Genomic DNA, 56,404 nt, shown 5'->3' on the forward strand with positions numbered 1-56,404 from the left:
TGGTACTAAGCCGCTTTGCCATCATCTTCATCTTCATCTGCAAAGAATTCTCGACGTGAAAACACAGAGACAAAGGCTTATCTTTGAATAGGAAAAAGAATGGATCCGAAGGGTCCCAAATCATTGGCTTATTCGAAAAAAAGCCTTCTTCCTTTGAAAGATATATCTCGTGTCTGGTACTGCATTGTTCCACTCTGCAGAAGTCCGAATCAGTCTCTTGCACCTCCCCCTTTTTAGATAAATATACCATAAATAATTCGAATAAAATAGCAGTCTCTGACAACTCATCCTCTTTAATTCTGCTTGGTACCCCGCTCCAATACCCATAGGAAAATCCCCAGTCATATTCAGCGTACCTGTCCCTGCCAATCAAATAGATTGTCCCAAGGGCCCCACCCATATTCTAGGAGCCCAAGTTATGCTATTGAAAATTCGTTTCCTCTAGCCGTTCCGGTTTGACCATTCGTATCCCCGTTCCTTTTTCAAACATCCACTTCTTTTCATATAGCATCCCTAATCAAAGAGAGAACAATATCCATTCAAAACATTTCTAACGGATTCCTTTCCTTGGTTCGGGACCGACGAAGTAATGGCACTCGATTATTATCAACCCGACTGCAATCTTTTCTGTCGGTAAGGATTGCACCAGAGCACCTTCAAGACTTCAAATAGAACAGGAACAGGACTTCTTTGTCACAGCGTGCTCATGCTTGCTTCTGAGCTGACTAACGAACCTATGACTGCGGCAGCAATGGATCTCGACTCCATCCATACCGCTCTTCCTCAGCGCACGCGCCTGTGCTATGGAATCGATTCATCCCAATGGTTTGGAGCAGAGAGACTCATCCACAAGATTGATGAGGGACAAGCCGCCTTTGTAGAACAACCTACACTACAGCTTCTCATAGGCCAAGGTAGAGGTTGACCAACACCAGCCCGCCCGCTTTGCTTTTCAGTGAAAGAAAGTCCTCATTCCTCTGCTCTGGACAAAGATGACATTCTAGGTGCCTCGAGCGTGAAACAATCCATTAGGACGTAGCCCTGCTACAAGAAAGGTGCCAGACTTAGCCAGGTCTAGACTTCGACTTCTAAAAAGAGAAAGCCACTCACTCAAAAAAGAGGAGGAAGCGGGACTGACCTCTGTTCGAGAATAGAATATAGCAAGGAATCGAGGAAATCTGTCTTATGGAGGAATGTTGAAGACGGACAACCCAACTAGGAGAGTACATGAATCAGGAATCTTGCTTAGATCCAATCCATTACGACGAGATTCTACCATTCGGGCTTCATCTTGTGCTATTCCTAGGGAATTAGTGATTCATTGAGAACATGAAAACATTGCGATAGTGAAGATACCATACCACTCTCTTTCACCACAGCATTGCTGTTTATTTCCTTAGAAAAAGTAGGTGTTTATTTCCTTAGAAAAACAAGACTAGACTAGACGGAACAACATACATAGCCTAGGCATATCTGGGGTGGGGCTTCTCTTCACTTTTTACAGAGGCTAGAGCCGAACCTTTAGGAAGAGCGATATTGATCTAGTAAAGTAAGTGATCTAGGCTCGATTCCATTCCCCTTTCTCTAGTATCGATTCCATCTTAAGGTGGTGCTACCCGCTTCAAAAACCCGTTCTGCCAATCTATACTTGAGTTCGTTCCCTTGCACTTCACAAGGAACTAGTACTAGTCAGCTCAGGCTAAAAGATACACATTCAAGCTGGGAGCATGGAAAGCTTATCCTTGCCAATGCTTCTCACGGGGCTGGACTAGTATTTCTGCTGTTGGTATCTTTTCTGCTCTGCTGAAGTGAACATATACTAACAAGGGTGTCAACCTATGGCCAGTATCAAGTGCCAGTGCCGCAGAGAAGTGCTTAACCTTTTATCCCGAGCTTTGGACAGAACCGCTTTCCTAGCAGCAAGGGCTTTATTGACCACTGAACAGATTCGCTATTCGCAGGCTTTCTTCCTTCCGCTCATGGAAGCACTCATGCATCCACTTCACTTGCTAATTCAGCCGTTGACCCTACCTCAGCCCAAGGCAAAGAAGAATATTACGTACGAGGACTACGATTCGTTCCACATTAGTGAGCCCTGTCCTATATGCTCAAATGCACTCGGTTCAGTTCAGGTTGGACAATCTCATATTATAGAAATACAAATACGCTATCAAAAATCTCATAAAGAAATGTGACAAATTCATCTTAGCGAGCGTATGGATCATATGCCCCATTCAATTAGCCCAGGCGCCCAGTGATCGGAGTGATTTCCTTACATCGGGAAGTTCTTACGTTCCTGATACCGGAGTAGAATACTATTGATCATTCTCAATGGCCCAGCCCAATAGAGATAGAAATCATTTCTCTAATTTCTTGATCGATAAAAAAGGGCATAACTCATAACTAAACTAATTGTGTTGCCCATGAAGGGTAGTCAGTAGCAACGGATGCACTACACTTGTACTTATACTTTGAGCGCACTAGCCTTTAGCGGCGTTGCGCGTTAGGACGACTACGAAATCCGTTTTCTTTTGCATCCGCTTTCTTTGCTTCCTCCGTTCCCGGCTTATTCTTCAACTCAGCACCTGTCTTTTGGGTTGAGCACTAGCACCTGGCACTTCTACCACTGATCCCATTCACTCAACAGATTTCTTCTTTGACAAGCCAGGATTGGACTGTACGAATTGGGTGGGCACTTGGCTAATGGATGTTGCGAGAATAGAACGAATCCCTCTTCTCTGAATTGGCGGATCTGAGATTCCTTCCTCCTGGAGAATAGAGATCTTGACTATCTTTACTTGAAAGCCCTCTCTACTACCAGTTTGAGCACTGGCCTATTTGCTTGCCGGGATATGAGAACAGAACCTTGGTTCATAGCAGCTAGTTTCTCGTGTGGATGGATACGGTTTCATTCTGACCTTTGTTGACTTCGGGCAAGGGAAAGTCATGGGATCTATCTAGTTCATAAACTGCCAGTGCTTTTGCTTTCTACGAGGCAAGTCAAGTCAATCAAAGGCAAGGGACCAAACCCCACCGCTAGTCTAGGCAAGGCTATGAAATGAACTTATAGAGATGATTCGCTCGTACAAAAGAAAAGGAGATCGTTTACCGGGGGACGTTGTTAAAGCGTATGCCGAAAGATACAAAACTTCGAAAATAGTGGCAGTTGGCGTGAGGGTCTATAGTATAGTATAGTATAGTTTGGGTCTCAAAAATGAATGTGACGTTCGCCTACTTTCCGTAGAGGAGGGCAAGAAATTCGAAATTACAAGTTGATCTACCCAAGAAATTGAACGATCTCAATCAGCTTATCGAGCCAAGGAAGTGGGACCTAAAACTAGGTAAGGAGAGAACTTGACCACCCCTCCCCAACTACATAACCAAGAGGAAGGGGGAAAAACTCCTCGAAAACCTTCCGTCTTCTTCGTTGGGGATCTCGAAACCCTACCCTATGAATTTTGTTCTGATGAGGTGAAATCACAAGTCGCGTATGCGGGAGGCTTACCAACCTATGAACCAGAATCGGATCCGAACCGGAACAAACGAGTGCTTTCATTCCTCGCTAGATAACAACAGATTCTACCACTGATCCCAATCCCAAGTCCGGATTCTACCACTGATCCCAAGCCCGGATTCCACTACCTATCAATGTGTCAGTTCACTAAAGCAAATCGTCTTTCCAAGGTGGGCAATGACATTCAAAAGTGATAGAACGGCTGATGTTGCCTCAAAAACACGGGTTCTTGAGCGTATTTTAGAAAGACTTCTGGCTTCTTTGGGTTGGGCATGATAACAACCGACTTGTTCACACCTGTATGAGACCAAGGGACCGATGTACCCAACATCCTATTCTTTCTTTTCCACGGCTTTGCTTTGACTCATGCGTAGAATTGAACAGAACAGGGATCAATCCTGGCCTGGCCTGGCCTTTGCGGCCGATATGAGTGATATCTTCCGTACTAGAGGGATGGAAGCGGCACCCTTATATAGACTTCCCTAGACTCTACTCTCTTTTCTTTACCAGCGAGTTCGAGTCAGCACACGTCCACGCAACCACTACTCTACTTACCGGCGCACGCAACCACTACTTAAAATCTCAATCCCAGTCCCATCCGTTCTATAAGCACTCATGCCGGAACTCACTTCGAAGAAGACAATGTTGCCGATGATAAAAGAGATGGCAGCACAACTTCTATTTTTTATGCTATGCAAATCTCTATGGATTCCCTTGGCTCACACTTTTATTCATCTAATCTACGAGAACACTAGCGTGCCGCAGTAGACGAAGAAGGGAGTGCCACTATTGCTTGGGTCGGTTCATCAAGCTGGCACTTCTCCTGAAGCCACAAGCGAACCAGATCTAGTTAGATCCGAAATCTTAGGTGTAGGTCCCGATCCGTTCTTTTATTCTACACATTATTACTCATTGGGTATCGATTGCAGTTTGATTTGTTGGCCCTGGAGAACTGCAGTCTTCAACTGGCGCACTGGAAAGTGAGAACTCTTTCTTTCCTTTTGATTGAACTCTACAATACGATTTCGGAGATTGGTACCAGATTGGAATTCATTCTCGGAACTCTCCTCTAGAGAATGGCCTGGCTAAAGAGAAAGATCTGATCTGTATTGTATCCCGGCACCGGCACGAATCGAACAAGAGTGCAGCGCGTTGATCTTATGATATGCGCCAGGAAATAGTGCCACTGGCAGCCACTAGGTGAGATCAAATCTACTTTTGGAATTGTAAATCCATTCTCCCGAGGCAAAATCGGGTGATGAAGAGGTGGTCCAGGCCCAGGAACGGAGGAATGCTACACGAACAGAAGTTTGCACTTTCTTAGGAATGGCTCCCAAGCTTGCCATACGATTCACAACTTTCGCCCAAATAACCAGCTTGCTCTAGAAATAATATTGAATTTAATAAAGCTACTTCCTAGCTTTGGGTCAAGGTAACCCACACAGGTAGTTGTAGAAGCACGGGGTGGGTCATCATTAGGCCTATATCCTCTGGCACATGCTTTAGGGCTCCCGCGGGTCCATCCTCTGCAAAGTAAACAGCATCTCGATTCCCCGAATTAAAGAGTGACTGGTTCCCAGCTTGGGAAGAGGTCCAGAATTAGTACTAGAGATGTTGGCAGGGGAAGCCCATATCCATCCCTCGCCTCGAAAAGGGCTTAAGAGCTCCATACCTTTTGGGTATAGATCAAACAAAATAGGGGTATGGGCCATGGGTCGACTCGGGTAAGCGATTGGGACATCCCTCGAAAGAGGCGAACTGCTCTCGTTTCCATATCCGCTTAGCAGTTGCGTGTTGTTGCGCGGGATCATATGCGGGGAAGGGTCCGAATAAGACGATGGCAGCTCCAGAACATAAAAAACAAGGCTTTTCCAGGGGCCTCTCCTTGGGGAGCACGGCATCAACTCCCTGGTGGCATTTCATTTGATTAAATATTAAATAAATAAATAAGTGTGTGTTGTCCACTGCCTCCAATTCCTTAAGAGTAAGAGCCAGGGTTCATTGGATCTCGCTACACCCCTTCTCTTTGTTTAGGCATTCCGCGCCATCTACCGCTATGAATGGCACCTTTGTCCCTAGATTTCTATCACAGTTCTGTATATCCGGTTCGGGATGGAAAGGCAAGGATGGCACCCTAATCCCAAACTATCCCTCGAAAGATTGGATCTTTTCGGTCTGTTTATAGTTTCAATGCCATCTTCCTATTGGTATTTCGATTGAGCTGAGCTATTAAGGTGCGGTTGACGGCACAAGTGCCCCTCCACTGCCGCTTTCTTTAGGAGAATGGGACAACTCCGTACCGCCCCGCGCCCCTTCCCCTTTCAAGAGGTTGTATTGGTGCATCAGCGATCGCCACTTCCGTTTCATATAGCAGCAAAAGTTGACAAGTCCTTTTTCCCTCTATGGATGGAAAAGAAGAAAGTGCGTTTCAGAAAAGTGGCCTTTTTTCTGATTTCTAGTAGGGATGCCTTGCCGGAAGGTGCCGGAGGAGAATAGATAGTTGGGGCAGGCTATCGAGGTCAAATAGCTGGTAGTACTTTTCCCATTTCCCACTAGGGAATCATCCTTTTCTGATTCGGATGAGTTTCCGAGGAAGAGTAGTAGTAGTGACGAATTGGCTAAAAGCAGGTGGCATTGGGATCTGTTGTCAAACAAACTCTATTGCTGATACACGAGCGGAAGGAAGTCGCAGATCAGTCGTTCAAAGAAGATCTCGGTCCCCCTTTTTTTAGCGTGGAATAGGCGAATCAACAAAGAATTTCTCAACAAATAAGGGACTCGTACGTACCAATGATTTACTATCGAGATCGAGTTTCGCTAGAAAACAGACTTTTCTCTATTCCACAAGGACAAAAGAAGTGCCGAGTGGTGTTACACAAGTTCAAAAGAAGGAAGTAAGAGTGGTGTCGACTTATTGCCCAGAACGAGCCAGTGCCGCTATCAAGCAGTAAAGTGGCCGGGCCCTTCCATGAGTTTAGATCTCTATGTATGAATCTCTTATGAAATCCAATACTTTTTATCATTTCAGAACGATCAGCATACTGTGTGACTTCTGCGTGACAGTTCTTGCATTTCGTTTGTTGCTTTGCATGAACATTTAGATATTGGAAAGCGAACTCCCTTAATTAGGAATTTCATAGATAGAGAAGGACGGGAAAAAAGAGAGAGACTGACTAACTACCCGGATCAATGCTGATTGACGACTGAATAAATAGCCGGAAGCAACAACTGCACGAGAGAGAAAGAGCGGATCCAACTAAGGAAATGCAGTACCTGTTCTGTCGGAGCTAATCATGCAAAGCTAGCGTAGCGCCAGCCGTCGAAGTGAATGAATTCGAAAGAACGAAGAAATAAGGAAATGAGACGACTCTTTCTTGAACAATTTCATAAGCAGATCTTCCCCTCCACACCAATCACGAGTTTTTTTTTATTCCTCTCGTATATCGTCGTCACGCCCTTAATGATAGGTTTTGAAAAAGATTTTTCATGTCATTCCCATTTAGGTTCGATTCGGATCTCTCTGTTGTTTCCCTTTCCTCCCGAACCTTTTCCTCGAAATGATAAAGAATCTGGTACACTCGAATTGTATTATTTAAGTGCTTATTGCTTGCCAAAAATCCTACTTCTACAATTGGTAGGTCACCGGGTTATTCAAATAAGTCGTGTTTTCTGTGCTTTTCCCATGTTACAACTTCCGTACCAATTCGATCGATCCGGAATGGATCGGTTAAACATTCTATTAGGGAGCCCGGTCTTGACTCTTCTGTGTGGTATTCATTCTCGTTCGGCTCTTGGAGTCACATCCAGCAGTGGTTGGAACAGCTCGCAAAATCCAACCACTTCACCTACTTTATTGCCCCCAACCGTTTCCCGTACCTCTATAGAAACAGAAGGGTTTCATGTTCTTTCATCGATTGGGTATTCCTCTCCTTTTGTATCTCTTTATCCAATTTCGGTCTCGATTAGTTCACAAGATTGAATGGCCAAGTCATGGAAAAGCCGTTATTCGATTGTTTTAAAAGAATGTGTTGAGCCGGGCCCGGGTATGTAAGTTCAGCGATGTACAAACAAGGATTGATTTGACTTCCGCACCTAGGGTTCTATTTTTTAAGAATAAGGAAGAGGAATAGAATCTCATTCATGTGTTCATGCTAACAGAAGAGCGGATCCAATACACATACATAAGGCATCGGTTGTTCTTAACAGCGATGGCTATTCATTTAAGTCTTCGGGTAGCACCACCAGATCTTCAACAAGGTGGAAATTCTCGTATAGTATAATATAATAGTAGTAGACGGCAGTAGATCCTACAACGGTACTTCCGTGGAGATACGATCCTACAACGACTATTTCCTTGCAAAGCAATTCAAACAGTACCGGTACTCCTAAGCCATGAAACCAATGCTAAGGGAAAGACTTCTGCTCGCTGGATCAAAGAAAAGGTAATATCCTCGGGAAAGGCTAAGCACATTCGAAGACTGGCTTTCGATTCGTATCCTCTGAGCAAGGCCTATTCCGGGGAAACAACTAAACCCTGGGCTGTTTATGATGTGAGGCTGATTCCTATTCCACAAAATGGTACGGTTGTTGTATTCCGATTAGCGGTGCCCAGGAAAGAACGGGTACTTAACGGCTGCTATAAACCATTATGGAATTCTGTGTTACCTTCATTCAATATCTTATATTAGGTATAGAATCGATCATAGTTCCCCCACGACCAAGAGAAGTGGCTTATCTATTGAATAATAGATCTCGTAAATCAAATAGGTTATGACAAGAGAGGGTTCCTACACTCGTTCTAATGGAACGTGGGGATCAAAGCAAGAGTCAAAGTCACAGATCAGGATGGACATAGTACCAATTCTGTTAAGCCACAACCAACTATCTTATCAACCCAAAGCTGCAAGAAGAGAAGTTAAGTTGTTGACCAGGTTCAAATAGCCCAGTTTCAAATAGTGCCGTATTGAATGCGCAAAGTGCTGCTCAGCCTAGCCTAATAGAGGAGAGGATGGATCCGACCTCTAGCTCTTTACTTTTACTGCCTGTGCAGCTAAGGAAAGACAACTACACTTCCAAGTCCTAAGAGAATACTAGTATACGATCTGTTATATAAATAGGTAAATGTTCCTTTCCATTATGAATCGCGATTGTATGGCCAACCATTGCGGGTAGAATGCTAGATGCCCGGGACCACGTTACTATTATTTATTTCTTTCTCCTCCTTCATATTGACCTTTTCTATTTTTGCCAATAAATGACGAGCTACAAAAGGATTCGTTTTTTTTGCTGATTACTCCTTTTTTTCATTTTAAAGAGTGGCATCCTATGTCCACTATCTCGATCGAGGTATGGAGGTCAGAATAAATAGAATAATAATGAATGGAAAAAAGAGAAAATCCTTTAGCTGGATAAGGGGCGGATGTAGCCAAGTGGATCAAGGCAGTGGATTGTGAATCCACCATGCGCGGGTTCAATTCCCGTCGTTCGCCCATCGCATTATTGCAAATTCCAAAAATGCAATTTTCCATATTCCTAGTTACGTATTTACTTACCTTACGGCGACGAAGAATAAAACTATCACTATATTTTTTCCTTTTCCTAGTTCTTCTTCCAAGCGCAGGATAACCCCAAGGGGTTGTGGGTTTTTTTCTACCAATGGGGGCTTTCCCTTCACCACCCCCATGGGGGTGGTCCACAGGGTTCATAACTACCCCTCTTACTACGGGGCGTTTACCTAGCCAACACTTAGATCCGGCTCTACCCAAACTTTTTTGGTTCACCCCAACATTACCCACTTGTCCGACTGTTGCTAAGCAGTTTTGGGATACCAAACGGACCTCCCCAGATGGTAATCTTAAAGTGGCCAATTTACCCTCTTTTGCAATCAGTTTCGCTACAGCACCTGCTGCTCTAGCTAATTGCCCACCCCTTCCACGTGTGATTTCTATGTTATGTATGGCCGTGCCTAAGGGCATATCGGTTGAAGTAGATTCTTCTTTTTTCTCAAAAAACCCCTTCCCAAACTGTACAAGCTTCTTCCAAAGCATACGGCTTTCTAGATGTATATGACGATCTCTAGACAGATGGATCTTATATGAATCGTATGATGAAGTACCACATGAGTGGATATATAGAAAAGGAATCCAAATCCGCCGAATCGCTCATGTTATGATCTTCTACATCCTAGGTCTCCGCGTTCCGTCATCTGGCTTATGTTCTTCATGTAGCATTCAGATCGAATGACTCTATGAAATTACGTCGATACTTCCACATATTATGGGTAACGTAGGAGACATCCCTATTTTCACCCGGGGGTCTTAATTACCACTGCTTAGCTTCGCCTCTGACCATAAAATGAAATGTGAATAACCCGTCCTCCTCTCTTTGAAACAAGGGGCGCTTCCGGTTCTGTGCGTGCTTCAAACAATTTTGTCTTCTCCATATCTCTAGAGTCAAGAATTTTCTATGAGGAACTACTGAACTCAATCACTTGCTGCCGTTACTCAACAGTTTTCTGTTGAGGTCTATCCCGTAGAGGTAGTCAAATTGGATCAGTGATCGATTTCTAGGTTTCGTCGTAAACCTAATTGGTTACTTCCAATTACGTAAATCAATAGTTCAAACCGCACTCAAAGGTAGGGCATTTCCCATTGATATAGGAACTTTTGTACCAGAAACAATAGTATCTCCAACCCTCTGGGATGTAAAATATATCTCTGCTCACCATCCCCCCAGAAATAGTGTATGAGACAAATGTATGCATTTCGATTAGGGTCGTATTCTATGGTTACGATTCTACTCTACCAGATATGTCTTTTTGATTCCGTCGAAAATAGATTTTACGGTATAGGCGCGCCTCCCCCTCTATGCCTTGCGGTAATGATTCCTCTGGCATTACGACCTTTACCACAACGGTGCCGTCCATGGATCAATTTATTTCGTGGATTGGATTTCACTTGCCTGTCTACGGTTCCCTTGCGTGTGCTCGGGATAGGTGTTTTGTATAAATGTTTCGCCGTATTATTAAGTATTCTCCTTGAGTTCGTTTCTCTATCTAGAAGTGGAATAGAATAACCCGGTTGAAGGGTAATGATCATACGTCTGTAATGCATTGTATGTCCCAGAATAGGTCCCATTCTTCTACCCTTTCCGGGTAGTCGATGGCTATTCACAGCTACTACCTTAACACCAAAGAAGAGTTCGACCCAATGCTTGATTTCTGTCTTAGTGAATCCCGATTCGACATTAAAAGTATATTGATTCTTTCCCAATAAACGAAGACTCTTTTCTGTAAATACTGCGTATTTGATTCCATTATCGTACGATAATACTATATTTTTATTTATATTTGTTTATTGTATTATACCTTTCTATATTCTAGATATATAGAATAGAAGAATCTCGATTTGTCAAGTCTCATGATCGTATCAAGATCTATTTCAATTCGGCTCAGTCTTTTTTTTTTAGAAAAGATTGAGCCGAATTGAATTGCAATCAATTAGAGGAATAAAGAAGAATTACTGCATTTCTTAACTTATTTTTTCTCTTTCTATTTTGCTTCTTTTTTATTTTATATGGTATCCATCGCTTTGAAACCATCAAATTGGATCTCCTTCCATATTTCACAAGCTGCGGCTAGTTCAGCACTCCATTTGCAAGCTGCTTTGATAATTTCATTACCTTCACGAGCAAGATCGCGCCCTTCGTTACGAGCTTGTACACAGGCTTCTAAAGCCACACGATTAGCTGCTGCACCAGGTGCATTTCCCCAAGGATGTCCTAAAGTTCCTCCACCAAATTGTAATACGGAATCATCTCCAAAGATTTCGGTCAGAGCTGGCATATGCCAAACATGAATACCCCCAGAAGCCACCGGTATAACACCTGGCATGGATACCCAGTCCTGAGTGAAAAAGATACCGCGATAACGATCTTTTTCAATAAAATCATCGCGCAATAAATCAACAAAACCTAAAGTTATTTCGCGTTCCCCTTCTAACTTACCTACTACTGTACCGGAGTGGATATGATCTCCCCCCGACATACGCAATGCTTTAGCTAATACACGGAAATGCATACCATGATTTTTCTGTCTATCAATAACTGCATGCATTGCTCGGTGAATGTGAAGAAGTAGGCCGTTGTCGCGGCAATAATGAGACAAAGTAGTATTTGCGACCTCCTGTTAAGTAGTCATGCATTACAATAGGAACCCCTAATTCCCTTGCAAATACAGCTCTCTTAATCATTTATTCGCATGTACCTGCAGTCGCATTCAAGTAATGCCCCTTGATTTCACCGGTTTCGGCTTGTGCTTTATAAATTGCTTCGGCACAAAAGACAAAACGGTCTCTCCAGCGCATAAATGGTTGTGAGTTTACGTTTTCATCATCTTTGGTAAAATCAAGTCCACCGCGTAGACACTCATAACACGCTCTACCGTAATTTTTTGCGGATAATCCGTTTAATAGTACATCCCAATAAAGGACGACCGTACTTGTTCAACTTATCCCTTTCAACTTGGATACCGTGAGGCGGACCTTGGAAAGTTTTTGAATAAGCAGGGGGAATTCGTAGATCCTCCAAACGTAGAGCGCGTAAGGCTTTGAAACCAAATACGTTACCCACAATGGAAGTAAACATGTTAGTAACAGAACCCTCTTCAAATAGGTCTAATGGATAAGCTACATAACAGATATATTGATCTGGGTCCCCAGGAACGGGCTCGATGTGATAGCATCGTCCTTTGTAACGATCAAGACTGGTAAGTCCATCAGTCCAAACAGTTGTCCATGTACCAGTAGAAGATTCCGCAGCTACTGCAGCTCCTGCTTCTTCAGGCGCCCGAGCTGAGGAGTTACTCGGAATGCTTGCTGCCAAGATATCAGTATCCTTGGTTTCGTACTCCGGGGTGTAGTAAGTCAATTTATAATCCTTAACACCAGCTTTAAATCCAACACTTGCTTTAGTTTCTGTTTGTGGTGACATAAGTCCCTCCCTACAACTCATGAATTAAGAATTCTCACAACGACAGGGTCTACTCGATATGGATTAGGCGTAAATGAAACCTTTGCAAAAATCGAAAAAAATAAAGATATTTAATTAATATCAACTCATTAAATAAAAAAAGGAGTATGCTTAAGTTAATGAATATGTTTCATTCATATATAATGTGTACACCCTGTGTACAAATGCAAAGCAAGTTCTTTCCAATGCTACTTCCAAAATGCCAGTGCACGGATTTGATCTCTTGACTTTTATTAGCTCCTGATATAGATAATGCTACGTGCTCGCTAACTCTATTCGTCCTGGCATGGCAAAGCGGCGAACCTGCCTGCCTAATGAAGAAAGAGAAGTCGATCTAGAGAAGCTTCTTAAGTAAGAATAAGATGGCAAAAGAGTAGAGATTTTACAGTTCATTCGCTTGGAAGCTAGCTTCATCTGGAGCATACACTCTGGGAGGGGTATCACAATCTTCTGTACCTATATGGAAATCGTAGCAAGGCTAGCTTGTAACATCGAAGAGCAGGCATTTCCAATTAGTTTAGTTGAAACGTTGCAAAAACCATAGAGCTGAGCTGGCTTATTAGGTAGTTCCTTTTTGCATTATATATTTAACGCCTTCTTGCTCATCTAGAAACTCTCCCTCTCATATCTCGTGACAACTATTCCTGTCTCGGTTATCTGTGCTATCCAAATGCCTGCCTCTTTGTAAGCCCGTGCAGACTGAAATGCATATGCCTCCCAAAGCGGATTAAGCATATCCTCGCTCTCTCTACCCTTTCCTCTCTCATTCCAGAAAAGAAGTGCAATATGCGATCAATAAGCTTACGGATTCAATACCTTTGATAGCATCATAAGTAGTGCCGTAGGTTCAATCCCAACCAATGCCCAGCTTCAGCAAATAGAAGAAGGGTTAACATCATGAATATGCGATCAAGCAAAGAGTGAAGAAGCAGCAATACGTGTTTTGAGTTATCTTTCTTTTTTCTTCTAAAAAAGCAATAGAAAAGAAGAAAGAATTCCGTAGTGTGTATCAACTTCATCTTCTCCACAACCTCACAGACCTTATCACTAGGGAAAGCCGATACAGCTGATCCCTCACCAGATGAGGCTGGTGACAAGTTCCAATTGTACTTTTGTTGACCAATATCTGACCGAGAAATGAGTTGATGAACCCGTCTTACCAGAGATAGGAATTTTTCCATTATTCGATGATCCAACGCGCTAAGGGAATTCATGTTCTCAGTATTGACCATTACCCTGGATTCTTTCCTACCCTCAATTGTGCCACCTTCTTGTTACTCGCTGGCCGAGTATAATCATTATTTTATTTCCAATTCTAGTAGTTTGTAGTTTGATGAATATAGTTTATAACTATAATATGGGTTATAACTCAGTCTGTTTATTAAACGATTCTCGCCTTCCAGCAGCTTCAGGTAGCCTCCCTTAACCCTGCAGGATTCGAGGGAGTCGTCGAGCCTTCAATTCATCCGGCACTCGCTGGTAACTTCCAGGAGCCTCGAATGATTCCGACACCCTCTTCAGCGCTTCTGGACGGTTCTCAACTGAAAAGTAAACTCAATTCGTTAATAACCCGCTTTGCAAATTTCTTTTTCAAGTGCAAAAACGATGAAAGGATCAAGGTCCCTTTCTTTAACGATTGTGGCCTTTTTTGAACTAATTTTCGGACTTCTATCCGCGTCTTTTAGCCTCATCTTCATATAGCTGGAAAATCCGTGCAAATAACTCCGCCATCAACGGTTCCTTCCTCGGCTAAGAATAATGCTATGCTATCCGGAATTGCAATTAGATAGTTGTAGATAAGGTAAGGCCCTTCCCCTCTATCCAGTTCAAACCAATGGCATGAAATAGCACTAGCGAAAAGGCTAAGCACATTTGATAGAGGTATACCTCACCAAAGCAAAGAAGAACAAAACCTGGGACGAGGACGGTCGCGAATGCAAATGCTTATGGTTCTAATCAAGTGAAGCCAATGCTAGGAGGTTGAAACTAGAGGTCACAAGGCATGACGCTGGAGAAAGAGAAGCGTGATGTTGTCAGCAATCAAATTATCGTAAATAGATAGTATAGTATAGTATAGTTACGCTTTCCTGAGTGACTGGATTCCTAGCTCTTCGACAGCAAGAAGTGGTACGAACTTCATCAGCGCATGAGAAGCAAGCGGTCTTAGTGGAGTGGCGGACTTCCCCTTTCAAGGAAAGGAAAGTTTTCGGATTCTCGTCAAAGAGGAGAGCTGAGCCTAAAGAAAATCACATCAAGCTAAGTGCAAACAGGCGCAATCAAGATCACAAGAAGAAGAGAAGAAACAAGAAGAAAACACACCAAGGCATTAATCAACAGCCTAAGCCGAAGCCACCATAGGCAATAGATCACAATTCAAGGAAAGGAGCAGGGTCACTAATATTGTATGGATAGTACTCGAAGAAAGGGAACTCCCAGGAAACCTAATCTATAAGAGCCGTGTTCGTGCTGTGGATTTCAAAGTGAAGTTCTTAGGTGGAGGCGAGTTCTGTTCTATTCTATGACAATCCTCAAACTCCATTCATCGATTGCTGTTCCATTGAAGGGAAGGAACTCTATGTTGGAAGTCTTCCCAAGCCAAGAAACAAGATCTGTGTCTCTATTACTCGAGCTGTGTCAATGACATAAACACGCCGTAGTAGGGTGTGCCGTTCACCCATCTCAGACGCCATAGGTTCTCTATTCTTAGGATCTGCCTGGCCTGGCCACTCAAAGAAAAAGTACAATCTGCTGGGTTTTGACATCAGTGAGGATAAGTCACGTACGAGTTCAGGGCACATGATCTTTCGAAGTGCCATAGGAATTCTAAGAATAAGGGATGGTGCCAACGAGAAAGAGACCCAGCTATTGTACTGGTAGAGAAGTGACTCGACTGGAAAGGCAGCTACCTTGGTTCTTCGAATAGGTGTGGGTAAACTGCTCGCATTTTCCTATGTGGGTGGCGAAAGATTCTTGCTAGATTTGGATCTTAACTCATACCGCTGTTGTGGCTTGAAGGGAAAACCAATTCATCCTTATGCTTTTTGCGCTAGATAAGAACAAGAACTTCCCTTTAAGTCTTTCCGTCTTTCTACCTGACCTGCAGAGGACTAGATAGAGGCTGGCAAGCCATAGACTCATTGGGGTCTAAGTAAGTACAAACAACTTCAACTCCTCGCGAACCGACAGGACAGATTTCCCCGGCAGCTGCAGCTACTGGTATCAGCACCAACCAACTCTATTCTAGCCTCGTAAGCCACTTCTCCTCTCCCGGCAGGCTTGGTCTCGCCTTCTCCAATTATCGGCATCTCTCTCCTATTATCGTATGAGAATTCTAGCCAGTCACTTCGGGAAGGAAGTCAACTGCAAATAGCCAGCCTCCACGAACAGCAAAGGAGCTACGGCACTTCTGGCACTATCCTCAAACCCATATGGCGCGTCGTCAACCCAATTTGCCAAGCGTCAATCTCAATCTTCCAAAAAAAAGGAAACTAGCTATCTAGAGGAAACTAACTATCTCTATCTAGAAGAAGCTGAGAAAGGTACCGCTGTCTATGAAGCAAGGTCAGAATGTGCCGCTAAGATCCCAGCCAGGCTATGATAGCAGGAATAAGAAATTGCCATAGGGGAATCCATTCATTCTCGACCATACAGGGAGTTTAGTTTCGAGGATAGCGTATTCGTCCGAAGTCGTATTAGTTGGCATTGTCACTGGAACAGTTTCCTTGATATCATCTGTGGGCTCTCCATTGGTTTGGTCCGGCATCTTAGGTTTCGCAGGATCACTTCACTTAACTTATTTCATTTCGAGAAAGAGAACGATTCTTCTTCGATCTAGAAAGAACGATTCTTCTTCGAAGCATGAACCAACCCGCACCTGCCCTCAAAGCAGATACGAATCACGGAAACTTTGCCTCTTCTGAAGCGCAGAACCAGAAAACCCACGGCCTGCTGCTTGATTAGAAAAAGGAGATCCACGGCCTGTGAGTAACTACGCCATGTTACGAATCACAGCCTGACTTCCTCTAGATGAAAGCATAGGTAGTGACGACCTATTGTTTTCTTCTCAGCGGACCCAATGAGTAACTACGCCATGTTACGAATAAAAGCGAGGGAAAATCGGATGAGCAACTTTTGCAGCTATATGAAATGCACTTTGGAAAATCAGGTCTTGAGGACGAAAAACACGATAAAATGGACTTGCCTACTTTTGCACCGAAGAAACTCATAAGTAATCCAATTTCCGAGGACACGAACGGAAGTAAGCTGTTTTTGGTATTCGTATCGGAATTAGCCAGAAGAAGAAACCATTTTCACTGCCCTTCATTCTTTGGCCTGCCTGCCTTAGTGGCCCCTCTCTGATAAGGTTTTCAAAACGAAAAAAAAATGACAAATCTGGTCCGATGGCTCTTCTCCACTAACCACAAGGATATCGGTACTCTATATTTCATCTTCGGTGCCATTGCAGGAGTGATGGGCACATGCTTCTCCGTACTGATTCGTATGGAATTAGCCCGACCCGGCGATCAAATTCTTGGTGGGAATCATCAACTTTATAATGTTTTAATAACGGCTCACGCTTTTTTAATGATCTTTTTTATGGTTATGCCGGCGATGATAGGTGGATTTGGGAATTGGTTTGTTCCGATTCTGATAGGTGCACCTGACATGGCATTTCCACGATTAAATAATATATCATTCTGGTTGTTGCCACCAAGTCTCTTGCTCCTATTAAGCTCAGCCTTAGTAGAAGTGGGCAGCGGCACTGGGTGGACGGTCTATCCGCCCTTAAGTGGTATTACCAGCCATTCTGGAGGAGCAGTTGATTTAGCAATTTTTAGTCTTCATCTATCAGGTGTTTCATCAATTTTAGGTTCTATCAATTTTATAACTACTATCTTCAACATGCGTGGACCTGGAATGACTATGCATAGATTACCACTTTTTGTGTGGTCCGTTTTAGTGACAGCATTCCTACTTTTATTATCACTTCCGGTACTGGCAGGGGCAATTACAATGTTATTAACCGATCGAAACTTTAATACAACCTTTTTTGATCCAGCAGGAGGGGGAGACCCAATATTATACCAGCATCTCTTTTGGTTCTTCGGTCATCCAGAGGTGTATATTCTCATTCTGCCTGGATTCGGTATTATTAGTCATATCGTATCGACCTTTTCAAGAAAACCGGTCTTCGGGTATCTAGGCATGGTTTATGCCATGATAAGTATAGGTGTTCTTGGATTTCTAGTTTGGGCTCATCATATGTTTACTGTGGGCTTAGACGTTGATACGCGTGCCTACTTCACCGCAGCTACCATGATCATAGCTGTGCCCACTGGAATCAAAATCTTTAGTTGGATCGCTACCATGTGGGGAGGTTCGATACAATACAAAACACCCATGTTATTTGCTGTAGGGTTCATCTTTTTGTTCACCATAGGAGGGCTCACTGGAATAGTTCTAGCAAACTCTGGGCTAGACATTGCTCTACATGATACTTATTATGTGGTTGCACATTTCCATTATGTACTTTCTATGGGAGCCGTTTTTGCTTTATTTGCTGGATTTTACTATTGGGTGGGTAAAATCTTTGGTCGGACATATCCTGAAACTTTAGGCCAAATCCATTTTTGGATCACTTTTTTCGGGGTTAATCTGACCTTCTTTCCCATGCATTTCTTAGGGCTTTCGGGTATGCCACGTCGCATTCCAGATTATCCAGATGCTTACGCCGGATGGAATGCTCTGAGCAGTTTCGGTTCTTATATATCCGTAGTTGGGATTCGTCGTTTCTTCGTAGTTGTCGCAATCACTTCAAGCAGTGGAAAGAACAAAAGATGTGCGGAAAGTCCTTGGGCTGTTGAGCAGAATCCAACCACACTAGAATGGTTGGTACAAAGCCCTCCAGCCTTTCATACTTTTGGAGAACTTCCAACTATCAAAGAAACTAGAAACCAATCCAGTTGCTAGAAATCCATCATTAGCGAGACAATTATTTTTCTTTTCTTTTGATTTGTTTGGGCTTTGCCTTAACCGAAGCTATTGCATTGTTTGCACTTATGAGGGATCTTATTTGTGTTCTAAAATATTCGAGTAAAGTATGAAAGGCTGGAGCAACACTTCTCAATGCCACTTCCGGAAACAAATTCGTCGTGAATAAATAGAATAGCGGAATAAATAGAATAGGTTGGACATAGTTCCTTGTAGGATGAGTGGATACGTAACATAACCATTGGGGAGGCTTGATGTTTCCGTTCGTGGCGGGACATCCATCCCTCCCCTCACTTGAGTTTTGTAGGAAGTAAAGTGTCTCATATTCCATTCCATTCCAGTAGTATGAGCTTATTTCCTTTCCGATTCCGAGGCCACCATCTAGTGAGTGATTGGTATACTGCGGATGGTGGGAAAGAAGAGTGGGTAAGTGGGCTTCTTTCATGGGTTCGATTGGCTGGTTTTGACTGCCCTATTTTGCAGGATAGAAGAACTGTTTAATACTTTGGATCATGGATAATAAGCTGCTCTTGCAAAAGTGCCAGTGGTATAAAAGAAAAACTTCTCGACTTGGCAGATTCATTTCCTTTCTTTCGTCCTATGTTTGTGCAGGGGCCCCCGGTACCTGAATAGAGCGTGGATATTTATGGACGGGTCTAATCTCGTCGACATGCCACCCTCTCCTTTCAGTCGAGCATTTCACTCTCTCCTGTCGCTTTATTCGAGAATGCGAACACCTTAGCGCCCTCTACGCTCCTCCTTCCAATTGTTCGATCGTAGAATTGCACAAAAAAAGATTGAGAATCACCGATTGAACTCAGTAGAAGGTTTTCCCTGACTAAAGAGGCCTATGGAATAGAGGCGCGCAGCGTGGAAAGAATGGAAATTGCAAGTGCAAGACGGTAAAAACCGGGCTAGTTCTGCGTCGGTCATCATGCAACTTGACCACATGAAATTGGGGCGTCTCATTTCCGTGAGAATTGTAGTTGCATTCTCCTTGTGGAGAAGTCAAAGTGCCATAAAGGGTCGATCCATTCTATCTATTTAGAGGAGGGTGAGCCTACGACCACCAATTGCTTATCTCCAATTACCAATTGCAGCAGACTTGGACTAATGGAATTGCTTGAAGTGAAGACCAGTGAACAAAATGACAAAAAAGAATTGTTTACCTCTTTCGAGTTTCCACATTCTGGGCACAGCTAAGCGTTTAGTTTAGGCACATATTGGGTTTCAGACAGATAGGGAAGGTCAGCATGGGTTGACTGGGATCCCTCTGTTTCACTAGACTGGGGAGACGAGAACTATAGAATCTAAGGCGGCCCAGAGAAAGCAAGAGTGAGTTGCCCGGCCAAGCCCGTTGATTTGCTTCAGAACGAAGGTATTCGATTATTCCTGGGATGGGAGACATTGTGGATCTCTCGAGGACTATGAAGACCAAGGAGTCATGACTAATGATCCCGTACTTAGTGTGTACTGGTTTAGTAGGGAAGCCTTGCCTTTACCAGCTAAAGGGAAATAGGTGTGCTGGCTGCAGTGGAAAAGATCATATAATATAAGAAAGAAAGGGGTCGTCCCAAACTTGTGGAGTGCGATGGGGGACTTGGATCTAGTGCCGAGTGAGGAGCTTTGCGGAGCCTACTCCGGTAGACATATTCCGCAGCGAGATATTGAGTGCTGTCCGTGCTAAGGATAAGGACAGGTTAGGTTAGCTCTGATGGTGGGACATGCTGAGCGCACCCTAATCATCTTTGAATAAATAGCCCTCCACATTAGTGAATCCAAATCCAGAATACACATCCAAGGAAATGAGCATACTTCTTGGAACTACTAGAGAGTTCAAAACCTCTTGTCCCTTGGGCATAAATGATCAATTCTGTGAAAGGTTAGGCTAGTTGGTCCGGCGGAATGGAAACATTAGGGCTTGATTGACATACTCGAGACTTAGCAATCTGGGTTTCTTGGACTAGTTTTGTCAATGGGCTAAGACGAGATCCTACGGTTCACTTTTCTATCTTTAGCATTCCACTTCACTCCACAAGGGGAATCATGGATGAACAAGACAAACCGGGCCTACTCCTTCCCAATCTTCTGAACACTACTTATGATTTTCGCTACGGCACTTGAGTTGGATATCTTAGAGAGTCTAAGCCCGTACTCTGAGGTTGGTGAAGGGAAGTGAAACGTAAGCGAGGTTTCGAAGAAACGATAGAAAAATCGATTTAGACTAGTCTCCCTCCTCTCTATATTATCTGAAATGTTCCAAACCAAAGTAGGAACTGCTGGGATGGGAATAGGACCAGCCAATCCGTCGTGCTTTGATAGCGTGCCAGCCGAGCGACTAGCTTGTCAGGTAATATGCATTTCCAGGTCAGCAAGTAGGTAAGCTGCGGTGGGGGGCCTGACTGGCGCAACTAAAGCCCCCGAGGAGAAGATCAAGGGGAAAGACGCCGAAGTCGTCAATCCATTGTATGAATCATGGATGGCAACTGATCAACAGGTACTCGGATACTTGTTGCTTGCAATGACTAAAGAAATTCTTGTGCAAGTCTCCGCCTGCCGCACAGCTGCCGAAGTCTGGAGTGTCCTTGAGACAACCTTCTCATCTGTGACGAAGGCGCGCGTCGTCAATAGTCAATACAAGAATCGCGCTCTCCAGCTTGAAGAAAGGCGACCTATCTATCACCGAATATGTCGGGAAGATGCGGGCGCTTGGAGTGGAGATGTCCAACGCTGGCAAGCCGATCGACGATGAAGACCTTGTCTCCTACATCCTGGCAGGCCTCGACGACGACTACAACTAGGTTGTGACCACACTGAAGAACCGATCTATATACTGTGGGGGAAGCCTACGCGCAACCCCTAAGCTTCGAGCAGCGCAGGGAACTGCTCCATGGCTCAAGTTATCACTCATCCTCGACACACATTGTCCCTCGAGCTTATCCAAAAAAACCCTTATCTCCGGATGTACATTACCGGAAAGCAATATAGCAACTGATAGTTTAATAATAAATCGAACTATTGATTGAAGGTCAAAAGCTACTGTTCATCCAGATCAGTGAGAGATGGGGCCAATCCCTGGCTCGAACGGTTTACGAATAGGTTTCCAATCTAGATTGATATCCTGCCCGTAGGGAATATGTATTTATTGGCCAAACCAACGTCTGTGCAGAAATATGACATTAATCAAGCTTTATTTCAGAAAAAAAAACAGGAATAATGGTTTAAGTGTTCTAATTCTTCAGTACATTCAGGGAAAGAAGCCCGCCGACCCACTCTTCTTTCACCCTCCATCACCCCCAACAACTAGGGGGAAGTGAAGGAGGGGCCTCGGAATAACTTATTCTTATATATTTGATAAAGATAGTTATCCTACACGTGTTATAACTTTGTTTTTTAACAATGAATACAGTAATCGTAGTTACTGTGCAATCGCTTCAGTTCATACATCATACTATTGTGTCCATCCATACTATACTATTGGCATGGTGATTTATGAAATCATAGTATAGTAGTGACGTAATATTTATTTTATATTATTCTTATAATCATTTATTCTCTTAGTCTTTTGGGGGACTAAAACGCTTAAGCAGTCAACTATAATATCTTGAGGAAAGTAATAAAGTTCTCTTTCATATTCATATATAGTATGTTCTGTGTTATACAATTCATTATGGGAGTCGTAGACTTTGCCTATTTGCTCAATAAATCCTTGTGTAGTAGGAGATAGGAGATCATATCTTAGCTGCTTAGCTCGATATATAATATTGTCATACATGAATTTATTAATTATAAATATGGGGTGTCCCAATCGAATCGAGTCATTGCTTTCCTATATAGGCTTGGGAATGCTGCGCCATACAATGGTGTTGTGATGAAATTATCATGAACTGTGTATACAGGTACTGTATTATTACCAGATTCATATTCATCCATTAGAATATCAATAAAATGAATTACAGTTAAGGCATCCTTCTGATGGATGAAGTTAGCAAAAGTGGAACTAGTGTTCTTCCGAGTATTCTTTTTGTTCGTGGGTATTCGTAGCGTTACGACTGATTTTTTCATTTTAGGATTAGAACCATGCCATGGGTTTGGTATTTAACAGTTATTTTGACAGGTTCCATGATTATATAATCTTGGACTGTAATCCAGTATTCTGTGGAATATATAACTGGTTTATTGATAAAACCACTAACCCAGCTAATACTTGCAACCAAATGCATGAGGTTCCTCATATCTTTATATTCAGATTCCCAGAAATTGTAACATTCTTTAATAATAGTTTTTAAATCTTCTACTACCATATAACTACCAATCTTTCCCAGCAGATCAATAGCTGTGCTAAATTTGGATTTCCCATACACAATAGGCATAAAGATATTTTTGATGATATCACGATCAAATAAGCTACACACATATCTGGTGATAATATGTTCACCGTATTTCCGTTCAATATATTTCTTAAAATCAGAGTCAATAATTTCATAAATATTATTTATTTTATTATTCTCACTTATAAGATTAGTATTTCTAGCCATGGTAATATTACCCAGTAAATAACTCAACATTTGATATGCACTTGCTGATGCGTCCAGGTGAATTGGTGTTCTAGCAATCTTATCAGAGTCACGGTTTTTTAGTGTAATAACACTCGAGAGAAACTGAAATGGGTGTCTAGCCTTACGTGCTAGATTAGCCAATCTGTCTAGCACGATATCAGCCTTATTACTATTTAAGTCAGGACACTCATGTATATTTTTAATAAACCATATTATACCTTCATTATAATTCTTCCAATATTTGGAATAATGGAAAGCTGTTGAAGCCATAAAGGTTCGTATGCCCTGACTACCTTTATCTGGGGGTGTATCTGTCACCCCACTTTGCGCAAAGAGTATGAGAGATCTAACAAGATCTCGTTCGTGGTAATGAAAAGGACCATATCGGTAATTTCGTCCCCTAAAGTCCAAAAACGTTGGGAAATACAAATTGTAATTTTGTAAAGCATCAGCTAGTTTTAAAATGTATTGCTCGTAGCAGGCAGACTGAATGTTTTTTATCCAAATGTTGATCAAGTCTTTTAAAGAAAAATATTTTTTCATTTCTTTGTCATTCAAGTAATGATGTTTTAGTCTTACAGTCCCCTCCGTTCTATCAATAGAAGCAAGAATGCTAGGCATGAGAAGCCCTGATGCATGGTATATATCCTTACATTTTACCAAATGACATAATAATTTTGTATTTATTTGATATGGCACACTCTGTAACTTGTTTATTACACGGGTTAGTCGAGCTGTTTTTTCATCACTCACCATATAATATATATGTTAAAACGCTCTTCATCGTGTGTAGATAACAGGGTTGAGGTATTGGTATAATGACCAAGTACTTCTGGGTCAGAAGATAAGTACCCACCCGTTAGATCCCTCAGTTTGGTTGTTACTCTGTCGTTATTCAGCCGTTTGGGTCTGCGATTCCTCCATTCAATTCAAGTGGTGGACACACCATAGGTAATGCTATATGGAGCGGTAGCTCCTTAATGTCAAATACACACCTAACATAGGTGATATACTTTGCATACTTACCTTTTTTAGGGCTCTTGATATCACCATGAGGATGGTAGATCTCAACCAAATTCCTATTATTTAGCCAGGTAAATAGGGTACTCCCTATATTATACAGCTCTTTAGAGCTATCTGATTTATTGCTTTTATTATTAGCTTCTTCTTTCGGAATATCAGTTGTCTGATTAAGACTATCATCTGTCACCTCAGCCATAGTCTCAACAACAGAATCTGGGAAGTTGATAGAGGATTCTCTAATTCAGCTCTCATTATTCGTGTAATTTCTTACGTTTATGTCTAATTCAGCTACTAAAGTAGACAGACGTACACTTTTTTGTTCCAGTGCAAAAACATTAAAGTGCTTGCTTAGCACCCATATAACAATAGTTTCAATTGTATATGTCCCCATTGCTCTGACTATAACCTTATCTGACTCATTTTGTAATTTATCAAGAAGATAATCCATATAAAATCTTTATTGAAGAATAATACCTTCAACTGTGGTATATTATTATATATAGTATTTTCTTTACAGTGAAGAGTCATATCTTCCACTTTGAGTTGTATATTTCTGAATTCTGAATCTGATAGATCTTCTCTCCATGAGTTTTTGATAAACTAAAAAACTTTATAAGTCAGTTTTTCCTCTCTCTTATTATCAAGTGATTCTGTTTCGTAGGACTTCATGAGGGTATCCCAGAACTGATAAAGTAGATCTAACATCTCAGTAGTGTACTTACCATTCTTTTCTTTGGGCACCCAAAATTAGGAGTTATACCTCCTAGTTTTTGATTCCCACTCCTCAAATACAGTTTGGTTTTGAGATTCTATCATTTTTTTACTGATCTCTTGATCATCGCGTTCTCTTACTGTATTATCAAGCTCGATGACAGGAGCGCTGCTTTCCCTAAAAGGATCCAGTACAGGGTTAGGTTTTTCCTGGGATAGTTGTTTCACAACATTGTCTACATATTCTTCAGCTTGAGCAATTTCTTCTTCTCTAGCTTTAGCTTTAGCTTTCGCTTTTTCTGCTCTAGTTGCTGCTTTAGAGAAAGCTTTAGCTTTCGCTTTTTCTGCTCTAGTTTTTTTTGAATAACACCGTGAAATTATCATATTAATTTGAAATAAATAAGAGCCTTTCATTAAAAAGAGCATTTTCATTTTTATTTTATTTTCTTAAAACTTATCATATCGTCCGGTGGTGGATATTCCAATCATATAAGAGTATCAACTTTATTTATAGTAATGATACTAATGATGTGTCTTTACCTTGGCTTGATCTAGTAGTTAGTTACTAGATCCGACACCCGGATCTTTGTGTGAATCTAATATTGATGCTCGGTATTTGAATCCGTTCTGCAAATCAATATTAGATTAATTGGTTTGTACCTTTATAATATCGCTTAATCGGGAGGTTACTTTTTACCAATGAAGATCTCTCGAGCTGCTCAAAGATCTTTAAGTGGCTTAGCTTACGAGGTAGACTTGATCATGATCCATATCCAACCTTCTCCCATCTGCTTCTGTCTCTAAAGATTAGAGTCATCGACGCGATTCAAGTCCAGTGCTGATAAAATCCTGCTGTCCAGTTCGGGAAAGCAAGTGATTGATTAGTTCCATTGGTCTATTGGCTTCAGCTTCCAGTCTACCTCATTTCTATCAAAATGATCTGGTGTCTTTAGCGCGTACTACCAGTTAAGGAGCCATATCCGAGGCTCTATCAGCTGTTATACCCTCCTGGGCAAGCGTGTTATTGAGGGCTCTTTATCCCGTTTTTACACTAAAGGGATAGGGTGAAGAGCGACCTCGATAGGGAGCACGAGCGATGCAAGCAACAGGAGGACAAGACAAGCCAATGGGATGAAGCCCTTATCAGGTCCATCTTTGATGAGAGGGCAGTAAAGAAAAGAGGTTCTTGGGCTGTCTCACATAGCCTAGCTTTTGGTCGGCTCTCTCGCTATATCCACCCGGATATCGCTTCGTTCACCTACTCTGAGCGGGGTATTTTCCAGTCAGGGATTTCTCCCCATTCCGAGTAAGAGTAATTCACTCTCGTCTGTTTGCCAAAAATGCGGGGTCTAATTTGTTGATTCTCGGATACGAAGATATCAAATGGGATACATCAAACTGGCATGTCCAGTGACTCATGTGTGGTATTTGAAAGGTCTTCCTAGTTATATTATATCGCGAATCTTTTAAATAAACCCCTTAAGAAATTGGAGGGCCTAGTATACGGCGATTTCTCTTTTGCTAGGCCCAGCGCTAAAAAACCTACTTTCTTACGATTACGGGGTTTATTCGAAGATGAAATTGCATCTTGTAACCACAGCATTTCTCCCTTTTTTTCTACCCCAGGCTTTGTTTCGAAATCGGGAAATTGCGACAGGCCTTTTATTCATAACATTAGTAGTTACTCATTGGGTGCTATTAGAGAACAATTAGCGGATTTGGATTTGCGAATTATTTTATTATAGAGAATTCCGTGGTGGAATGGAAGGAATTAGAAGACGAGGGGTATAGTGGAGATGAATGGGAAGGGATGGCAGGAACAAGGTAGGGCTTCGGCTCTTCTTTATCGGTATCGGTAGTCTTTCTTGCTATAGGTAATGTCTTGACTTCGTTGATGGTTGCAGGAACTGCTTCAGTTTCACAGGCCCCTTTCAGAACGATATGTAGTAGCTCATCCTAATTGAAGTATTTCATTCTGGCGAGCGTTCCTTTCATTGGAAATCTTATGAGTGTCTTTCCTGGTTTTTAAAGACGGGTTTTCATATGCCGTCTGCGCTTGGCTTCGGCTGTAGAAAGAAGTCCCTTTCTCTCAGGCAAGAGGAGCCTTATCCAGGATTCGCTCTAGCCGCTTGACTTATCTGCTTTTGGCTCTAAGGGTATCACTCTGTCTTTTTTCTATCTTTTCAAACTATTAAGATTCTGCTTTTCCAGAGGACTCTAACTACAAGGTATTGCTTCGAATGGCCCCGTATAAATAGATTTCAGAAGGAATTGACTGCCATTATTGTTTCCGTATCTGGCACTGCTCAATCCTCTATGGAAACAACGGTACTTCCGTTCCTTTCATATCCTGCCTTGCCAAAGAAAGCGCTATTGAATTCCAAACATGCGCTCGATGACTTGATCACGAACGATACAGCCCTTATCTTATCGATAGTTCAGCATTCAAGTTAAGCATGAAAGAGAACGGGGGTAGGTCAAGCTAAACCAGAACAATCCGCGCTAGTAGCTCAAAGCAAGAAAACGTATGCTAGTGACTAAGGCGCAATCCAACTGCTCTATAAAGGCTCTGCTTGTGCTATTGCCCCTTACGAAAGTCCAGGAAAGGATGGATAAGAGGATGAGTTAGGGAATCCTACGTAGGTACGAAATGAAATCCACTCCTAAACTTAGTTGTATTGGTATTGGCCTGCCACCTAGCTAGAATAGAAGGAAGAATCTCGTAAATCTAGATTAAGTAGCACAAGCTGATTTAGAAGGATCAAGTAAGATGAAATTTCAATGACCCAAAGGAAGGTGTGTTTGCTTAAGGATGGGGATCCGGTTGTGCCGTGCCGGCCCCGGGAATCGGCGAACTACGCTACACAGTCAGATACCTAAGCGAACGGATAAGGGAAAGCCCGCTATATTATATATAGTAATCACCTGCCAAAAGGAAAGCCTGACCGAGAATAATAATAGGTCTATGCGCCGAACAAGCAACGGTATATTAGAGATAGTAAGGAGTTGTATACACGGGGGTATGCATTCATGTCACGCTTTCTGTGTGATAAGAGGTTGCTAGCTAGCAAGTATAGAAACAGGAGATATGCGTAGTTAACAGAAGCAAGGGAATATGCGTGAGTTGATTTGAGAGTTTTTTTGAGAAAAAGCAATTTGGAAAATGCATTGCATTTTCAAGGGATTGCCAAGCTAGGCTAGGGATCGTCCGCGGGTATCAGATCAGGAATATCGTATTTATCTCTTCTAATCTAGATCCCACTTCCCTCCACTTCTTGCCTCACGCCCGTCAAACCTGACTCCACATTAACGACTGTCCTTCCACCCAATTCCCCGCACCCTTGCATCACATCTCCAACCCCTGCCTCCACGCGATCTTCCACAATCGTACCCCCCACCTCTGAAGCTTGCATAACCCCCGACGAACCTGTCTGCACCTGCGGGCCCGCGCTTACATCATTGGCATCGCATGATTAAACATCAGCACGCGCACTTCCCTCCGTTTTCGATGCCGACAGGGGGCTGCTAGGGGGTGTCAAGTTTCGTTTCGGTCGTGTCAGACGACATGCAGGGGGGCAATGGCTGCCAACGGAATCTATAATAATTCGATACTAGGTCAACTGTACCATCGGACTTGTAAGAACATGTAAAATGTACGAGGTTGTACCAGCTGTGTGCAGTCCTCCGGCACGGGTTAAGTGTCCTGCATAGATCTTCCCCTCTCTCCCAACCCAAAGAAGAGATGTTCGCTTCATAGCCTTCTCTTCCGAGATAAACCCTACAAAGGATCCTAATCGTGCTAGCCTTTCATGGACTCTTCTTGGATTTCCTTTCAGCTGCGCCCAGCACCTCTCTAGTTTCTCTACGAGATGGAGATGGCTCATTCTCTAGTTTTCCTACGAGATATAAGTCAGTTTCTATCGTACTTTGAAGTTCAGGAAGGAGTTATTAATTAAGACGAAGAAGAACTGGGTGGGGATATGCCTTTCCCATAACAATAGAAAGAATCAAAGCCAATATACACTATAACTATAGAGGCCTACCTATGAAAAGTGAGATGAGAGCTTTGTGCTAATAATTGATTATAAAGGTGTACCTATCGACCCCAGGTAATTAATGCCCTATCCTTCTACTTGAAAAACGTTACGTTAGACTTGACCAACTGTTAATACCAATCCGGCAGCAATAACTACTACTAATGCATATTCATATCCCACTAGTAGACTTAGCAGACTGTGACCTAGCCAGTCTATTTGTTGACAACAGACCAGTACTATCCATCAATGCCACAAAGACCATAGACGACCTCTATTTCGTGGAAGAACTCCTTCTCATATGATGCAGGGCAATAAGACCAACTGCCCGCCCTACCTAGTGAGAAGAAAGCTTATAAATATAAGCATAAACGAATTCCTAGCCGAGCCCTATACTTACCTGCTTGTACGGTCAATGCCCTAGTAGACATCAACTTGTTCATAAACTCCAGCCTTATCTACGCTGCTTTACCCGACCCAGGTGACCTACTTTCTCAGATGAGAGATTCGGCGGAGTAGTAGGAAGTCCCTGTGGAGAACTAGAAGACAAAACGAATATAGCGGACCAAGCAATGAATGACCTAGCCTAGGTAGTCCTATGTTTGACCAATGCTGCCTTGTATGTCTTGATCCAAGATTTCTCAGCAAAAAAAGACATGGGATTATTGATCAATTCACCATCCTCTTCATCTGAGTGTGCTTCCACTTTATCGTTTGTGGCATGTGCATTATGCAACAAGTAGATTCCTGATAAATGAACCTTCTCCACAGGACCAGCAGGTACCTCAGCAGTCCACTACTACTACTGCTGGACAGCCTAGTTCTTCTACACCACCAGCTATAGCTCCTAATGATCCATCATCAATCAGTTCGACTTCAGTTCCACCTACCAAGCCGAAGCAGCCATTTCCAGAACGGTTTGAGAAGTCAAGTGAAGACAAGCAGTTTGCTAAGTTTCTTGAGATGATTCAAGATGCGCAGATTACCATCCCCATCCTTGATGCTGTCTTACATGTTCCGATGTATGCAAAGTTCTTTAAGGACAAAGAAGCGAAACATTAACGAGCCAGAAGTGGTTACTCTTACTAATACTCTTACTCTTACTAATACTAAGGTTGATTTAAGTTTCTCTGGTTCTTGATTGAGTCTTTGTCTTGCAGTTGCAGGAGTGATGTCAAACCTCTTGCTTGAGTTGTCTGTATTGGAAGTCGTGTAAGCGGCTTCTTCCGAATTTGCCTTGCCTCCGGGTCTAGTACGTATGAAAAGATGTCAGCGTCGTGGCGATTGCCTTTCCTGGTCTGGTGGTGAAGGATTCTATTCCCGAGCGGCTAAGGTCCAATCCGGTATTCTATTTCGTCTGTGCGAGCATTAAAACCAACCATTGCCGACGTCCTCATATTCTCTAATTTGGCTAATCTCCGTGCATTAGCAGGTTAAGCAAATCGATTCCAACTCAGTGGCAGATAGGCTGCAACATTTCTTTCCTAATAACTAAGACTTTCTTTACTACTTTACCAACCCATATCACGCTAACTGATACTGTGCCTAGTGATTGATGAAGGTCACAGAGGAGTAAGAATAGCAAAGCCTACAAATAATGTGATAAGAGTTCGGTTTGGCGTGGCTGGACATTTAGGATTAGCTTACTTGGCGCTATCCACAGTTACCACCTTTTCAACCACATCATCTCTTTTACTTTCTCTCGAAGCTTCTAGCCAGCGAAAGCCTAGTGAATCCAGAGCCATCTTCCTTCCTATTAGCTCTCTCTCAGGGATTCGAATGCCCATTGGCATTATTAAAAACAAGTGCCCAGCCCAACTTGCTTGCATATCTCGGGAACTCTTGAAACATAAGGAATAGGAGGATGCTTCGATTCTCTTGTTGTCGACTAAGCGGAGCGGGGTTCTAATGAGACAGACGCGTATTTCACCCTTTAGATTCCCTTTTGCTCCCTCGATCAACGTTAGAATCTTTCTCCCGGTACGGGAAGTTGAAAGCCAGCGTTCGGCACAATAGCTCCGCGAAAAGACTCGCTCAGGCTATCTTCCTTGAAAAGTATCTACTTATCATATCAAATCAAACTGAGCACTCCTGGCTGATTGCAAGCCGGTTTCAACACCGGTAGCACCCAACTCACAACTCTCTTCTAATCTAATCTTGGTTCGCTTCTCGCTGATCCGACTCCCTATCGCCAAATTGTCGGTGCTCTACAGTACTTCACTTTTACAAGACCTGATATCTCATATGCAGTAAACCTAGCATGTCAGTTCATGCAACACCCACGAGATTTGCACTGGCAAGCATTAAAGCGTATTTTTCGGGATTTAAAGGGTACATTATGGCCTCCAACTTTATTATGGACCCTTTGATTCAATCCTTTTTTCTCCTCGAAAGCTTGCTTCTTTTATCTGCCGAAATTCTTCATTACGTCAATAGCAGCCGGATCTTTATGCGAATCATTCTTTTCTTACTAAGCCCATCCGAGTTAAGACGTCAGGAAAGGACTGGCAAGAAAGCCATTGGCTGGGTCTCAAAAATGAAAGCATATACTGATGGCAGTATTTATAGGTACAAGGCCCGCCTCGTCGCCAAAGGGTATACTCAGATTGGGTGAGGGTATTGACTACCATTATACATTTGCTCTTGTGGCCAAGTGAGTAACTCTTCGAGTTTGACATGTAGTGCACTTCTCGAAAATCGATGAAAGGGCAGGGAACACCCCAAGGAAAAGCTATCCAACTACTATTTCCTATTCTGCTTTGCTTAGTCCCAAGCCTTAATGGATCACTTCTTCAAGCGCCTCATATGGGCCTTGGGTATCTTCCCTACTTGACGTCACTTGCCGCAAGCTAGTATTCGAATTCTTAATGATACGTAGTAAAAACAAATCGGTTGATTCATCAACGACTTCCTAGCTAGGAGGACTACCCTCTTTATTGACTTCGCTACTGAGACCACTTCCAAGTAAGAGCGCAAGCCGACCGAGCATACCTTCTTTGCAAGCCGTGGTCCCACAACGGACCGAAATGGCCATCAGAAAGCAGATTCATTTTCTGATAGAAAAAGCCACTTTCTCGATTCAAGATCTCCGCTTCCTCTCCTTATTTGGATCATGTGCATTTTAGCCTGATTTCTATTTCTAGTTCTAGACTCCTCTCAAACTAGCCTTTTTGAGGGTTCAAACTGAGATTGAATATTCATAGTCTCAAATGGGTTCTACCTCTAGGTTTCTTTACTCCACTTTGAATTTTCATAGATTATTTCAGGTAGGTAAGGAGGCCCGTATTCCCTCCGCTATATCTCATTCCTGGATTTGCCTGCCTCTATATGGCCTCTATATATCTAGTAGGAGATTGAGTAGCACTTGACTAGATTGACTGGTGCGTGCGCATTTCCGAATTGCATTTCTTTGACTGACTTGTATTTCCTATATTTCCTTTGGGATTTTCATGGCCTTACAGAGTGAGTTAAGTGACTTGGAGTTAGTTATTTCCCGGATTCCTCGCAACAAAGAGATTGGTTCCTGGTCCTCATTATTATTGTAAGTGAGTGATGCTTTTTCTTAGAGCTCTGCGCGCGCTCTTCTTTCGAGAAGGCTATATATATATATTGGAACTTCCCCTACTAAAAAGTACTGCAGGAAACCATTCTTTTCTTCTGATACGCCCACTTTTTTTATAGCTAGGTGCCGCCCGCCCGGGACCAAGGCAGGCTATAGTATAGGCGGATTGCCCAACCGATCATAATCATAGGTTCAACCACACCAGAAAAGTGTTTATACATTTGGAAGACTTACTACACTGGAACCTAGATATCAACTAAACTAGGAAGTAGAAGCTAGGGCAGAGCCGTTTGGCAGGCTGCCCTCCGTCAATCAAAGATAGCTGTCCAGAAAGAAAGCTGGGAAAGGTACCAGCCCCAGGTGAAGAATAGGAAGTCCTATCAAGCAAGAGTTCGGACGGCGTTAATCGAAGAGCTTACCGGTCTGTGTTCCATCAATGCCCTTCTGACTGGCCTGAGAGTTGGGTGATTAGCGAAAAGAAAAGCACTAGCCACGGACCAAGGAGCAGTGTGAATCGAACAATGCATGAAAATGAATGATTGGCTTCTTGTCCTGCACCCGCCCCTTTTGCCAATCTAGTAAATTGGACCTCGGATCTGATAATGGCTAGTTGATACATACGGAGTTATAAGGTCGACCCTCACTTCCTTCAATGAAAGCTAGGGCTAAGGGTTATTGGAATAAGGATTCCGGCTGGTTAGGTTAAGGGAATATCTAGGTCTGCTTACTTCTTCAGCTAATGAGTCTCCTTCTTCCAGGTTCCAAAGCGTAGGCCAAGGACCCGGACCTCGATCCGTCAATAGAAATACTCCAACCAGAAAGTAAGAAGGAAGGCTAGTAGTAGGCAGATAAGAAAGGTAGAAGCATGGCAGTCGTCGGATAAGAAAAGAGGAAACCCGGGTGAAAGGAAAAATGAAATACTGGAATCCGTTCGCTACTCTTGTTAACCCTCACTCTGACTAGGGTTGTCCCACCAACCCGATGCTATGATCATGATACGATTTACCGGACTAGCCGGCATACGCTCACTTCCTTCAATCAACACAACTGTGAAGTCGTATTGCATTGCATCTCGGGTCAGGTTGACTTGACTGGTTTCCTTGACTTGTTTCAAAAGAGACTGCTCTAAGGGAGGGGCTACTTTTGCTTGTGCTTGTGAGTCTTCATAGAACCTTGCTTTCGAGCTAGAACGAAGCGCTGGTAGACTAGCTTCTTTTTTGCAGCGGAAAGAAACAAACTCAAGGAAAGGATAGGATAGCCAGTAGAGAAGAAAGGATAGGAAAAGGAAAGGTATACTTTTCACAGCCGACAAGCTTTCATTTAAGCCCTAAAGAACTAGCTTCCTGGCGGACTTACTCACTCGATCGCCGGCTTTCAGAGGACGAAGGGCTCGTTTTTGATTCGTAACATTAGTAGTTACTCATTGGAAGAGAACTCGGTAGTGAATCAAATCTCTTTTCTGCTCTTCACTTCAAGTAGGTGGCCATGGACTTGCCTACTTTCCCTATTATAGTATAGTATAGGGGACCAGAAGTTTTGAATTGTCAATAGGCTTTCCGGAGGTCAAATAGGGTTTCGTTTTTACACTGCACTGGGCTTGATCCAAAAGCAATCGACTAGATAGAGGCTGCCATAGGCTTCAGTGATTTCTCCGTTATAGGAGAGACGCATTTCTTTTCTCGAACTAGTTTTGAAGCCCTGCCAAGATAGATAGAGAAAGATAGGTGCCGCTTGCTCCACGTGTGGCCAGGAAGACTCCCAGAATTTCTATATGTCAAATACCCGGGGAATGTGAACTATTCGAAATCCAGATTAGAGTTTCCTTCGGCAAAATCAGATGAAGTAGTTTTGGCACTAAGGGAAGCATACTTTTCTCAGACCAAAAGACCATCTCTAGAGGAAAAATCTGCTATAAAGCGAAAATCGCGGGAAAACGGACTTGGTAACTTTTCCAGCTATACGAAACAGACTTGATTCTTATCAGCTGGCTCTCCATCGAGAGAAAATCTGCTTGTCAACTTTTGGACCATGGTGAGCATCACTTGATCAGATCTTAGGACTCTCTATCGAGGAAAAACGAAATTCTGTGGTCCCGGCGAGATCAAGTTTTAGAATCTATCGTCTTCCGTTACGAGATATCGTTTCTATCTATGACATTCTATGTATGCAGAGGGACCTGGCCAATGGGGAAGAAGAACTTGTCGAAGGATCTCCATACCTAGAGGTACCGGTGATTCACCAGATCTAATCTAGAGTCGTAGTCAACGTCTTTAGGAAAGATGAGTGACCTTGGCATAGGTTTGCTGCTTACGGTTTCAAGTAAAGACAGTTTCCTATTCGTAGGTTTCAGGGTTACTCTTCTGGCTTGAAGGGTTACTCGTATTGGTTCTTCTGTTTGCTGGTCCAGAAAGGGAAAAGGTTGATTACTCATTGGCTAAAGGGAAGGTTGATTACTCATTGGCTGGCTGTGCTAGTGAACTACCTCCAACTATGGTTATGGTATGGTTACTACTGTAAAGTAAAGTAAAGTAAAGTAAAGTAAAGGTGCCGGAAATAATCTAGTATTTTCCTCACCTCAGTAGGAAGGATTTGTGGTTCCTCATAGCATTTCCACCATATGTTGCATTTCTGTATTCGAATTTGAGATAGCGAGTCAAGGTATTCTTCCTCAGTCTCGTATTCTCCATTCGAAGCGCCGTGTATTCGTTCTCTGTTCCGGAGAAAGCACTCGTTTCGTTTGTTCCGGCTCGTGATTCGCGTATTGGTATTGTTCAGTTCGCTAGGATAGTGGGAACTGACACATTGATTCGTAGCAGAAGCGCCGTATGCCATTCCATACAAAGCAGTGGTCAAAATCGATTCCTCGTATTCTGGTTCTGGTTCTGGGAAACAGGTCTTTCGTATCGAGAAGTGATAAGTCTTTGGTAATCTTGGTAATCAGAAGTGGCAACTCGGCAATCGTCCAAGGAAGATTCATAGGATTGGTCTCTTAGGAAAACAAGCATCTCAATCAAGTATCAAGTCAAAGTCATCTGAGTTCCCGCTTTCGCCTAGACAGCAATCCAATTCTCACTTCTGCTTTCCAAAGAAAGACAGCATTCCAATGAGTCACGTATAATGTGACGAATAAAAGGATGTTCGTGTAGCAGCACTCCTATAGTGTCTGAGTATGGAAAGCCAGGCCTGTCGCATATAGTGGGAAAACAAGCCTACCCTCCTCGGCAAACCGGAATCAAGATTGCTTTCATTTTCCCGGTGTTTTCGTCCATCCTCCAATTTCACTAAAGAAAATGGGCTTCTGGAAATGAGAGTTTTGCAGTAGTTCCAAATAGTGAGATGAACTTTTCCAAAAAGCAATCGACTCTCCCTAGGTAAAAACCAATTATGGACTTTGCCATCTATATGATCCGCACTTTTCTCATTGGAAATCCAATGAGTCACGTATAATGTGACGAATAAAAGTTAGGCAAAATTGACTTGATGCCCAAAATCCCAGTAAAATGAAGAAGTCGAACCTGTCAACCAGAGAGCACCATTTCTATATGAACAATTGAGATTCACACATTACGCTATCCATTCCTGGGCCATTTACTTGACTTGAGCTTGACTTGAATTTACGTAGATGAGCATCTCTTTTGCATTTGGAGTAGTGTAGTGACTTGCCTGTCCTCCCTTAATCAGTACAGCTAGGAACCTCGAAACCTGAGAAGAGATCGGGTTAGAAGATCCGACCTGCCGCGTTGGGAGGAAGATAATTGGAGGACTAGTACCGGATCGTAAGCATTGGTGCTTCATAGGTCACAAGTGAAGGAGAAGAAATCCAAACCTAAGCTTTCTTTCTTGATAACGAAGCAGCAGGAGATTCCTCTCTGTTTTCCACCCGCAACGCAAGGTACTTTATTGCTTTGCTAGCATTCCATCCAGATAGATACCATTTATCGATCTTTAGAGGCTTGAGAGGTCGGGGCAGATTATCGACCCGACCGAATCAGTCTATCCCCACCTGTAGCGGAAGTAGAAAAATAAAATAGATATAGCTATTTCTTATAACATTTCTGATCTGATATTGCTGGCAGTAACCATTGTAGCCAAAGAAAGTGAGAAAGAAAGAAACTAATAGAAGTCGAAGACGCGGAATGGTAGTGAATAGAAGGGAAGAGATGGGCTGTACAACTCTTACTAGGAAAACAAGCATCTCAATCAAGATAGCAGACGAGATGTAGAGAAGCAAAGCACTCATTGCCGTGGGAACCTTAACTTGAGCGGGGAAGAGATTTACAAGATCAGCAAACTAGGAGCCCCATAATCTGAGGAAGGCCATGGCTAATCCTCCAAATAAGATAAGGGAATTCGCTTAGGTTCTTTTTCTCAAGAGAGCAAGCCGCAGGGATGGATCAAGCAGTAGAAGGGAAAGGGATATCCCTGTCATCAAAGCCAAGAGACCACGGTGCACAATAAGGATTCAAGGCCAAAGTGCAAGAACAAATAATATAGCAAGTGCACAATTCATAAAGACCATTCAGGCTCACTACAGTATACTAGAGCACCAGCTGCTCACTTGTTCACAAAACATATGAATAGGCATCCAAAGGAAATAGGCAAGTCTCACCTCCTATCACTTTTCGATACGAAAGATCCAATATGGGCGATCACTACAATTGGGTTTGTTCGAGGCAGAGCTATTAGTAACTTTTCTACCCAAGGAAGGTTCCTTCACCAGGCGTATGCACCGAAAGTACGAATAATTAGACCTGCTGCCATTCTTAAAACGCACCTGTGTCACTACAGTTCAAAACTGCAACAAAACAGATGCATAATGAGACCGAGGAACCCATACCATTACCGATGGGAGGCCCACAAAAGAAAGCTATGATTAGGAATCCGGGAGTGGTTTAAGCTCGTCAAAGAAAAGAAAAGGAGTTGTTAGCGATTCTCGTCAAGGAAGTGTTCCCTCGACTCGACCCTCCTCGTTCGGTAGAGTACACATATTAACTCGAAATGCAGCAGAAGACACCTATTTAATCGATTAATATCCAAACGATCCTATGGAAAGCAGATTCGGATTGATTTCCTAGACCCACACAGAAAACAGCCCATATTTCAACCAGAAATGAACGAATAAAGGCAACTCCAGGAAAAACCTGGTACCCGTTACTTCGACCAGATCCCAATGGATCCGTACAGGGTGATTTGAACTGCTCCTCTCGAGAAGATCGACGGAGCTGAGCTAACTTGTGAGACGGAGCTCACTTCTGAGATAGAGCTGTCTTCTTTCTCTGCGGCAGGGCAGTGCACCCACCCATCTCTTCCTCTGTCCAAATGATCCACCTGATTGGTCCTTTCGGGCATATAGAGTCAGTCTCATCCAGAGCATCACGAGCTTCACCACTACAACCATCTGACATTCATGCACGAATCCATCCCTCGCACTTTGTTTCGCTAGCTGCCCTACCTCGCTCGTAATGGTGCCAGTGCCGGCTCGATGGTGGACTCGGGAATGGTCAATCCAGATGTAGAGAGCTCCCTAAAAGGAAACCTGTTTTCATCAAAGACAACATGTCTGGAAATCCAAATTCTGTTAGTTGGTATATGAAGGCAGCGGTAACCTTTCTGTTGTGGTGCATAACCAAGAAAAATACACGGCATCGAACGAGGCTGAAGCTTGTGATCAATGTAAGGTCTGAGGTGAGGCTGTCTGAGAATACGAAGATTCGGGTCTTTATGAAACAATTGTGTGAAGGGAGAGAGAGAAGAAGAAGAGGCGCGGAGCGATTGATGAGATAGACCACACTTGCAAATATTTCATCCCAAAAGGAACCGGGATAGAAGCGTGTTGCATAACAGCAAGGCCGCTAAGGTAATGTGTCTATGTTTGCGCTTGGCCACTCCGTTTTGCTGAGGAGTGTACGGACAACTGGTTTTATGAATGAGTTGTGGGAAAAGGCGAGAGGGCGCGAAGCGTGAATGGAACCATGAGACAAGGCCGCAGGAGAAGAGCCAATGTGGGATATTTTCATACCAGTACCATCTCCACTCCACTCCAATGGTGAGAGTATCTGAACCAGCATAAGCAAAATAAGAGGACAGGTGCGAAGCAAGTCACCGGTGACATGATGAGAAGCTCCTGAGTCTAAGAGCCACTCAGTCGACTGAGGTAGAGAAGGCACTGATGAAATCTGAGACGGCACTGGTTGCGCAACTAAGGCGTGAGCGAGGGTCTCTTTGTGGTGGTCTTTCACCATCTTCCTTTTGATTGGCCTATATCTTAGAATCCGGTCTTTCGCTGTTCCCACAGTCCCTTAGTCCCGTACCGGCTGTCGGTCTATCTCATATTCGCAGAAGAAGGAACTTGCCATGCTGGAAGTGTAATTAAGTAGGCGGCTGGTCGTAGAATAGTCTTTGAAGTAAGTGCTGTTGCAGTTGTAGAACCATTGATTCTTCCTCGCAAACCTTTCATCCCCGCTGTCTAGCTCTCTCCTAGTCCAAAGCGAATTCCATCGTATCCGCCTTTGAGGAAAAGACCGAATCCGTCTTTGAGCCATCCTAAGAAATCCTCGTAGGTAATCTCCGCAAACCGGCATCCAATAGAGTTTTGAGTTGTCTGTCTCTTTATTGCCTAGAACTGGCCAATGAGGTTGATCCAAACAGATCCATGGAAGTATCACAATAAACAGATGCAAGAGAGAAATCGAACTAGGAAATCCACGGAAGGGAAGATAGCCACCTCGAATCCTGAGACCTATTAGACTTCCACTAGACTAGGAAATATCTCAAAAGATCCTCGGCATGGTTCCTTGCGGCAGGGTTGATACGGTTTCTTGGTCAGGTTGGTAAAACTGACGGATAAAGACTGGGTTTTGTGTTGAACACATAGCACGATGGGCCTTGTGAGTTCCCTGAAAGGAATGATTGTGAACAAATTTACGATTCCTCTTCATCGTCATCTATCTTTGTGGCTTAAACCTGAATCCTGTTTGCGATGTTAGTACTGTGATATCTACTGACCCATGTACGCAGCAAGGGTCGATCGGATGCTGATTTCAGCTCCCATATAAAAGAAAGCAAGGCAGTCATGAAAAACTGTCATGCTTTGTTAAAATGATTTTAAGTTCAGACCAATCTGTTATTCAAAGATCTACTTTTACAGATACAGATCATACTTCACCTTAATTTTGCGATGACTAAAATATTGCAAAAACGATTTACTTATACCCGTACCCGTCGAGAGTTTCTTTCTATATGATAATTCGAGATTGCTCTACCGGACCTGAATACTTGATTCATTAAGGTCGTCACCCTATACCCGGAAGTCTCTATCGTTTTCTTTGTCTGTTAAGCGGGTTAGGACTCCCTAAATCAAACAGCAATCGCTGTTTATCAACCACTCACGGCGACACCGAGATCTTCGACTTAGCTCCCTCCCACAGGTCATCCCCCCGGGGCGGAAGATAACGAAAGGGAGACAAAGTCCTAACTAAATCAACACACAATAACCTAAACCTTCTACCCATTCCATCCATCATATCCGTCGAGTCGAGGAGATTCGTTCTTATCTATAGATAAGGCAAGAGAGAACTTATGCCCTCGCGGATGGAGAGGGATTCGAACCCCCGGTATTCCTATCAATACTTCGGTTTTCAAGACCGACTCTTTCAACCGCTCAGACATCCATCCCTGCGCTCGCCCGCCCTATCTATCTGCGCGCTGGCAGGTAGGGGCAACTCTATGTGATTCGCTACGCTTACTTGCGCCCCACCCCGTAAGCTGACTCTATTGCCTAGCACACTTTTCCGGTAGTACGAATCGCTACGCTTCGCTTCTTTCTATATGATAATATGCACCGTCGGTTGCTGCGCTCCCTGCGGGTAATAGCAAGAGAGTGAAGAACGAACGATCCTAAAAAAAGTAAGCAGTGAATGAGTCCGACTCGAGTTCGTGAGTCAAAGGCGTGGCAAGAGAGCGAGTTCGACTCGCGAACGATCCGCAAGTGAAGGACCGATCCTTTAACGCCAGTACTGTTGCGAGACTGGTACTTGGCGGCTCACGAGCAACATATAGACTAAGGTTGCCCATCACTCCCTCGCTCCTTTTTGAAGGCCCACCGCTCCCCCTTTCTTTAAGTATCTATCCCGGCTTGCATTTTGGGGCGAGTACTACAGTTCCTCCATAATCACACAGAACGCCCAGCTTCGCAGAGCTGCTCTCTCCCCAGTCCACAGCAAGGTGTGGAATCTGGATCTACTGTGTGTTCTTACTCTATTGGATCAAGTCAGATACTAAGCCTTCTACTACTACTACTACTACTTAGGTTAGGAGATAAAATGCTAAATTTCAGAGATTGGACTCTCTTACTGTGTTTTTTCAGGGCTGTTCCCGAGCCAGGTTCCCTGGATCCATTCTGACCTAAATGGATGAATGAAGAAGGGGGCGAGCAGATACGACGGCCACACACTTCTTTTTAGCCGAATAAAGCCGGATCTACTACACGGCTAGGATCAGAGAAAGATTGAGAAAGCAAGATCAAACCTACTCTACTGTCGATTCAAAAGGTAAACTGCCCCCGAAGACTACTTTATTTTATCAATGAATGGATCAAAGAAGGAGGCTCTATCTATGTCATCGTATATAAGGGAAGAAGCCCGCCCCTGACCTAAATGGATGAATGAAGAAGCTAGCCCGGGTAGGGTAGACTTTAAGAGCTCTTGCTCTGCCTATCCGTCTCGCTCCGTCTTGGAGGAAAGATACGAAGGGCCTACTCTTTTCATTAAAGCCCTACTCTTAATATAATAATAGTGAAAGCCTCCTTCTCTTACCTACTTTGACTCATATCTTCGGTATACCTCAATACAAGACAAGCACTGGAAAGGATATTCAAGAAAAACCGGGCTATCGCCCTATCTAAGCGGGTTTCCCCTCTCCTCTACGGGAGTCCTCTTTTAGTCTATTTCAGTTCCTGTGTCTATCGCTATCGCCCTATTCTCTCTCAATTGCCTATCCTTTTCAAATGAGGGGGAGTACCTTTTCTTTAGCTTCCAACATGAAAGATTGACCCCCTAAAGTGCCAGATATGCAAGTTTGATGAAGGACTACTTACTTAGCTAAGCTAAAGTGAACTTCTGACTAAAAAAAAAGTGGACTAAAAGAGAACAACAAAAGAGAGATCACTTTCGACGATTAAACAGCACTTTTATATCCAGATTGGAACTGGACTTGAACCTTCATATCCAGATTTCACTCCACTTTCACTTTCAATAGTGAATTATTCACTTTCGCTCATATTCACTTTCACTTTGGCCAGGCCAAGAAATACAAATAAGACCTTGAACTCCCTATTTCACGTATAATCGAGAGACTCAGAATATCAGTGCCTTGGGTAAATGCCTACCAAAGGGAGAAGATTACCGAACTTTTTTCTGTCCTCTTCGCTTCCTAAAATATTTAGGGAAAAGGCCTAGTCGGCCACCGCTTGCTAACGACGGAAGGATGAAAGGGTCCTCGCGTGGGACTTAGTTGGAAAGGTAGGTGTTCGGCATGTCCCTTGCTTGCGAACTTCTTTAGTAGGGCGGGTAGCTTTGGAGATCCCATTTTTTACGTTTACCGTTGTCCCCAGACTTCACTCTTTCAACACTTGTCTACTTTCGAAATAGTCAGGCGGGTCCAAGTGTGTGATCCACCGATTCACTGAGTGGGTCTTTCTTACCGCAGTTTTCCCTATCTCTTAAAGCCCTATCAGACTTCCGATCCATCCCTTGTTTGCCGATTGAAGAAAGCCTTATATGGTCTCAAACAAGCACCCAGAGCGTCGGTTTGCAAAATTCAAGATGGCCATGCTGGTGAATGAAGCTGGATTCAGACAGAGCTCGTGTGATCATTCTTTGTTTGTTTGTTATACGGCTTATGGTATGGTTATTTTTTTGGTCTAAGTTTATAACATTAAAAAAGCAGGCATTGTTATTGTTAAAGTGAAAGTGAAATTTAACATGGGAATTTTCTTTCTTTCCTTCAGAAACAGTTCAGAATGAAAGATCTTGGTGACTTGAGGTACTTTATCGGTATTGAGGAATATAATCCCTATTGTGGGTACATAGATCATGAGCCAACAGAAGCCCTTGAGTTGATTTGCTCGATTTACCGCCACATACTACTTACTAAACAGACTCTACTTTAGGGGTCGGGTCTCGATCCGAGTTGTTTAGCGAATGACTCAACCAATACATCTCTACTTCGAGGTGTAAATAAATTCCACTCTTTATCCTCTTAATGAAAGAATCGAATTTTCTACTTTGACCTTGCGAGCACCCACTCAAAACAGGGAGGGCGAACTCTTATCTCTTTTCTTGATGACCGATCTCTCTCAGAACCCTAGACCATGCTATACAGGCTACCCCTTCATACACATTACCTAGTATCTCCTTCATTTTCTATTATTTAATTGCTTTTAATGGCATACCTCTCTACTCAAATAGATACTCACAGGAGTCTATTTCCTCTTCGCTTACCACCGGTATCTACCTTTCTAGTAGCAATAAATAAAGCCAATAATTATTATTATTCAATAAGCATTCCTCTTGTCAAAACTTGTTTAGCGGTGACTTCTATCGATCAGGGTTATCCCATGGATACTATTTGTATTTTTACTGTTGAGTACAGGGAATTCCATCCTAGAAACATAGCATCTAACAATATAGTTTACTGTTCCATTCTGATATGAAGGAAGGTGAGGGTTAAGCAGATAGGTAGGTTCAAAGAATGGGTGAACCCGACCACTGCTGGGCAAATGAGTACGAGCTGTCTAGCTGTGGACAAGAAAGGGGTACTTCGAAGAGCATGAATACAGCTGGCTGTGCTCTTGTAGTCATACCCTCGGTAAGAAGATCCTACCCAAGGATAGCGAGTGAACACTCCCACCATAAGCGAGCTAAGATAGTGGAATTCAGTCTATGAACGCAAGCCTAAAAGTAGAAGCACAGAATCCTGTCTAATAACCACGGATGTAGAAAGATCTGGTGGAAGGCCACTGGATGGAAGGTTATGCGTAATATCAAACTAAAGTCAAAGTTTACCAAGAGGTAAGCCTGAATGCTTTAGGTTCGCTACGATAGTTGTTACTCACTGGGTCAACTAGTCATGGTATAGTTGTTTACATGGTAGCTGGTTGGATCGACAGACCAGAGAAAAGAGATTCTGGGTCATCCCCATGAGCTGATACAGCTCTTGTTTGGATCGCCTTCTGGGCAGCTAACTAAGGAAAGGATTATCGGGATTAATTCCAATTGTGGGTTGAGAAGGATGGCAAGCTGGTTACTCAAATTGGAGATACCCTGTTCTAGGAATGAAAGGGTTCATCACCCCGGAACGAGGTAAAGGGCTACCCCTTGACCGAGTGAAGGCGAGCCTGGATCCTGAGATTGATGGATGATGGAATGGATCCAACCGCGAGGTACCCATTCTAACCATGAAGGGTAAAGGAGCCAAGCAAGCTATCAGGCTGATACACCACTTGGTTATCTTCTTTAAGATCATCTCTCTTTCCTGCATTCTTAGCTAACTCGGCTTTTTAGTCAAATCGCTAAGCTAAGGGTAAGCTGCTTTCGGGCTAGCTTGTAAGCCACGACTTAGTTTAGTTTAGTTTAGTATAGTATAGTATAGTATAGTATAGTACTACGAGGATTCTGGCGGGGAAATGCGCAGCGGAAAAAGGGAGAAATGTTCTTTCCAATGAAGAAGGCCGCTAAGGTTGGCTTTCTTTCCTCCATCATTACTGATGTTTTTAGCTTCTAAATGGAATCTGAGGAAGGGAATAGCTCTTGTTCATTAGCTCTTGTAAGAAAGAGTGGAAACCACATAGCAATAAGCATCTCCTTACTAGGCGGTCTAGTTCACACAGACAGTGCTTACTTAAGATGGATCAATTGACCTGTCTTGGTTTTCTAACAATTGCTTACTCTGCTGCTTTCGATTTGTGAGCCAGGTATATTCTATTTGTATGTATTTGCAAAATGCCTATGTCTCTAATTTCTGCTTCTTAGGTTGCTGGCGTTGGCCCCAACTGAGTCGGCTCCATACATCCAACAGATGAATGGCTAACTCATACCGCCCCGGCAAGGAATGGCTCGCTCTTTCCTAAAGCTGAGGTGAGGGGATGAGCCATTCCTCTCAAATCAAAAGGGGGGCTCGCTCCTTCCTTCCTACCTATTGGTCGGCTCGTTCATCTACTCGCTGGATTGGAGACCTATTGTTTGGAGGGTTTTAGTATACACGTACGTCTTTGCTTTCCTTTTTAATGCTGCCGGTGATTCAGCCACAGCCACAGTAAGAGCCGCTACCCTCATCTCTGTTATTCTTATTTCAAATAAAAACGAAGTAAGTCTTTGAACGTAGAGCAGAAGGGAGGGTTATTAACGCTGCTAATAAAACAGCCGAAAAGACATCGAGTTTCTAATCGCTGAGTTGATGTGAAATGATCAGTGATCAGACTAAACAAAGCCGGTTTAATAGAGCACTAACAGGGCGGCAGACCTATTTATAGAAAAAGATATAGTTTCTATTTGCCCAGGGAGCAACAAGAAAGGTCACGGGTAAAGCACTCTAAGGTTCCATTTTGGATTGTCTGGTAGGGATATTGGCTACGAGACCTACTATGAAAGTCTGGATACCAGGAAAACGAGCGAAATTGCTGACTCGCTCCTAGGAAGCTTCCAAAGTTTTTATTACAGGGTCTAAGAACAGCAAATGGGAAGTTCTCCTCACACTCACTCCTCTCATTTATATCCTTATTCATGGCTACCATCTATCTTAAAAGCTACTGCTGTGACACTCATTTTCTAATTAATTTTAAAACTAGGTAGGCAATTTACGCACTTTTCAATGAAGAGTGGATGATCTGCCAGCTCTCGCGGAAAGATGTCAAAGTTCTTGTGAACCCCCAATTCTGCAGTGGAATGAGATAAAGCAGCCCAAAGGTCCACCGGGATTTCATCTAAACTCCGTGCCGTGGTGCACATTAGCAGAATACATTCCGCTTCGAAAGAGCCTTATACTTATACATAGACGGAAAAAAGAAGAAGAGGGAGAACGGTTGGATTTGGTCTTGTTGTCTGTTGTTCTTTTCTCTATCCTTATAGAGAAAGTGTTGGGTGACTTTCCCATACGATAATAAAAAGTTTTTCAAACAAGTAAATCAAGTCCTAGGTAGAGGTTTTCCCCGAGTCTACATACTGTCTTTTGAGTTGCTTTTTATCGAGGGAAAGAGGGGGCCTAACTAAAATAAATACGGGATTTTCTCCCATACTTTTTTACTGAGCCAAACGGACGGAGTTAAGACTTCGACTAGCTAGCTTTGAACAATAGACTCTAGCCCCACCAGGTAATCTGGGGCTTTAAAGGGCGACCCGCTTAACTTTACTGAAATGAGGTAGCTAGAGAAAATCCATGAAATGGGTTGGAATTAAGATGTGCGCGCACTTCTTCTCAAAAGAACTACTAGGCAGGCCATCCAGGTAGGCGGGTAATTCTCTCCGTATGGCTGGAAATGCATGCTCTCACTTCGAGTTTCAATTCAATCTTATCGCAAACGCACTACTATGCTATAGCTATATCTAGGAAAAGCGGCAATACAAAGCCAAGATCTTCCTTACTAAACTTAACTCATAAGTTTAAGTTAATGAGGGCTAATCCGTCCGCAGTTTTCAACTGGTAAAGCTTTCCCTGTCTCTTCGGGACAAATAAAAGAAAAAGTAAATGCAAGACAACCTGAAAGGAATTCCTATGTATGAGTTAGTTCGATTCCATACTCGGACTGGTATATATAAGTGCTCATCACTACTCGACTCAATCTACTATAGGATAGGATAGGATAGGATAGGATAGGATAGGATAGGTAGGTAGAGAGTAATTCTCCGAAAGAACTACTAGTAAAATATGTAGGTAGGGCTTGGGCAAGTAAGTAAAGTAGGCATGAGTTATCTTTTCCTACGGCCTACCGAGTCAATCTATTCGGACAAGTAAATAAGTCTGGGCATTCCTTCACTTCAGGTAATTCGATAAGTAACTACGTTCATTCAATGCTAGGGCTCTCCACTTTTTGTGAAATTACAAGGGGGAAAAATGCTCTCTATCTATTCCAATATAGACTTGTTTGTGGACCTACCTTCTTTTAGTTAGCAAGTTCGTAAGGCAATACAAATCCAAAAAAGCTAGGAATTGAACCAACCCACTTGAAATTCTCGTAAAGAGAGAGAGAGTGTTGTTTTCTAAAACTGGATATTTTATAGCCATTTTCAGTGCATCTAGATCGTGCGGGCTCTTTCTTAATTTCATGTCCGTCCCGGCTACTCAAAACTCTGATTCAGGAAAGAAATGCTAAACAAAGAAATGAGCAAACGTTACTAGGAAGGTGAACTCGCTATCAAACTACTGCCTGCGCTAGGGGAAGCGCGAAAGAAAAACCTGTTTCAAGATCTGATACCCTTGAAGGACTCCCAGGAATGAGAGAGCAAGTACAAGGACAATCTTATTTTCTAAGGATAGGCTCCATAATTAACATAGTTCGGTTAGAGTGGATTTGAAAAGCTACAGCAGATCGATAAGTTGCTAATTTAGCTAAGTAAACTCCACTACGGAATCTAGCTCTCCATAAGAGGGTATTCCCAATGAGACAAGTAGTTTATCGAAGCTCTGTCTGAAGATTGTAGTCCTGATTTCTCGGAATAGAATAATTGAATGAGCAGGTGCAGATGGTCAATCTCCATCTCTTTTATGGCAGATTCTTTTTCGAGGACCTGGCGACAACTCTCTCTGGACGGTAGGGGAACCCCTGTGAAATCAGTAATCAACGCACTCCCACTCCTCTTGCTCCAATTCCCTCTCTTCCTGCTAAAGCTCCAACTTATCCAGACTGGTCAACAATTCTTCCTTTGTTCTCCTAATCTCTCTATTCACATTTGCACTCCACCCCTAAAACACTTTCTCATCTGTTGTAAATGTACTCAAAAGGCTTCCCCAATTCTCCTTTTAACAACAGTGCATGCTCCTCTGAATAAAGTCTTCTTGTTTCAACCATGATCTTTCAAACTTGAAAAACCCTTTGAACAGTTCAGTCTCACACTCCACCAACAAAGGAACATGGTCTGAACCATACCATATCTAGGAAGGGGCTGTCGCCACAGCATGGGTATACAACATTGAATCCCAGTCTATTGTAAAAAGGAATCTGTCTAACTTAGCAGCTGACACAGCATTGTTCCAAGTGAATTTGCGCCCTTGCAAAGGTAGCTCCATCAGCTCTATATCCTCAATCAGCCCAAACAATTCCTTGCTAACCCTAGCCTGGAATTTCACACCTATTTTCTCACTTCTGGACCAATTTACAGATAATCATGTTTTCTTGGTATCTATAATTATAGAGCATCTCAAAATTGTGATAGATTGCAGTCTTGATAATGCTAACATAGTATTGGTAATCTAACATTTCGTATTTTGATGCCAGTCACAACAGTTTGACAGGACCCATTTATCCAAAAATAGTCAACTTGAGAGGACTTTTCAATCTCGAACTCAAACTGATGCGTAGCTATTATTTAGAGATGCTCTTACAGAATCCCATCCCATGCTACGGAATGAATCTAGTTACCATCCGATTTAGCTCCATAAATATGGACATGGCTTAAGGAAGCTAATTACTCGGGTTCAAGTAGTTCCGGCTAGAGAGATGGAGTAACTAAGCCCTAACGTTAGATCCATTATCTCACAGAGTTCAATTCAGACAATTCAACCCTTCCTGCGCGGGTGCCAGACATCGCCAAAATGAGTAAGTCTAAGTCGCCGAAGAGAGTATTTTTGGTCTCTCTCGCAAGCTCTGATAGTGAGACAACAAAGGAAAGAATCTTCAGGCTATTCGCTTCCCTCTTTCAGTGTAGCCGGGTAGCAGTATCGGCAATCCCACGAGCAGACGAATCAAATCAGGCCTATTCTTTTTCTATGTTCTTTTTTTGCTCTACCCAGGGCTTCTATGGTCAAACGTGGAAGCCTTTTTACGTGCACAAGTCCTGAACGAATTTCGACTCGTCCCTCTCTTTTCTTGAGACGAGGACTTAAGTTCATTTTATCTTCTTCTCAATCTCCGTTCTTCTTTAATTAACTACGATCTTGAGAAAACCATGCGCTGTCTGGCGATGCGAAAGATGAGAAAGAAATTGGCATGTCCTGGATCTACCACTTTTGACTTCCTTTTTCGTACTCTTCTTTCATCCTCCTTACCAGAACGCTTTTCCTGGTTCAGAAGAATAAGATACTGAAATTGTGTTGTGGCTTACATATGGAAAATGCCTTCGTCTTGAAGCTACCAATGCACACCACGGTGAAATCATTGTCAATTAATTGTTAGATTCCCCATATCACCCATAGCCACCCAAATCTTTTTTTTGCCTCAAACTCTGCTGCCCTATCACTCCTCGATAAGTGTACTTACTCAGGTTGTGCACTTGGCTGAGCGAGATCTTCCCCTTTGGCATGAGAACCGCCTACCTACGCTAACGTAACTAATGCAGATGGCGGAAGTTAGTAGTTCTCCTATCGTAGTATTATACGTATTTCTCACGTGTAGACCTTAAGTTCTGCAGGAAGGATATTTATATATATACCATTCCATATTAAAGTCAGACGGATAGGGCATATTTGACTAGGAAGCAAGCAAAGCGAGTCCCTCCATACCAGCTAGCAGTCTTGTTTAGGGAGTCTCCTTCTTTACTGAGTAAGGTTCCCGGGTGCCTATGCGATTATTAAGGCAGGGTGCTACTGTACCAGTAGTAGAGTGGGTTGAATCAAATCGTTTGTCTAGAGAGGGTGTAGCGATAACTAAAGCTGACTGTACTAGAAACTGGAGATCCTGTATAGGCAACTGGCCTTATAATAGTGTATTGAACTACAGGACAGGAACGACTCATAAACAAGCGAATTCTGCCTTTAGATAAAGACAATTGGAAAAGAAGTCGAATCAAACATTCAAACCTAAGGCCTTTGTGGCATCGGTTACAGCTGGGAAAGCGAACCTCTATCCATAACAATAAAGAAGAATCTCGATCTAATTGGAAATTTCCCATCACCTTTTTTTTTTACTTGTGGCTGGTTCCTGTTTGTCAAAGTGGCTTCGTCCGCCCTTCCCCTGAAAACTACGATGAAAGCTGGAGTAGATAGATCTACCAGGCAAACTTCCCCTTCCTCCCATGTGGTATTCCCACCTCTATCCATGTTATAGTCTAGAGCCAGACAACCTTTGTCATAATATTTGCTAGTCTTTAACAGATAGCATTATTAGTGACATAAAGAGACCATCCTATCTGGATATCTCGACTTCTCTCTCCACTACGAGATCTACTAGAGCCTTTTTTGCTTACTCTGGCGGGCCGGCCCCTTCGGGTCGCCTTCACTCGTCTAACGGCGACTTACGGTCTCTGCTCGTTTCCCTGCGTCTAACTAGTACTTGTTTCCGCTTCCACGGAAACATTCGATAAGTTATACGTTACAAACTAACACTGCGGGCACAACTTCATCGTGGTTCGACTCTGCGATTACTCGACTCTCTCCTCGATTCTGTTGTCCCTTGCCGCCTTAGGGTGAGTAAGCGGCTCTAGTCTCTCTCTCCTTTACGATCTTAGTCGAGATCTCCCTGCTTAACCCCTTTCAAGATGTTTTGTTATGTGTTACCTTTTTTTCCCAGAATGATCGGCCTCCATGGAGGGTCCTTACCTCAACATGGCCATCATACAGGTAAACAAACTTTTCATCGTTATGAGTGATAAAATACGAATTATTTATATAATCGATATATTCAACAGATCCTTCTAGTTGGTTTGTAGATAATAGACTTTGAAGACCTTCTAGGTTACATACAAAATCATCGTACTTGAAGGCTATAAATACTTCGTTATACCAACGGCTATATTGTACTCCTGGATACCATTTATCAAACACTGTATCAATTCAATTTCAATTTTCAATATAGTATAGTATAGTATAGTATAGTATAGTATAGTAAAGATGAAATAGAACTTTAGTTAGTTCTCCTACGGGAGAGACCCATGGGTAATTTATCATATTATGATTCTGAATAGAATAGATTGGTAGACTAACAACCTGTCCGGTTAGATCTTTTATAAGACCATCGGGGATAATACCATCAATATATGCTAATATATCAGTTTGATTTGTATGATAGAAACTATCACTCAACTGTATTGTATCTTTACAAGTGCTTTAACGTTATTCTGTTCACCTAAGCCTTTATAGTGGCCTTCCTTGAGATCCCTCAACTTAGTGAGTTGCGGGGGTGTGTAATATCCATATCCATCTACTAAGACTAAGACGGTGTTTAATAACACTTTTGCTAACGCGTAGAAGTGCATCAGATGCAAATCTACACTTATAGACATGTAAATCATCACCGTTCACACATTCTGTGGTTAAGACCCCTCTATCTTCTTCCATTTCCATTTCCATAGTAACTAACTGATAGAGGAAATTCTCTTTCTTTAAATAATATTTATCTAAATGATATAGATCAATCGGATAAAAATGGTACTCCCCAGTAGTGTATATTATCTCTTTCAAACGATCTTTGATGAAAGACGTAGCACCTCTCACCCTCCAATCATCGTTATAGACTGAATCGATGGCTTGCATCAGCAAAACTAGTTCATTATTACAGAAGGTCATATCATAGTAGAATCTTTCTCTTGTTGTTGTGTTTTAGTTGGATTTTCCTGAGTAAACACAGCGCCAACTTATGAATAAGTTAAGTAAAATAGTCAAGTATTTTCTAGTTGGTAAATTTAGATAATGAAAAGCTCTAAATATTTCATTTCCAATTCGACCAACTTTTCTCTACTCTAACAAGGAGCTCCTGCTTCGATACTAGGAAGGCACAAGGTCTCGTCCCCTTCACCCGCACACCGGAGCAGTCTCCTTTCGTTCATGAGATAAGATGAATCGCTAAGAGTGAGCTTCTGCACAGTAGAGGATCTGAACTCATAAGGCTCGCAGAGGACTCATTGAAGAGTGTTCTAAAAGAAACCTCCTCGCATCTAAGTTTTATAAAACTAGTGGGTGTAAAAATCCCAAATTGACAGATCTCTATCATCATGTACATGAAACATCAAAAACTTCAAAATAAACTACAACCACCTGTCAATTGAACCATAGGCAGACCTCTTGAGCTACCCACAGCAAGTCCGGTGGCATTGTAGCCCACACTCGCCCATCCCTATGCTTAAACAACCCCCAAAAGACCCCTATGAAAGCAGAAATCAACAGCTTGAGTCTTCTTGGCAGGTGCCTCTTGGCAGCCAAATTAGCTCTATTTAAATTGTAGGTCGCATGAGCCACCATAATGAGCATTTAGACTTGACCAAACCGCGACAGCATACGGACATTAGAAGCTCTTAAATAATGCAGACTCAACCGGGCTGTACCTGCACATGACATACGGCTTAGAGCAGTGCAGTTGCCTTCTTTCTTTGTTCACCTACATTTTCTTGTTCTTTATTGAATTGGATTTGACTGACGACAAGACGCGCTGCTAGTGCTAGTTTCAGTAAGCCTGTCTCTTCTAGAGGAAAGCAAAGCTGGCCCGGGATTAAGAAGAGCTCCTATTTTCATACTCTAAGCTTGGATAATCCGCATCAAGAAGATTCGAACCCCTGCTAGCACTGCGTAAGACAACCAGTCAATCTGGAGTTTAGTAGAACTCGCTTTTAGTCTTTCTTTCTTACACAGAAATAGAAGTTTCTAGGTGAAAGCTCAGTTTATCCAATTACATATTAATACCTTAAGATTCTGATGGCATCACTTTCTCTCGCATAAGGTCCAGTTGATATCAAACAAAGGTGGATCCTGCAGATTTTATCACCCGGTGGCGAAATGCAAGTGTTTACAGTGCCCGGGATTTGGTCCATAAGGGGTAAAGATCTGCATTACTAACCTACAATCCGCGGGTGGATAAGCAGATACACGGTCTTGCGCTTCGCAAACATTTGAAGAACTATCTTATCGCGCCACCGACTTGATTTTAGCTTTTATGATTTCTCCACATTCCCCCTAATTCCTTTTCTTTAATCCCCGGCTTAAACCCTTATTTCATTCCATTGCATGAATTCTGGACCCTATATATGCATTTTTCTAGCGCTAGGAATCGTATTTCTTTAATCCTGGGTATTGGGGTAGTCAAAGCAACAACTAGATAATCCAAAAGTGCTCTTCACCAGGAATCCATCCCCGGACCACTTGACTTGTACCTGGAACAGAGAATCAGCCAATGGAAAGCAAGGCTTGCAGTTAGATGTGGGAGATGCTCAAGACAGAGCGTGATGGCAAGAGTGGAGCGAATAATAACAGTTCTTAGCTATCACATTCAGAAAAAACTACAGCATCCCTTGCCCCGCAAACCATGTGCTTTCATTCAATTGTTAGATCAGATCATTTGCAAAAGAAACCCATCCTTGCTTTTAGGAAAGTATCATACCAAGACGAAGAGGAATAAGGAAGGGCGAAGCATTGAGAAGAATGAAAGCCTAGTGATTGCAAGCAAGTTTGGAATTTTTCAGGCACGGGGAGCCCTATTTCTAAGTTTACAAACATGCTGTGGATAGGTTGGATCAGTCAAACCCGGTGGTTGAAGCATGTAAACCGGCTCTTCCAAGTCACCATGCAGAAAAGCATTATTGACATCCAATTGATGTAATGGCCAACCAAAAGATAAGGCAATGGTAAGTACAACACGTACTGATGTGGGTCGAACAACAGGGCGGAAAGTGTCTGTGAAATCTACTCCTTCCTCTTTGCTCCGCACCTTTGGCTACTAGCCGGGCTTTGAAGCGTTCTAACATCAGCTCTTCTTTATACTCGGTAAACCCATTTACTGCTCCCGATGTTGCCCGATTGTTCTTATACCACATTTCTAAGTTGCACGGGCGGGCTACCAACTCACATTTTGACGGATCTAGATTGTGGTTGTGTTTTGCGATATCATGAAGTGTTTCGTATATTGTCGTAAGTGGAAAAGGCGCGCAGCGTTCTCGATCAGATCTCTTCCTGGGTTTGTCTCCGCGGCTTCACTAGTAAATTCTTCGTTTCATTGCTTGTCTCGTCTACGCCTGACAAGATAAGATAAGGTCAGAGTGCAATCGGTGCGTGCTTGGCCCGGACGTTAATCTGGCAATAAGACGCAGTATGCTTTTCTCAAATGGTTTGGAGTAAGAGTGTATGGAAAGGCGCGGAGTTCGGAGTGGAATCGGCTACCTCAGTGCTTGCCTACATCTCATGTGAAAAATAAACTCGCTAACGCTCGGGCTTCAACTCCAAACTTGTAGCACTGGTCAACGTACTATTCCTCTTGGCTCTACTACTCTCAAAGAGCATTCAACAAAGAAGATAGCTCTCTAGATCCTATATAGCTAGCTACTCAAGATATAAGTGAATTGTCTGTGCCGGACTTGCTTGCATAAGTAGAGCTGGGTCAGTTCAGGAATCTGCTTACGTTGTAGACTAGTGACTCGTTATCGTCAAGATGGTAAAGGCTGTCTTTTCTCGCTTCGCTTCAAACCAGGGGCATAGTTTCTTCTTTAGGTAAGGCTCCTCTCTGGAAGAAAATTTCATTGGCTCACTAGATACCGAGGCTGGTCAAGGTTCACCCAAACACGCAAATCGTAAACATAAAAATCCCTCGAATAAGAAATGTGATAGCTCGGGCACTTTCTTCGTCAACATGGGAATCCGAAACAAAGACTAGCCTCTTCAACAAGGGAAGGCTATCTGCCTACATCCACTTACATGGGATGGGATGGGACTACCTCCTTCCAAACAAACACTCTGATCATCGGCTCAAAATCGATCTGTAGGCATAGGAGAATGAATCGGATAGGGCTACTACTTATTTTTAGGAGACTTACTTACGTTCTCTTTCATCGGCGTTCTGGCTATCAAGTCAAAGGGTCTTTCGTGAGAAAAAAAGCTGCGGCAGGCTTCTGAGAAATAGAAAGTCTCTTTTCGCTACTCCTTACTAATAAAAAAGTGAAGATCCTTACGCGTACTCTATTCGGGAAGAATGATCTTCGGTAAAAAGAGAAAGAAGTCTTCAATTAAGCTGTATTAATCCCAGCTTACTCTGGCATTGAATGGTTCCCCTAACCCTTCTTGATCTGACAGTATGAAAATCCCCTACATTAAGCATTTGGTTTTTATGTATCCGCCAGAATCTCCTTTTTTTTCTTAACACTGTTGGCCCTCCTGTCAAACACCATTTCTCCCACTAGAGAAACTGAAAACTCCCCGACCCAAGAATCTAATAGAGTCACCTGAGACTCATCAACCGAAGAAGCAAAGGTGGTGACAGTGAAATAGGATCAGTCGAGCATATTATAACCTCGGATTCTGAGTACGAAAGAAAGGGTGTATCCCGCCAAAACAAAAGACATACTGGGGATGCCGTTTCCTACTAATATCAAGGAATTGAGAGGCTACCCTCATTCAGCTTTCGCAGGCCCGGGCACTTTGGAGTTTTGCTTGGCTTTTCTAGTGCTTCAAAAAGCAAATCTGGTTCGTGTGGGGCTAATGGAGAAAAGATGTACAGTGATGCAAAATGTCAAGGGCGCGCAGCGTGGGCATATTCTGAGGCAGTGAATGAGTCCGTTCAAGACTTCGATCCTATGCTTTCCTAATCTAGCGACTTTCGGATTATTCTTATTCCCTGAAAAAAAGGAGCCCTTACTCATCTTAAACAAAAGGCTTAGCGCCCTCAACTTACCAATTTCACTATAGGCTGGCTCTTGGTGGAAAGGTTCAATTTCTGATTCTTTTCTTGGAGCTGCAGATGTAAAGAAGAATTGAATGCCGGCTATTGCTTGATCTTATCCGGCTCGGCTGGCTGGCCATAAACAACCAACTACTGCATAAAGAACAGAAGGATAGGGCTGAAACGTGGCTAGAAATGCGGAAAGCAATCGATTGAATCCAACGTGAGTCAACAGCGGGGTCTATTAGTGCGTTACCGAGGGTGGTATCAAAGGCATAAAAGGGTTAGAAAGCGCCACGGCGCTAACACGCATCCATTTTCTTGCTAGATGCTGACCAATTGGTCATGAACATCGTAAGGCGTTGCTCTTCGCGAATCCCTGCCGTAGTATCAGCTACCCCTACTCGCTTAAAGCCCTTTACCGAAGAACTTCCACAATGGTTTCCCTTTGACATCTTGTAAGTCACAGCCTCCTTACCTGAATGAACGAGCCAATAAACTGGTGATCGGTCCATTTACTATTTATTATAGTCTATGACGGAAGATCGTCTCTTTGCACATGAGATGCGTACTTTGTGGTTGGCCAGGATAAGCAAAGCCTACATCATCTAGGACTTGCCATTGAAAAAAAACCTTTCTATTCGGTCATCAACAGCTCGGGTCCATTTAGCTTCGGTGACCAGATAGATCCATCATCTTCGAGGAGGAGGAAACATAAGTCCAATACGCGTTATGGAAGACTAGGGATTGCTAATCCGCCCACGCGGGAAGCCTTCTCCCTCTCAGGCTCAAGAGTCAAGATAGCCCGCCCTAAACAAGAAGCAGCTTATTCTTTCTACTATGGCAATGGCAATGGCATGGCGGATAAAGCAAACCAAAACGCGCAACGGCTTTCGCGCTAGTTGCTCCATCCGTTGCTTGTTTGGTTTCGATGCATAAATCAACCTCTCGTTCAGGCGGTAATCCTGGTAGAGTCTCATGGAAGACGTCGGTAAATTCTGACACCACTGGAATAGATGATAGGTTCTTGACCTCCGATTTCGTCTGCATGGCTGATACAAGGTAGGCGGTACAACCTGACTCGATTAGATGCTGTGCCTGTAAAGCTGAGATTGTCGTGATTCGATCACCAACTTGTCTGAATTGCAATGAAAATGGCTTAGTCCCCGGTTTCTGGAAATGTCACTTCCTGCGTGGACA

General features: G+C 42.9%; 1 protein-coding gene, 2 non-coding genes and 1 pseudogene across 4 annotated transcripts; 2 read left to right on the plus strand and 2 right to left on the minus strand.

Moving 5' to 3' along the window:
- Positions 1 to 11,075: 11,075 nt before the first annotated feature.
- LOC118475792 (ribulose bisphosphate carboxylase large chain-like) lies at positions 11,076 to 12,606 on the minus strand (annotated as a pseudogene). The gene has a single exon (XR_004855106.1). The product of XR_004855106.1 is annotated as a ribulose bisphosphate carboxylase large chain-like (transcript).
- LOC118475791 (cytochrome c oxidase subunit 1) lies at positions 12,604 to 50,867 on the plus strand. Its single transcript, XM_035963971.1, has one exon. The coding sequence runs from the start codon at positions 16,925 to 16,927 to the stop codon at positions 18,509 to 18,511; it is 1,587 nt and encodes a 528-aa protein (XP_035819864.1). The 5' UTR covers positions 12,604 to 16,924; the 3' UTR covers positions 18,512 to 50,867.
- On the plus strand, positions 21,271 to 21,404 carry LOC118475793 (small nucleolar RNA Z247). The gene has a single exon (XR_004855107.1). It is a non-coding gene; the product is annotated as a small nucleolar RNA Z247 (small nucleolar RNA).
- On the minus strand, positions 40,009 to 40,095 carry TRNAS-UGA (transfer RNA serine (anticodon UGA)). The gene has a single exon. It is a non-coding gene; the product is annotated as a tRNA-Ser (tRNA).
- Positions 50,868 to 56,404: the final 5,537 nt, after the last annotated feature.

The sequence above is a fragment of the Zea mays genome, unplaced genomic scaffold, assembly GCF_902167145.1.
Source record: "Zea mays cultivar B73 unplaced genomic scaffold, Zm-B73-REFERENCE-NAM-5.0 scaffold_66, whole genome shotgun sequence".
Classification (NCBI taxonomy): Eukaryota; Viridiplantae; Streptophyta; class Magnoliopsida; order Poales; family Poaceae; genus Zea; species Zea mays.

Excerpts from the sequence above, each read along its gene's own strand:
- LOC118475791 (XM_035963971.1), top strand. The coding sequence starts at position 16,925 with ATGACAAATCTGGTCCGATGGCTCTTCTCCACTAACCACAAGGATATC.